The sequence below is a fragment of the Ananas comosus genome, linkage group 4 (assembly GCF_001540865.1).
Source record: "Ananas comosus cultivar F153 linkage group 4, ASM154086v1, whole genome shotgun sequence".
Taxonomy (NCBI): domain Eukaryota; kingdom Viridiplantae; phylum Streptophyta; class Magnoliopsida; order Poales; family Bromeliaceae; genus Ananas; species Ananas comosus.
Genome location: NC_033624.1, coordinates 10,120,992 through 10,176,427, shown reverse-complemented (window position 1 = coordinate 10,176,427; position 55,436 = coordinate 10,120,992). Strand labels below are relative to the sequence as shown.

At 38.8% G+C, this 55,436-nt stretch overlaps 2 protein-coding genes and 1 long non-coding RNA gene across 3 annotated transcripts; 2 read left to right on the top strand and 1 right to left on the bottom strand.

Annotated features, from left to right (window-relative positions):
* LOC109709422 lies at positions 10,086–11,216 on the top strand. Its single transcript, XM_020231665.1, has one exon. The coding sequence runs from the start codon at positions 10,474–10,476 to the stop codon at positions 10,906–10,908; it is 435 nt and encodes a 144-aa protein (XP_020087254.1). The 5' UTR covers positions 10,086–10,473; the 3' UTR covers positions 10,909–11,216.
* Positions 11,657–33,446, top strand: LOC109709421 (cytochrome P450 734A1). Its single transcript, XM_020231664.1, has 4 exons — positions 11,657–12,140; positions 28,503–28,747; positions 31,236–31,593; positions 32,925–33,446. The coding sequence occupies exons 1-4, from the start codon at positions 11,676–11,678 to the stop codon at positions 33,342–33,344; spliced, it is 1,488 nt and encodes a 495-aa protein (XP_020087253.1). The 5' UTR covers positions 11,657–11,675; the 3' UTR covers positions 33,345–33,446.
* On the bottom strand, positions 16,721–18,982 carry LOC109709423. The gene is made up of 3 exons (XR_002216088.1): positions 18,676–18,982; positions 18,515–18,589; positions 16,721–17,003 (listed from the first exon to the last, which is right to left on the bottom strand). It is a non-coding gene; the product is annotated as an uncharacterized LOC109709423 (long non-coding RNA).

Sequence of the window (55,436 nt, the reverse complement as noted above, 5' to 3'; positions counted from 1 at the left end):
ATATATATATATATATATATATATATATATATATATATATATATATATATATTCTTGATGTGTCATATTTTAATTTGTATATTTTGAAATACGATAAAGAGATATCATTATTTTGGATTCAAATTTTCGAGCTTCGAATTTTTGGTCGGATCGAGTTTCGAATATGGATTTTCAGAATCTATCAGGTTCGAATTTGTATGCGAATTTGAGTTCAGTTGTCGAGTTCGGATTCAAATATTTAAAAACTCGTCCCAAATATGATCGATCCGTTGAAATCTCTATTCTTTGTAATACAATATTGTGATAGCAAAGCGGCAAGCATAAAAAGAGGAGGCACGAGTAAGGGCGCTCACGAAGGAAGCAGCTAGCCATGACAAACTGGTTGGAGCTGCGGAGAATGAGATGGCGACGGCTTAGGTTGAACGCAATCAAAGAACGCCACAGAAACCAAGCAAAGGAAGGCTTGAGTGGAAGTACTTAAACCCCCAACATTCCGGATTGGGTGGTCGGAAGTAGCAGACCCGCTCCACTAGCATCTAATTAAGCAACCAGAAGATTAGATTAGATGCCACAAAGCCTAGTCCACGAGACCAAACACTAACCAGATTAAGGCCTACATACCAATTTATTATTACTTTTTACACTTAGTCTACTATGTTCTGCAATTTGCATGTTAGTACATTGCGAAGGAAAATAAAAAAAAAAGCAGGATGTAAATAATGAGTAACGAGGGCATCAATAAAATTAATTAATAATTTTCTTTCTCCTCAATTATCCTTCTTCTTCCTCCTCTCATCTTCTCCAATTTTTTTTCTCTTCTTTTAATCGCTACTCTCCTCTTCCCTTTCTCCCTCTCTCAACATCTCCTTCTTCTATTTCTCAAAAAAAAACATCTCCTTCTTCTCTCCCCAACATACCCCAAATTGTCTCAATTCTCTACAGAACCCCGATCCGAGCAACCCAACACGCTATCCTATCCGCCATCTCTGAGTATTCTCATCATCGACGGATTACGGATCATCCGGAATATATTACAATAAATAAATTATTATATAATTATTTTATAATTAAAAGATGATTGGAAAAAAAAAATGGCCAATTTGTATAAAAAATCTATTAGTTTTAAGTTTTTGTAAAAGTAGGCCGTTTTTTTAAACTTTACAGATTCGGACTAAATTTTTAGAAAGATGACCAAACTATCTCTCTTTCAAAATGCATAAAAATTATATATTTTAAATGTCTAGAAAAATACAACTGCTAAACCATAAAGTGTCAATTTTTTTAGAAATGTCAACTGCTAAGTTATAATTATATGTACCCTTCTCGTGAAACGAAAATTCTCATTCAAGACAAAATAAAAAGAATAAAATTTAATTAATAAGATGAAAGAGTGCAACATCTTTTCAAATAGTGCAACATCTTTTTCCAAATAGTACAATATCTGTATAAGTAGTGCAACATATGCATTGTTAATACACATTTTGTATGATTTTTACACTAAATTACGTATATTATAGTATATTACGCGAAAAGAATATAATATATTAAAATATATTTTAAAAATTATACAATATATGTATAAACGGTGCATATTTTATACTATTTGTACAAATATTTATACCATTTGTATAAATGATGCATTATTATGAGAGAATATTGCATTATTTACATATGTGTTTCACTCTTTCTTTTGAAAATTAAATTTTATTATATATTAAATAAAGTGTCAAATTTTTTGAAAATGACAATTGCTAAGCCATAATTAGATATATCTTTCTCGTAAAACGAGAATCCTAATTCAACACAGAATAAAAAAATAAGGCTAAAATACATAAAACTCTCCTGTCAAAATCCGATTTTTCACTTTTCTCTCCCGTCATCTAAAAACCTATTTTTTTTTTTTTGCCAAAAATACCCTCAGTCTTCTTTCTTGTGAACATGACGAGGGGCAAAATGGTGAGAGGCTAGGCAAAATGGTCATTTTATCATCAAAGTTCACACCGTAACCTCTGTGAACATTTNATATTGAGTACGTCTCCCGTGCTTTTGAAAGTACGGATGCCTCCGTACTTGTAAGTTATTTTCGATGATAGGACATCCAATTCGACAATTGGCTCCGTTAGGCATAATCTACGCTATTGAAACTATCTAGAAACCAAATTTTATAATTTTTCGACATCATTTACCAAGCGATTACAGGGTCTCAAAAATGACTATTTTAACGGCCGATGTGGCGCGTTTTTAAGTTCAACGGTGCAGAAGTATCCAAATTACATGAAACTTTAATAGAAAATTCTATTTAACATCAAGAGCAAGAACAATACTTCCGATTTGAAATTTGAGTCATTTATCATTGTTTTTAATGAGATTTTTATTTTCAGCCGTTCATTTTGAGGCTATTCATTTACTAGGCAAACGAAGTCAAAATATTATAAAATTTGGTTTCTAGATAGTTCTAATAGCATAAATCATGTTTAACGGAACCGATCGCCGAATCGGACGTCCCATCATTGAAAACAACTTACAAGCACGGAGGCCTCCGTACTTTCAAAAGCATAGGAGCCTAACTATATATATATATATATATATATATATATATAGATAGAAGAGAGAAGACAGTGAGAGACGACCAACGTGAGATTGTTTGACCTATGCTCACGGAGAGATGAGTGAGGAGAGATAGTCGACGTCGACGAAGAGCAGGTAGAGCGGGCATCGAATGGTATTATTATTGTGGGGTTGTGTTGTTATTGTTCCATCGGGCGGGAGACGAGGAGAGGAGAGAGGCTTAACTATGCGTACGAGTCATGAGCCTTCCGCTGCTTCCGCTCGTTTTCTATGTTGCGACTTTCGAATCGTATCGATCGGCTCCATTAAACTTTATCTAGATTATGAGTGATACTAGAAATAAATTTTATGATTTTACTGTATATTTGCTAGTGAAGAATGCGGGCTCAATATCATCTATATTATTATATATTTGTATTTCATATTTGGATATTTCGTACACCGTATTAAATTTGCAAATGGCTCAACTATGGCATTAATTGTGTCCATTTGTGTGTGTGCTATTGTGTTACTAGGCAAAATGATTTTTGAGCCCATTCGAAAGTCGCCAACATGCGAAAACGAGTGGAAGCACGGCAGGCTCGTGCTTATTGTGTGTTTCATTGTATATTTATAGCCGTCAACTCTATATTATTAAGGCTATTATGCTATCGGAAGCCGGAAGCTTCAGGTCTTCCAGTCGGTTTTCGATGTTGCGAATTTGATCGATCGATCGGCTCCGTTTAATTGATGTAGAGTATTGGAGTTCTAGAAAATTTAAATTATTATTATTTTTCCATATCATTTGCCTGTAGTCGAATGCCGGCTCAAAATCAGACAAATTATATAGATAGAGTAGGTAATATGCTATCAGAAGCACGTAGCCCGTGTTCCAGCTCGTTTTCGATGTTGCCGACTTCGAATCGTTCGATAGGCTCTTAGACTTGATCTAGAGTATTTGGAGTATTAGAAAATAAATTTTATATTCATATCATTGCCTAGTGATCGAATGGCTCAAATATCAACAATTCATGGCCGTATGTGAAGCCATTTGCAAGTTTAACGGCTTGTTAGAATATTCAAATCAGTAAAAATTTTGATTAGAAACATTTTTTTATACGAATATAAAACATATCATATCATTTGATTTAATTTTAATTGTCCATATTATTATTTTGTAAGATTTTTATTTTACCGTTAATTTGAGGCCCTTTGTCATAGCAAGATATACGTAAGAATCATAAAAATTTATTTTTGAATCTTCAAATCTCTTAGATCAAAATTTAAACTGGAGCGATCGACGAATTCGAAGTCTCAAATCGAAAACGAGCTAAAGCGAGGCTCCGTGCTTCCGATAGCATAGTAGCCTCACTATATATATATATATATATATATATATATATATATATATATATATATATATATATATATATATATTCTTGATGTGTCATATTTTAATTTGTATATTTTGAAATACGATAAAGAGATATCATTATTTTGGATTCAAATTTTCGAGCTTCGAATTGTTGGTCGGATTGAGTTTTGAATATGGATTTTCAGAATCTATCAGGTTCGAATTTGTATGCTGTTGCGTGCCGAACGTCCCGACCCTTGACCCGGTCAATAATTCTCCTCGGGAAGAACGTCGGGGTGCGAGACGGCTGCGGAGTATGACCCTCGAAGTATGCGCCCACAGAGGATCAAGCGATTAGGCCGATGAGGGATCGAATCAGCCGGGTTCAAAAACCTTTGCAGTAGATTCGCTTCGGCAGGATGAGCCGAATGGAGAGGGAAAGCCCGGAACTCGACTAAGAAACGAGCCGAATGGCCAGACAAACTTGTGATCTGATCGGCAGGAAGAGCCGAAGGTGACTTTCTATTGAAATGTGCAGGAAAAAAGTACACAAACAAGGGAGTGATGCCCGTAGAGCAGACAGACTCCGAGTATGGGAACAGGGGAGTGATGCCCGTAGGGCAAACAGACTCCGAGTATGCTAAATTACAAGAACCACTCCTAGAGAAAGCGGTAAATGCGAGAATAGGAAGATGCAGAAAATAAAGGTAGTCTTTTGTGCGCAGGGGCGAAGACCTCTATTGCAGGCTTCAAAATTACTATTTATAGCCCACATTATTAGTTGGTTGAAAGAAGTTGGGGGGAGTGGTTGTAACTATGATCGTGGAAGTTTTACTAACTCCTAATGGAAGTTACACTAACTCCTCATGGAAGTTACGCCCTAATCTTCAACCGTTCCCGCCTTTTTGTCCTTCAGGTGTCTTATTGCCGACTCCTGGTGTACCACGTGTCCTTATTGGCTCATACGTGGTTTAGATCGGCTCAATTTTGGTATCAACATATGCGAATTTGAGTTCAGTTGTCGAGTTCGGATTCAAATATTTAAAAACTCGTCCCAAATATGATCGATCCGTTAAAATCTCTATTCTTTGTAATACAATATTGTGATAGCAAAACGGCAAAGCATAAAAAGAGGAGGTACGAGTAAGGGCGCTCACGAAGGAAGCAGCTAGCCATGACAAACTGGTTGGAGCTGCGGAGAATGAGATGGCGACGGCTTAGGTTGAACACAATCAAAGAACGCCACATAAACCCAGCAAAGAAAGGCTTGAGTGGAAGTATTTAAACCCCCAACATTCCGGATTGGGTGGTCGGAAGTAGCAGACCCGCTCCACTAGCATCAAATTAAGCAACCAGAAGATTAGATTAGATACCTCAAAGCCTAGTCCACGAGACCAAACACTAACCAGATTAAGGCCTACATACCAATTTATTATTACTTTTTACACTTAGTCTACTATGTTCTGCAATTTGCATGTTAGTACATTGCGAATGAAAATAAAAAAAAGCAGGATGTAAATAATGAGTAATGAGGGCATCAATAAAATTAATTACTATTTTCTTTCTCCTCAATTATCCTTCTTCTTCCTCCTCTCAATCTTCTCCAATTTTTTTTCCCTTCTTTTAATCCCTAATCTCCTCTTCCCTATCTCCCTTTCTCAACATCTCCTTCTTCTCTCCCCAACATACCCTAAATTGTCTCAATTCTCTACAGAACCCCAATCCGAGCAACCCAACACGCTGTCCTATCCGCCATCTCTGAGTATTCTCATCGTCGACGGATTACGGATCATCCGGAATATATTACAATAAATAAATTATTATAGAATTATTTTATAATTAAAAGATGATTGGCAAGAAAAAATGGCCAATTTGTATAAAAAATCTATTAGTTTTATGTTTTTGTAAAAGTAGGCCGTTTTTTTAAACTTTACAGATTCGGACTAAATTTTTAGAAAGATGACCAAACTATCTCTCTTTCAAAATGCATAAAAATGATATATTTTAAATGTCTAGAAAAATACAACTGCTAAACCATAAAGTGTCAATTTTTTTAGAAATGTCAACTGCTAAGTTATAATTATATGTACCCTTCTCGTGAAACGAAAATTCTCATTCAAGACAAAATAAAAAAAAATAAAATTTAATTAATAAGATGAAAGAGTGCAACATCTTTTCAAATAGTGCAACATCTTTTTCCAAATAGTACAATATCTGTATAAGTAGTGCAACATATGCATTGTTAATACACATTTTGTATGATTTTTACACTAAATTACCTATATTATAGTATATTACGCGAAAAGAATATAATATATTATAATATACTTTAAAAATTATACAATATATGTATAAACGGTGCATATTTTATGCTATTTGTACAAATATTTATACCATTTGTATAAATGATGCATTATTATGAGAGAATATTGCATTATTTACATATGTGTTTCACTCTTTCTTTTGAAATTAAATTTTATTATATATTAAATAAAGTGTCAAATTTTTTGAAAATGACAATTGCTAAGCCATAATTAGATATATCTTTCTCATGAAACGAGAATCCTAATTCAACACAAAATAAAAAAATAAGGCTAAAATACATAAAACTCTCCTGTCAAAATCCGATTTTTCACTTTTCCCTCCCGTCATCTAAAACCCTATACTTTGCCCCCTTGTAAACTGAAAAATATTCACTTCACCTCATGCTGTTAGTAATCCGTTAGGGTTTTGTTTATAAAATATTATTATATTTTTTTTTTGCCAAAAATACCCTCAGTCTTCTTTCTTGTGAACATGACGAGGGGCAAAATGGTGAGAGGCTAGGCAAAATGGTCATTTTATCATCAAAGTTCACACCGTAACCTCTGTGAACATTTTTTATTTTACAAGGGGGCAAAGTATAGGTTTTTAAATTACAAGGAAAAAAGTGAAAAATTGAATTTTGACAGAAAATTTTTTTACAATTTAGCCAAAAAATAATATATAATTAATAAGACGAAAGAATGCTGTTTTTCTCTCAAATAATGCAACATACTTTTTCAAATAGTACAATATCTGAAAACTTTAATAATGCAATATTCTCTCATAATAGTGCAATATTTATATAAATGGTGTAAATATTTATATAAATAGTGTAAAATATACACCATTTATAATATATTGTATGATTTTATAGTATGGCTGGGGCTACTATACTCTTATGAGTATAGACCCCCTTGTACTCATAAATTTTTAACCGTTGATTGATGAGATGTGTGGTTAAGATGATAGAGGTCGATTTCCACATAGAATGATAGTGGTCCCCTAGGGTTGAGTGGGTAGTTGGTTGAATAGTATGATCCAACGGGTGGAAATGATCAATGAAATAAATCTAAGTGCCGAAAACTTATGAGTATAAGAGAGCCAATACTCATAAAAGTATAGTAGCCGGACTCTTATAGTATATTGTAATATATTGTAGTGTCCCGGGGGTTTTGTATCGGATTGGCTACAGTATTAGCGACTGGTAGACACATCTGGAGAGTGTGGGACTTAATCGGAGTCGTTTTTGCACAAAATGGATGCAGAAACGGATTTGGCGCACTCAAATAAGCAAAACTAGAATTTTGCCAGTTTCGGGCGCCCAGAACATGGTTTAGGTCGCCTAGATTTTCAGTGCTGAACTGAACTAGAACTGGAAGCCAATTTGAATCCTATTTTCGGGCGCCCGGAATTGGGCCCGAATATTTACTTTGTGATTAACATTTGCTTTGACATGTGTAAGGTGGTAGGTGGGGTACATCGGACCATGTTAAGGGCACATCATACCGCGGGCGAAGGAACCAAAGGAGTTTGTATTGCCTGGGAGTTTCGGACGCCCAGTTGTGGGTTTCGGGCGCCCGAAAGTGCAAATTTCTGCAGGGATAGCAGGTTTGTATTTCTTATTCTTAAGGCTTGTTGTACCCTTCCACCTCTCTATGAAAGCATGTGGTCGACCCCCTGAAATGGTTTTTCACCCTCCTTCACAGTGAAGCCCGGATTTTACACAAAAGTCCCTCTAAACTCTCCAAATTACACAATTCCACCTTGAGCACTACAATTTCAGCAGAATTCAAGCAGCGACCTTCGGCATTTTGGCTCGTGTGCGACGTAGGAAGATCCGATTGCTGCGAAACTTGGTTTGGTGGTTAGTAGACTTCTTGGAGATTTCGTGAAGCTAATTTGACAGCAATTGATTGAGGTTAGTTAGGTCAAATTGATGTTTTTTGAGCTACTGGTGTACTTGAGCTGAAATTGGAATTTTATGGTTTTCTTGGATCAAATCTTTGAGGAAGCTGGAATTCAGACTAGAGAATGTTGCTCCAGCATTCTCTACTGGTTTTGGGACTTTTCTTCACCTGAATTGTGGATTGGAAGGTGAGTTTGACATTAAGGTTTTGGAGGAATTAAGCTTAAGTGCTGAATTTGAGTGTATTGATGGAAACCTTGGTGGTTCTTGTGTTTAAATCCTTAAGGAAGGTTGTTGCTGGTTCAAGGTTGATCTTGGCCGAGCTCCTCCCAACGACTTCCTGCATTGTTGGGCTCACGCTAGAGGTGGGTTGAAGTTTACCGAATTCTTCGGATTTCCTCCTAAGCCTAGTTTGTTGTCGGCATATTTTTTCGGCTTTATATATCATGTTTAGTAGCTCGATTCATCGATTTGCATTGTTCTTAAATGAAATCTGAATTGGAGCTTTGAATGCTAGTTTTATCATACATGTTGGACTTGAAATTGACTTAGGAGAAAACTATAGATTTTGTACTGTCATTTTCTGAAAACTACAAGATTTAGCTTTAGAAGCTGTAGTTCATTTGTATCGCCGTAGTTTGTAGGCGGTGGATATTCAGAATAGTGTAGAATAAATTTACACTCGTGCTGGAATGCCGAGTTTATTTTTAAAGTAGTGTTTAGACTGTTCCGGACTGTCAGGTGGGGTCGCGGTTGACGGTGGACCCAGATTCTGTATTTCTCATCAGATTGTGCCGATGGCACTTGAGTTATGATTGTTAGATCTGTTAGACCATTCTGCTTTGACTATAGCCTGTGAGAGCCTGATTGAGCTCGACAGAGATACGTTTGCATACTCGGTTGGGTAGCGCCTACGAGTGCCACTCCGGAGTCGGGTTTAGAACTTTTGCGTTGTTGTCGGTTTGTCCTGGTTGGACTTGCTTTTCACTGACGACCCAGCGTGGTGGTTGTTAGTGTAGTTTTGGCAGGTGGGACAGGCGTGTTCACAGTCCCTAGTGAGATTGGGTCAGAGATTGCATTTTCTACAGATAGTTAGTATTGGATTGTGATAGTATAGTGACATATAGCTGTAAAATCGTTCCAGCTTTCTTTATTATCCTTAAGTATACTTCTGTAGACTTAGTAGGTAAGCCGTTGAGGTCGGTAGCGGTTCCCACTGAGGACTACTTCTTTTTGCAATAGTTTTCACACCCAGTTGTTTACTCTTTTTGCAGAGTCTTCTTCTTCGATTGCTACTGTTGCTGATACGGATGGTGAAAAGGGAGTCGCTAGTTGGATTCCTTCCCATTTTGTCGCTGATCTAGAGGAGTACCAACTGCATGTTGTGTTGGTTTTTTTTTTTTTCTTGTATATACTGATGTTAGATCCTTGCTGGACGAGTAACTTTGTCTCTGGATATTATGTATGTATGTTGAACCGATGTTAATTATATATATTTTTCTGTTTAGCAGCTCTATACTACTGGTTGTAGTATTGTATGTTTACAGGTATAGATACAAATATCGCTTCGTATACAGGAAAAAAATTTTATGTATATGGCGGGTATGTTAGCGTGTCCGGAGAAACAAGTAATCCGCGACGTGGCATATATATTATATTATTTTCGCGTGATATACTATATTATTCGTAATTTAGTATAAAAATTATTAAAAATGTATATTAACAATATATATGTTGTACTATTTATACAGATACTATATAATTTGGAAAAGCGCGTTGCATTACTTGATATAAAATACAAAAAGACGGTATTTCTTTGCAAAAATTCAAAACTAATAAATTTTTTATATAAATTACGAATANTACTCCAATAAAAAAAAAAATAGACGATCCACGTTAGCCTCGAAGCAATCATCAAAATAGCAATGAAGTTTCGTGGAATGAAATCAAAACAGCGCTGGAGACAAGAAGGTGCCCATCCTCGTAACCCCAAGGCCGACATGTACGACGCGGAGCGGGGCCACGATGACCCGTTCAACCGCGTCCACGTGTCCCCATTCCCATCAAGCGGACCGTGCGCCCCGCCGGTCTCCATTTCCCCTCCGCCCCCATAATCGAAGGGTTGGTGGTGGTGGTGGGGAAACGCTTCTCGGTGACTCCACCACCCTCCATCATCATTATATTATAATGGTAGGGCCAGGAAAATAAATAAAAAATCGTTAAAAAAAAGGAAAAAAAAAATAGAACACGGAGGAGCAGCCTCCGAAGGGAGGTTGAAGAAGGAGAAGGGGAATCGGAGAGGAGATAAATTTAATTTTGCCCCTTCTCTCTTCTCGCGGCGATCTACGCGGCGGTGGTTGCCATGGGGACGGAGGTGTTGCGGCCGCAGGATTGCCTGGTGAGGCACTCCCCGGCGTTCCGAAGACCTAACCCTAACCCTAATTGTAGCCCTAGATCGAACCCTAACCCTAGCGCGAGATCGTGGAGGAGGGCGGCGACTTACGGGGCTCGGAGAAGGTGGGAGGGCTCGGCGAAGCGCGGCGGCGCGGGGAGGCCGCAGCAGGTGGTGGCGGCGGGGCGGGTCGGGATCCTGAAGCGCGGGGGGGACGACGCGGCGAAGAAGGCGGAGGAGGGGTGGGAGGCGGCGGTGTTCGTGGCGGNCGACGCGTACGCGGGGTCAGCGTTCGCGGCGTCGCCGTCGCCGAGGGCGCTGCCGCTGCCGCGGTTCCCGCGGCGGAGTGAGGCGGCGGCGGAGGAGGCCACGCGGGCTCTCAGGCGATTGCTACGCCTCGAATGATCGATGTCGGAGACGGTGATGGTGAAGGGGATTAGATCGAACTCTTCTTTTTTCTCTCTCTTCTTCGGATTTGAAGATGGGAGAACGAAGAGAGAGAGAGAGAGAGAGAGAGAGAGAGATTAGAGGTGGAATTATAACGCCATTATGTGAATTTGTTGTAAATTGCACTCAGAATATCAAATTTCCTATTATCTTCTTCTTCTCCCCCATAGAAACCAAGGAAAGCATAGCATCGGTATCTATAAGGCCATGTTTATTTGGTTAATGTAGGAATAGATCGAAAGAAAATCGGAATAATCTTGGTCTTCTAATTTGTCTTTGTTCATACATACAGAATAAAAAAATGGAATCAATCCATCTGTTGCTGATAAAAAATATTTCAATTAAAATTTTTATAATTTAAATTATAAAATTAAATGAAATACTCAGAAATATAAAAATCTAAAGATAGACTTTAAAAATTAGAATTTGAATACATGGTTTGCATTGGAAATTCTTTACACAAATTTCCAGTCGCAATTTGAATACAAATTTTGATTAAAATGTTTGCTAAAATTTGAATTCAAAATGTTAGCAGCAATGCTCCGGCCCAGGCGTATTATTATTATTATTATTATTATTATTATTATTGTCTGATTTTTTTATTATTCAAAGGCAAATATATGTGTTTTCATTATTGGCATTCGTCAACTCATTCCGCCGAAAGTTGTAAACGGTACAGAAACAGCACCCAACAACGACACACTCGCATCCCCCAATCTCCGCCGATGGCTCCTCTGCTTCCCCCCGCCATCCTCGTCGTTCTCCTCCTCCTCCTCTTCTTCCGCGTCGTCCGCGCCGTCATCTGGCTCCCCCGCCGCGCCCGGCTCCGCCTGCTGCGGCAGGGCGTCGGCGGCCCCCCGCGGCGCGGGCTCGTCGACGGCAACGCGGCCGAGGTGCGCGCCCTGATCGCGCGGGCGCAGTCGGCGCCGCTCGCGTCGCTGGGCGACCCGGGCGTGGCCGGCCGCGTCGCCCCCCACTACCGCGAGTGGTCCGCCAGCTTCGGCCGGCCCTTCGTCTTCTGGTTCGGGACTCGGCCGCGGCTGGCGCTCGACGCGCCGGCCTTCCAGAAGGGGGTGCGCAACCCCATGGCCCGGCAGCTCTTCGGCGAGGGCCTCGTCGGCCTCGAAGGCCCCAAGTGGGCCCACCACCGCAGAATCATCGCCCCGGCCTTCAGCATGGAGCGGGTCAAGGTCAGCAACCAACCCGATCCCGATCCCGATCCATGCTTGCTTCTTCTTCTTCTTCTTCTAATTTTATTTTATTTTAAATGAAAATTAGTGACGCTTGATTCGGTAGTGACGAATAAGGCTGATGTTGATGTTTGCAAAGTCTTCCATAATTTTAGTAGGCCCTAGCCCTCTAGTCGTTGAATTTTGCTTCTTCCTGTAGAACAGTAGAAGCTGTTGACAGCTCCGGTCAAACAAGGTTTGAACCAAGTACTCTTTTTCGGTCGTAGAGGTGTGAATCAGGTTGGCTCGGTCGGTTTGAGTCACATCGTCTTGGTTCATTTCGAGTTTCCTGTTGTTTAGGCTCAGCTTGTCTCCGATTTCAGATCTTCCATTTTGGATTAAGCCCAAATGGGTTTTTTTTTTTTTTTTTTTTTTTTTTTTTGAGAGAGAGATAGATAGCATGCTATCCATTTCGTTTTGTTTATTTTATTTAGCATTAAACATAGCTAAAAATATGAATCAATTAGGATTCGAACTTAGGATCTCGGATACCAACAATTAAGCTTTTCGCCAATTGCGCTACGGACGGTCGGTGTTTTAAGAACTTTTTGAGTCCGCTTAGATGAAGCTGGATTGTCCGGATTGGTTTTGACCCACAAGGAGACTGTTACGCCTGCCAAGCACAGTGAGAGGATTAGGAGTAGTATTAGTGATGAGGTCTAGTAGAATAAGTACAAGGGAGTTGGGGCTTAGCTTTTCCTTGCTTCATTCCGTAGGACGAGGAGCTTCAACCTTCTGGAACCATGCTCATGGGGGAGAGGCATCGGANATGCAAAGAGACAAGTTAACCAAGGAGCTGCGGGATCGTCTCCAAGTGGCCCAAAACCGAATGAAGCAGCAGGAGGACAAACATAGGAAGGAAAGAGAGTACACAGTTGGAGATTGGGTATACCTCAAGTTACAGCCCTATAGACAGTCAACGATCGCGATACGGAAAGACATTAAACTCACGGCTCGATACTTTGGTCCCTTTCAGATTTTGGAGCGCATCGGCGCTGTGGCTTACAAATTGCGGTTACCTGAAGGATCTAGAGTCCATCCCGTGTTTCATGTATCACTTCTTAAGAAGAGCCCGCCAAGTTCGGTCACGGCTTCACCTATGATACCCCTAGTGGGAGAGGAAGGGGAAGTGCTAGCTGAGCCCGAACGGATAATCGAGAGGAGGATGGGGCAACGCGGAAACCGAGCGGCAACCGAAGTATTGGTACAGTGGAGTAATTTACCGGTCGAGCGGGCTACCTGGGAGGATTATTGGACGCTTAAGCACCAGTTTCCCAACTTCGATCCTTGAGGACAAGGATCAGCTGAAGGAGGAGGGATTGTTACGCCTGCCAAGCACAGTGAGAGGATTAGGAGTAGTATTAGTGATGAGGTCTAGTAGAATGAGTACAAGGGAGTTGGGGCTTAGCTTTTCCTTGCTTCATTCCGTAGGACGAGGAGCTTCAACCTTCTGGAACCATGCTCATGGGGGAGAGGCATCGGAGCGAGGGAAGCCGAAGTGAGAAGGAGATCCGACAGGATCTAAGGTTGGGGGAAGATGGAAGCTTGCGGGTCGGATGGGCAGTCTTCTGGATCGGAGGCAAAACACGAACCCAAGCCCCGCTCGGTTGCGGATAGTGCTGATTAGGCGGACCCGCGATCCGCTTACCCGCCTATCATGCAGTTTTGGTCCGAACAAGCCCAGCCAAGCCCAGCCGAGGCCCAGGGGAGTAATTCAAATATGTGAAGAGATGGGCTGCGAAGGGAGGATTGAAGCCCACTTAGAGTTAGGGTTTTATTTTAATTTTTATTTCTGTAGCAATAAAAGGCAGCGTGTAACAGAGACTTGGTTGAGCAGATTAATGAAATTTCTTCTTTCTCAATAACTCTTATATCTCTCTTCTTAATCCCATCTTTTCTCATCCTTTCTATTCTCTTCTTCTTATTCTTCCTATTCTCTTCTTCTAACTATTCTCTTCATCTTCTTATCGAATACCTTAATTCTGATCCGATCGATTCGAGGCAAGCTGTTACGCGTATCATCATCCTCGACGCCGTCCTTCATCTCAGCGATATCTCATCCTCGACGGGTTGCGCCGAGTCAGGTACGCAACAGAGACTTTAAAGGACACCACTTAGCTGAACCAATGCCTGATGGTTGGTTTGGGCTCGCTGGGTTGATAAGTTGGGGCCATAGTGGTCTCAGCAGGATTGCAGCACTTAGGCAATTGAGGTTTGTGCCCCCTTGATATAGTTCTCTGAGTAGGGCGTATAAGTGGTTAGATGGGACCCGGGTTCATCGAGCCTTACGGGCTAAACTATTTGGATTAGTCCAAATTGATCAAAATACTTCTACTTATTCAATAATATATTGAACTTTGTACATGGAAGTACCAAGGGCACCGCAATTCCTTTAGTGGCCTTCGAACTCTAAATTGGAATTTGCCATCCAAATGATGGATCACTACTTCACCGGTGAATTGGAATGATGAAACGAGCGATCCCATACTAGCCTCTTTATTCATTATTGACATCATATTGTGCCCATTATATCCGTATGCATAGGTGTGTTTGGTTCGCTCTTTTTTACCTTAGAAGCAGAATGAATGAATCCGGACAATAATATGCAAGATTTTTATTCCGATTCTGATTTTTGAGTGAATGGAGTTCCTCCCAATTAACCCTTTTTCCAATCCATCTTAGGAAGCCGGATTGGAAATTGAATCAGTGCGGAATTGATTTGTTCGGATTAAATTTAATTTTTTAAGCTTATTTTTTTAATTAAAACATAAGTTTAAGTTTAAAAATATTTATAAATTTTAATTTTAATTTGAACTTAAATTAAAAATTAAAATTAAATCAAGCATTTCGAATTTAATTTATAAATTTGAATTTAAATCTAAATTTAATTTAAAATCTAAAGTTTTATTCAAATTTTGTTTAAAATTTAAATTAAAATTATGGATTCAAATTGAAATTTAAATTATAATTTCAAGTTTGAATTTGAATAAATTGAAATTTAATTTTATATTTTGAATTATCCGCTCGATTTCAAATTTTAATTTTTTTTAAAAAATATATTTAAAATTTTGACATCGTTTTAAAATTTTGACGTAAATTTTTAATATTAATTTTTAGTTTGAATTTAAACTAATATATTATAAAGATAAAATTGACATACTTATTTGATTATGTTTCTGATATCTATCTGAACCAAACACCGACAATGTAAATGATTCATTCCGATTTCGATTTAGATGGCGAACCAAACACAATGAAGTAATGAATCATTCCGATTCCCTTTTTTACCTTATTCTCATTCCGATTCCGATATTGATGCGACTTCTATGCTTAAGTATGCTTATGTATGTATACTAGTTAAGGGGTCCAGCGCGTTGCGGCGGAAAGACAATACAATAGTAAATTGTTATAACTATTAATATCATTTTTTTCCTATAGAATATACGTAAAATATATATATTCGATCTTAGTATTTCTCAGGTTTCATGAATCTTTAAGAACACCAAAATCTATGGTAAACCTTTACCCAATCTAGTTTATAATTATACGGAGATCTCAAATACATCAATTGTAAGAATTTAATTCAACTTAAGTATTAAGGTTAAAACACTTGATCCACCATTAGAGAGCTCCAAGCTTCTTCTCCAAGTAAGCATCATCTCCTTCAAACCTCCTCTTTAATGAAGAAATTACTAGAGAGAGAGAAAGAGAGCTAGGGGAGAGGGTTTGAGAGAAAGAGAGTGAAGCTCTTATGTTGTTGGTGTGTGTGGAAGAGAAAGAGAACCCTTCACTCATCTCACCTATTGGGAGAGAACCAGGGAGATAGATAGATTGTGTGGGCTTACATATAGGTTCCCTAACACTATTACAATTTTCAGTTAGTCCAGTTCAAAATCTGATACTTTTTGCCGGAGCCCTTTTGATTGTCCGTTTGCTCTCAAATTTGACAGTTAGGCTCAGTTAAAATCAATCAGAAGAACATGATATTAATTTTTCAGTTTTGAACCATTTTTTGTCACCGAAAGGTTTACCGAGTAAAATCTCTATCAAATTGCTGTTATGCTCCGTTTCCATTTTTCGGGTGTCGGAATGATATGAAATTTTAAATCTAGCCTCAGAAAAATAGTTTCGACATATTCTCAAATTTTTATAATTTTTTGACACTGTGAATCTTCTGCTAAAAAAATAAGTCTCGTTCCTTACAAAAAATTCTAAATCTCCTGTTTTCATTTCAATTTCAGCACAAGTCATTTTCGACTTATATTTTACTTCTTTAAGTTCAATAAAAATAGTATCTCACACTATTTTTATTTACACTTACTTTTATATTATATTAAAAATCTGATACACTACAATATGTATTAGGGGCAAAAAATTGCAAATATTAAAGGCCCCATCAGTTTTTTGTCATGCCCCGACTTCACAACGGAAGTCCACGTGAACGTCAACAGACCCGCCAAACGAACAGAGTTTCCTCTGTCCGAACGAAACGGCAACCCAAAAGAAGAAGGAAAAACAATCAACGAGGTCAAGTGAGGCGCTTCCACAAAACAAGAATCAAGACGAAGTAGTAAATAAACACCAAGAACAACAACATGTATCAAAGCACAATCTCCAAGCTAAACTACCGTACATCATGTACTACATCAAATAAACTCAATTCTCAAAACAAAGTACAAGGAAGAGGCCCTGGCCCTCGCCAGTACAGGTGTGTAGTACAGAGTGGCTCTCTATCGGGTGGTCCTCTAATGTATAGGTGAACTGGTAGAAGATGCTATCTATTGCGCAATATCCCCTCACTTCGATCAGTCGGTAAAAGTATCCCTGAAAAACAAACCACAAGAGGGTGTGAGAACACCTGTGCAGCAGTTCTCAGTGGGTATGGTCTGACGACAACGACCTTCCCACAGGCTAGCAGAATGGGAGAACAGAAAAGTGTGCAGTAAATGAATAACTATATGGAACTGAAAGAACAGTAAATGAATAATTGGCTATACTTTGAACAAGAAAATGTCTCTACTGATCAGTTTACTGTAAAAACTATAAATGAATAAAAAATCTCTGAACATAAACAATACTATGCATGTAGTAAGGATAAATGAATACTATTAATCTCTCTACCTGCTGCATTACCCTGTCCCTGCACATGTAATGAAAATGAAACAAAGAAGCTAATTTGTGCATGCATCAATGCTACTTAGATAAACAATACTGCAAGAGTACCCAATCGCAACGACCGATTCATATGTCCGGTCAAGCTTGTGCCCGCCTAGTACCGAAATCGCACTCCCGCAGGTGCACCGTCGATACCCATGCTCTGCCCCCAGCCTGAACGCCACTCCCACAGGTGGGTCGTCTTCCCAAGGGCACACATATCTCTGCTATAATGGGCCAGCATTCGGAGCGGCACTCAAAGGGGAGCAACCCCTACGGAGTCTAGTAGCACGTCGCACTGTCAAACTCAATGTGGCTCTGCAGGCTATGGTGTATGTCATGGTCAACAATATTACAATGCCCAATCCAATGTCCTCAGAGTAGTCATGGAGTAAACAATAGGTCAAACGTCACAATAGCATAAGCGTAAGCTCTCTCTATGTCCAAATATCTACACACTACCGCCGTGCTATCCACGGCCACTGACACATAATATATGGCATGCACGATACAAGTGAACAATAAATGACGCATCAAGATGACATTTCTTAGCAAATACTATAGGCATGCACTGCACCAATAAGTAATAGATGACTCACTCAGATACATAAAATGTCAAATAGCCTCCCATAATCTACTAGAATTTCTAAATAGTAAATACAAGAGTGCTAACAATCATTATGTCACAACTTTGAGACAATGGATTGGTCAACGAATCACAAGAAACGAGCCGAAGATCTCAACTCACTTATAAGATGTCCAAAGGATCTAGCTACAAATGTCTCACAAATTCTCGGCCTCAAAGAATCCAAATCCTCGACCTCTATCAGGTATCGCATGACATGTACAATGCAACGAGAAGGAAAGACCTCATGTCAATGCATAGAATGTCTAGAGAAGAAGTGTGGCCTCCATAATCTGCTATCTAAGAATAAGTACTCAACTTCATACTAATAACATCCCTATCGACAACTCAAACCATATATAGAAACCTACGTTATGCTTTCAACACAATGCTCAAGTATGACACGTTGTTCACATAAATGCTTATGAGGAAATTACGCTTCTACACAAGTTCATGTTAACATAGCCCTTATCAATCCATGTGATCATATACATATGCCTGTGCATTCAAATAGACATAGAGGGAAATCCATCATTTTCGACGACTTGGAACCCACCTCAACTCGCTACGTTGACTCGGGCAAGAGAAGCGCTACTCCAGCTTTCCCTCTCCTCACGATCGCCCGAAAACTCTAAACATGACAAAACCTTCAGAATTACAATTAAAAAGGCAAAATTTCTAATTGAGCTCAATTCACGCTAGTTGAACGCCAAATACCTTAAATTGCAACTAACCGGATGTGTATAGCACTCTACTTCACGCTCCTGGACACCCTGCAAGCGTCAATTTGAAGTTTAGAGATGCGAATTATGCCAATTGCAATGTCTATTCACTAATTCCATTTCATTCTCTCTTTCTTTTCTCTCCTTCTTCCATCTCTTTTCCTTTCTTTTCTCCTTTCTTGCTTTTCTACTTGTCTTTCTTTTTTTCTCTCTCTTCTTTTCTTTTTTCTTTTTTTTTTAATGCTGGCCTCCCCCCTGCAGCAGGGGTTCCCGCTGCTGCTGCTTGTGCAGTCAGCAGCAGCAGGCCCTGCTAGCAGCAGTAGCAGCTGCCGCAGCAACAGCTGCAGCAGCTTGATGCTGCTGCTGCAGTAACAGCTGCAGCAGCAGCTCAGCAACAGCAGGGAGAGGGGGAGAGGAAGAGAGAGGGAAGGAAAAGGAAAAAGAAGGAAGAAAGAAATTAAATTACCTCTTGTTCTTCTTCTTCTTCACTTCTTCTTCTTCTTCTTCTTCTTCTTCTTCTTTTCTTTTCTTGTCTTTTCTTACCAATAATCTGAGAGAAAGAGAGAGAAGAAAGAGATAAGAACAAAGCTCTCTTAGTGGAATTCCACTAAAGGGCCATTTTGCAAATTAGCCCAAAACTTTTTTTATTTGCGCTTAGGTCCTCTGTAGTAAGAAAGTGACCCAATTCAATTGTTTTCGTGTCAATTTTATGCCAAAACGTTTTCACCTCATTCCAATTTTGCACCCACACATGACTCGGCAACCTACACCGTATCTCAATTACAAAAGAAAAAGTTCGTATTCTATATTTTTTTTTTCGTAGAATATAACAATACTTTTCTCTTATAGTTGTTCTACAAGTTTCCTAGGATCTATATATGAAGGAACCAATCCAAAACCTTCAAACCAAACAAACAAAAACATGAAAAAGCAAAGTATAACCCATCGAGCCATATAATACCCATAGAAACCATGAAAGCACGCAATACCAAATAAAGCTCAAGTTATGAAAACATATAAGACCCCAAAAGACAACTCTTCCACAACAAAACCCATAACAATTTGCAGTACAAAACGTAACACAGATTCAAAAAATTCTCTGAAATAAAATAGGACAAAATGCAAAAAAGTAAAAAAGATTCAGGAAATTATCCGAAATGAAATAGGACAAAAAACAAAAAATTTCTAGCTAGCACTAGCTGTAGGGATTGCCAAAAGTCCAGTCAGCCTACTATAAATCAACCAAAGAACTTTTCAGAAATATTATCAACAAAGTGTAGGTAACAATAGCAATTCCGCAATAACATCACAATCTCATCTCACAAAGTAATACAGATCCGCATGCATCAAGAAAGAGTAAATAGTAAGCACAGGAGTAATCAAACAAATAGACAAAATAACATAGAGCACTTAAGGTTTTGAGGTTTTCTACCAAGCATGTAATAGAACTGAGAGCCAATCGCCAAGCTACAAATACCAGAAAGCAACAAAGTAGAAGGAGGAAAAGCAGAAGGATAGAAGCAACGAAGCAAAAAGGAGAAAAACCCCAAAATAATTGCGATAAATAGCCAACGAAGTAGAAGCACAAAATCAAGGAGAGGAAAGGAAAGTACAAACAGGGGAAAGCTAAGACATCGAACCAATAGTAGAGATCTGGCACCCTTCATTCGTCAGTGCACGCTTGTCACGCCCGGGTACCAGCGGAAGCATATCCGGTACGTGCACAGACCCGCCATACACCTGCAGTATATAAGGCGTCTACGAAGAAAGCAAGTTGATAGGAAGTAAAACAAAGAAAGTCCTATCCTGATATCAGAGCAAAGTACAAGTCGATATACAACGAGTATCAAATCCAAGTCAATATACAAAGAGTATACAATCCAAGATCTCAACAAAAGGAGAAGTAACACCACTATAATCTCAACCCCGAAAGTAAAATATACACCATGGGTATACAAAAAGAATAGGTACAACGGTGGTCTCTCTATACATAGGGACATCACCCTCGGCCGTAGCCGCGAGTAGCAAGTGATCGACTAGCACACTCGCTAGTAGTCACTAGCTAGGCGCGACTCCTTTGCCCCATCCTAGCGTCTCTCTGTAACAGGCTCTGTAAAAACAACCACCCAAAAGGGCGTGAGAAACTATTAACAATAGTTTCAGTGGGTAAGCCGCCGCCTCGGCGAATTACACCAACAGGCTCAAGATGTACTGAATGGAAATAAAAGCAGTAATTTGCCTGATATATTTTCAATGCTAACAATTCATAAGCAAATTCAAATAATGAACATGTAAACAACATGTGATCATAGCATCAACAGTATGAATCAACTGAATAATAAAGTATGGCTATCTAGTATAAAGCATAAACATGGATAATGTGTAAGTAACTACTGTAACACTGTAACCTGGTAATGCATTCATTACTGTCCAATATCCTTTAGCACTTCCTTTCATTCACAGGGATCTACTCAAGGTAGTCCAGCTTGCGCCGCGCCGCTAATGCCCCGTGGTAGTATCACTCCCCACGGCAATCCACTTCGGCACCCAAACCCGCACGCGCGAGCAACTGTCGCGTAGGCCAACTCCGGCGTGCCGCTTGTAGGGAGCTACCCTCACAAGCGTGTGCGAATGAGCGACAATGGCAAACTAAACAAGGTCCACAGTCCAACATGTCTCAATTGTCATGTTTCATTTGGCAATATCTCCAGTCTCGATCTCTCGATCGAATTCAAATAAATATAAACAACAACTAGATCCTACTATTTAGATAGCCGGCCAAGGAGTAATGCTAAAATTTACCAGGTTAAATCTTTCACTTATCAGTGGCACTCCAACATAGTCCTAAAGCATGTCATCGTTGCTCTCTTCTCAAATGCATCATCATTATGTCCATAGTTACACTTAATAAATATAAACCATAACTATAAGCTAAAGACACTTATGCATGATTCTCTCACTTCATAGAGGTTCTTTTCACTTATGCTAAGCTTAATCACAACGTGATGTCCCCAATTCTTTAGCAACCTACATAGTGACAATAACACACAATATATCAATCTCTATTAGTGAAGTCAATAGAACATAGAGGAGCTTCACTTGCTCTGGTTAGGTCCGACCCACCTGTACTATCTCAAGCAGTCCACCAAGCCGTCTCCAAAATTCAGTCTCAACAAAGCCCAAGACTGTTTGAAACAACGGTAACAAAACCGCACGAGCGACCGAGTACTTACAGATTCCATATTTGCAAAATTCCTAATAGATAAACATAGTGGGAAGTTAATTCCATGCTTTGGGCTTAGTTCATTACCCTCACGTTACTATCCGGAAGGCTCCAATGCATAACCGAAGGCGATTCAAGGTCAAATACCTTCTCGCTGCCGAACAATATCAACAACGGCGTCAAAATCATTGACTATTATAAATATAGCCGGAGAACTTGCGATTTCAGTTTTCTAACGAAGTTCTAGCTACCGCTTAGGTTAGTAGCAGCTTTAATCAGTTACTAAGGTAACACAATGTCAGTCTGCACGAAAGCTCGAAACTGCTTTTCGCAAGAAAATCCGCAATTTGCATTCTAAGTTCGCCAAACAATAGCATTTCGTCCAAATAGCTTCATAAATTGGCTGAGAATATCTCCATTAGCTTTCAAAGTAGCTTACCATAGGGTACTAAGAAGGTTCAATTCCAGCTAATTAACTCAATTGATAATAGCTGAATTTCCTCATTTAGAACAGCAAGAGGCAAAAAATCTGAAATCGCGTACTCAAATCGACGAACATAGAAACGTCGAAGTAAGCGAAAATCAAGTCGTTTACTCTCTCAAGCTTGCAACCAGCACTCAACTGGTCCGGCTGCGAATCATCCTCCTAAACGCTCTCTTGCCACTGCCAAAGGCGGTGCGTACGCCCGCAACAGCGTAGAACAGCGCAAGCGACGACGGAACGAGCGAAATCGGTGCGAAGTAAATATCTTTTCCCCCTTTTGTAGAGAGAGACAAAACGCTAGAGATGAGAGAGAGAAAATGTGTGCAAGGTTGACTTTCTCTGGCTCTAATCACATTCCAGGCAAGCTCCAAAGAGTTCGTGCTGGGATCAAATAGGTAGGTGTCCATAAGTGAAATTACGAAAAAGCACCAAGCTGCACTGTTCTGCATTGGTGTACCGTACACCATAATGGTATACCCGTACGCAAGCAGAAAAGGTGAATTCGTCCCATCAATGCACTTCTTAGCTTTTAGAATTCCAATCATCCTCTAACTTAATCCCAAAATTGTTCTAACCTTTTAGAACATGTAGAGTGATCCACACACCATTCCCATAACTCGAACTGCCGCAATTTCTGCGAAAGTCCCAGTGTATTACAACGGCTGGCGATAGAGAATCAGTTCGAAGGACACATGACCTTGCCGGCAGGACGCACATTAATGGCACCCACAACAGAATCCGTATAGCAGCCCATGCCGACCACTGCAGCAAAGGATGGCCCGTCGCTCTCGGACGAGGAGGTGCCCACCGGCGAGGACGCGATAGGAACGTTAACCGCCTTTGCCGCCCGTTACTGGTCATTACTACGCCCGGAGCTCGGATAGGCCATTAATAAAAGCATAGAGGAGAAAGTAGATGGGAATGCGACATGGTAAGGCATTAATCGAGAAAAATGGAGAAAAGAGAAGACACATGTCGCCCGATAAAGGCGCGTCGGCGGCTGGAAGAGAAGGTCAAAGCCACTAGAGGCGATCGGGAAGGAAGAGGAGGCGAATCACACCAAAAGGATAAGACTGCAACACGACAAAACAAAAAGGAAAAATTCTTTTTTCCCTAAACAATACGCGGGCCTCACAATGGGACGCCACATGGGAAAAAAAAAAAGGAAAAACTTTTTTTTTCACAATATTATGGCCCTACATGTACGCCAAATATCGTGGGCCTACAATGTACCCCAAATACCGCCATACGGGAGCGCTCCTTTAGGGTTCGCAATTTATGATTTGTATTGATGTATGCCTACTTTCTGATATTTTTGTTTATTTATTTCTGTTGCGTGTCCCTGTAAAATATCTGCCCCTTCATGCTATCTCCAGGGCAACTAGCATTTTGGAATTTGGCTCCGATTTTACAAAACATATCAATCCAATTATCTAAGTAATCATGGGAAATACTTTAAATATGTTTTTTTTTACAGCTTGTATTTTACAGATTGTGTTGAAAAGAATGAATATACTTTCAACTTTAGTTTGTGACAATTCATTATTTGTAATTAAGGGCCTTTATACTCAGTTATGAATTGTCTGTGCCAATGTATCTTTTATGGCCTCAATTCCTTCAACTTTAAAAAAAGAAAGGAAAAGAAATCTTCTATAGACAAGCTACCTTCACTTTGGGAATTGTGTTGTCACTAAAGCAAGCAAGGTTATATTAGGTGGTCGCAACAGGCTTTTCGTCAAAATAAGTTAAAGTTCCTTATGGAGGACATAAAATCAATAATTAGCCATATGACCACTCACTACTCACATGATGTTTGATAGTCCTAGTAGTCCTAGATTTTAAAGATACGACAAACTTCGACTGACGAAGTAGACCTTAAAAACATAATCTTAGGCCTTGTTTGTATCGTTTCCTTTTTTTCATTTTCTATTAAACAGTAATTTCTATATTATTTGATATATTAGCGAAGGACTTCCTTCGTTATCATTGTTGGTAGCATGCAATGCATCTAGGACTATGATGGATGATAGTTTCTCTTAAAGAAAAACTTTGGAAGCAAACAAAAGTTGCTTCAATTTTTTTTATCCTTTTCTTGATCCAAACAAACACAAGGATTTTAAGTAAGCCACCATCCCTCCTACACAGTTTCATGTGGAATTCTTGTTTGAAAATAAAGAAGCTGTAACAATGGCAAACAAGTGCTGATACCTTGTTCACTATCTTAGTGTTGAAATAGCATATTCAAGGGATGTTGTATGTAAATAGAGACACTTTTTCTTACTTTTGCATCACAAATTGATGAACTACTGAAAGGTTAAGAGTGACTATAGTAGCACTTACTGTAAGGACTTTCTTTTGAGAGAAATTGTGAATTGTGAAAAGAAGAAAAGAAGAGAGAGGAATTGGGAGCATTTCTCTTTGTTAAAAGGAGAAAACATGTTCAAGGCCTAACACAATGCTTTCTTCTTTTTCTTTTTTTTTTTTTGAGAGAGATAGGTAGCATGCTACCGCGCTTCGTTTATTTCTTTTAGAAATTAAACTAGCTAGAAATGTGAATTAACTTGGATCGAACTTGGACTCGGGTACCAACCATCAAGCCTTTGACTTGTCTAGGGCGATCGGTAACACAATGTTTTCTATTAGTTCAATAGGTGTGGTAGACAAGTGGGATATCTAGCTCAGCCCCCTAAGCCTATCTATGCTTTTAATTTTTTATGGGCACTTTACTAAAAGTTGCCTATAAAAAATCTTAACATGCTTGATATTTGGACTAGTTCGACCTAAAATTTGGTTGGATTAGGTTAGTGAGGAGAATGTTTTGGGAAACGAGGTGGAGTTCGCTACTTAGAGGCCTCATGATTTGCCGTTAAATTTGGTGGTAATAATCTTTGCCAAAATGATATTTATCGAGTTCACATGAGAGTGGGATTGAACATGATTGGATTTAGGAAATCCCTTCCTTTCCCACCGCTCCATTCCATTATGATTCCTAACACGTCATAGCTAAACTATCTTTTTCCCTCAATATCACTCTGGTCATCTTATCCTAATTAATTCAATCCTAGGTGCAAACAGGGGCCTTAATGGCTTATTGAAATCATATCAATAGGTCTAAATTTGTTTAGAGCTTGTAAATGAGCGTCATTCCTATTTACTGGCTAAAGAATGTTCATAATATATCCCATTATCTGTTGCAATCTCAAACTCGAGAACATTTCATGACAGACCATTAGTCCATTTGGCATGCCTATCTTTTAAGCTTTAATGAGCTTAAGATCTCAACACTTGGGGAAATTTCGTGACAGACCATCTTCTTGCCTTAATGCACATTTTTCAGCTTAAGGGCTTGTTGGTTAGGCTATTGACATAGTGCTGTTGCAAGAGGTGCGGTGCGAAAGTATTGTTGTGTTGTGAGAAAGGTTGTAGAGAATTTTGACTGATTCTATTATAAAGTGTCATTTTTCGTAGAAAGCTATTCAATTAAATTCTTATTGAAGTGTTGTTAAACTGTTGTAAATTGTATAAAAAATAAATTTGATAGAAACCTAACTTCAAGCTTTAGAATTAAGTGATTGTAGTCAAAGAAAAATGAAAATTTTCTCAGCTAATTGATAATTTTTATAAAATTATTTTCAAGTTATAGAAACAATAATTTTTTTAACATAACTAAGAGGTGTGTTTGTGTTCCTCGTAAAATCACCCTGAAAATTTTTTTCGGTTGAAAAATGGTTTTCAGTATTTGGTGGTCTCGTAAAAATTTTCCCGGAAATTTTTTTTTGCAGATTCTAAGGAAAAGAAAGGTTTTCATTTTCGCTTGATTTGCGGAAAACGAAAACGCCGTGGCGTTGCGCACGCCGCACAAAGGGAAAAATGGGCGCGGTCCACGAGGCCGTCCACCTCGTGACGCCGCGTGAGGAGATCCATGATGGACTCGCTGTGGCGTTGCGCACAGCGCCTCGCGGGAGAAGAAAGGCGCAGTCCACGAGGTCCGCTCTACTCGTGGACCACGTAAGGAGAGGTGTACCTCCTCTCTGCCCCCTCTTATCATATATATATATATATATATATATATATATATATATATATATTATATATATATTATATATATATATTTATTTATAATATTATTTATAAATTTATTTTATAGTATTAATATTATATTATATATATACTATTATATTATATTATTATATTGTATGTAATAATATATTTTAATATATTTATTTACAATATAAATTATAATATTAATATATTGTATATATGATTAATTATTATATATTATATATATAATATATAATTAAAAAATAATATATAATAATTTTTATTTATAACTAATTTTTTCCTCCCTTTCTTTCTTGCCTTTCAACGCAAACAACCGTACGGAAAAGGAATTTTTTTTATAAATAATCCTATCAATTTTTATAATTGTAAAAATAATTTTTTTAAAAAAATAATTATAAAAATAGACCTCTAAATGCGGTGAATGATTCATTGCATTCATAACTCCTCATTAGGAGTAGAAAAAGAATAAAAGCGGTGAACCATTCACCGCTTTTACCATTATAGAAATATAGAAAAAAGTGAGAAAAAGAAAGAAAGCGGTAAATGGTTCACCGCTTTTAAAAGCGGTGAATCATTTACCGCTTTTATAGGACTATATTTATAAATAAAAATTTAACAGGTCTATTTTTAAAATAAAATTTTAGGAGAAGACTCTTGCACTAAAAAACCCATAGCGGAAAACTACTTTTTTTTCCTACAAACCAAACGCTAAGAGCGTAAAATTTATTTTCCTCCGAAAACTTTTTTTCCACCGAAAATTTTTTTTCCGCAATTTTACGAGGAACCAAACAGCCCCTTAAGCATAAAACTTAGATTAAAAAACAAATTAACAGTTGCTGAATCAAAATGAAATAAAATTTGAGGGTCTATTTAAGAATGGCCTATAGTTGTGGGGGTCTCCATACATTTTTACATGAAAAAATAAATTTTATTAAATTCAATAATTTTATTTGTTACTAACATTAGTTGATCTACTTTTATTGACTAGAAAATAAATTCAGTTTTTAAGTTTGATAAGATTATTAATATATTTAATAAAAAAATAAATTTATTTAACTAAAATTATTCAATTTCAAAAAATTAAAGTAGAGAAAGAGAATGGAAAAAAAAAAATTGTAGTTTGGACATAACAGAATATCATAATTTGTGTATGAATAAACTTGTCATTTTAGAAAAATAACTTAAAAGAATAATAGCGTTTTACATTAGGCAATTGCAGGAGCTCCATCTATGAGCTTCCGCGGTGGGGTTGGAAAATGTTGTTAATTGTTGTCTAGAACTATGAAGGAATTTAGGCAGACAATGTTTGGGGGCCAAACACACTATTTGGCACAGCAAAAGCCGGGGCAATCAAGGGCTAAATAAGATTGATTTTCTATTTCTCGCTTGAAATCTTTATTTCTTATGTATATGTCTATTGCTAGACTCAGTTTTCAAGAGTACTTAGTCTCAACAGATCGAAAACATGGTTATTTCATCATTGTCACAACACTAGGGTATGTGTACTAAATTTTTGGTCTCAAAAAGGCCCGCATTTGGGTTGCAACTATATTCGATTTTCATAGAGAACCTACTATATATTATTCATTGTATAGTTTCTTTGTTTTCTAGTGAAAGGTGAAGAACTTACGAGATTGCAAACTAATATAGCTATTCACAAAATCATCTTTAGATTCTGCTACCTAGAATACTCGAAGTAGAACAAAGTCATGGCTAGACTTATGTATATTTCAGTACATGTGGGTTTTACATGTGCTGCATTCCATTTTTGAGAAAGAAGTTTAACATGTCATGCTTGATGTAACAATGTAGTTTCTTTTCGAGAGAAATTTTAGATAGTTGCAGTGTTCTAGTTTGTTTCTCTTTAGATAGTTGCAGTGTTCTAGTTTGTTTCTCTTCTTCTTCCTTTTTTTTGATAATTTTAGCATAGCAATTTGTAACTTTGATAGTACTTGCAATGTAAGTTAATATTTAATTACATTAGATTACCATTTGTCATCCGTATGTTAATGTTGAGGCAAGGAAAATCTTGAAGATTGACTGCTACTTGTAGGGTTGGGTACCTGCAATTGCCAAAAGTACATTAACAATGTTGGAGAGATGGGAAGAGCTGGGCCGGAATAACTCTGAGTTTGAGATAGATGTATTTAAGGAGTTTCAAATCTTCAGTGCAGATGTCATTTCTCGCGTGGCCTTTGGCAGTAGCTTTGAGGAAGGAAAACGTATTTTTCAGTTGCAAGAAGAACAAGCAGTTCTTGTTTCTCTAGCATTTAGAAATGTGTATATTCCAGGGTTCAGGTGAGATTTCATTGTTCGTAGAATACATGCTTATTTTATTTGCCACAAAATATTTGTATCCCTTATATGTGAAAAGATAGATTAAAAGATTTAAGAGAGAGAAGATAGATGGAGAATTAAAAAACCACCTATTTTAAACAAAGAGTGAACGGTCTATTAGTGTCTAAAATAATTTAAAGAACACAGTTAGGAGCTTCGGCAGAAAATTTTCAATGGGAAATTTTGAGTTTTTATATTTTAGCTAATTAACTATGAAACAAGCATGAGTTCTTACTAAAGGGCTGTCACTTCATCCATGACTATTGGTTATAATCAATTGACACCACTGTTATTATAGATGTTTCCAATAGTTAATTAACATGCCGATAGGATAATATAAAACAAACAGTTGACTGATTTATTAACCTTGATTCTGGCTTAAATCCAAGGGTTAATCTTATAGGTAGATCTAAGTAAAAACTTCTGACTTGCAGGCCCCAGAGTTTTCTTAGTTGACTCCAATTAGCCTAATATGGCCAAGTCATTTTAGACCAGGCCTGGGCTTAAAGTAAATATACAAGTATACAGGCTGGTCATTTTTAACCTAGTCTGAAACCTGGCCCACTCAGACTATGCTAAGGTCTATTTTTTTGGTTAATGTATTCTTGACTGTTGCTTCATAGATCATTTAAGTTATTATGGATTTACATTTGAAATCTAGCCTCATTTATGCTGTTTGAGCAGTCACTCTCATCTCTTTCCAACTTCAGTTGCATGTGTAGCTTAGATTCTCACCCTTCAGTTTCCTTCTGGAATAAGTGTGCATGTGTTTGGTGGGGTTGGATGATCATGGATTTTTTCTTTTCTGTTTTCCTGGTTATATAGCTTGGTTCTAGAGATATTTTGTACAACTTTGGCATCCTCAAAAACTTTTGTCCAAATCTCTCCAGCCTTTCTCATAAGGGTAATCATTCTTCTCGGCTTTAAACTCTCTCTTCTTCAATTCTTTAGGATATGCTCCTTGTAGTTCTTTTTGCATTTCAACACTCTTGATTTTCAATTGGCATTTGGAAGGTGGTTTTAACCACACATTAGGGCTTATCTTGGATTTTAGTTGATTAATTTTCAGTTGACACCATATGTCATCTTTGGCACAAGGAAAAAGGATAGGAATCTCGCTTCATGTTCCAGCATAAATTGCCTGTTGGACACCAAAATAAGATCATCATATATTATTGGTCAATATGTGATGGAAAAAGTATGGAAAGTTAGAAACAGTTATCAGTTAATTCTTGGGTGATAACTTTGTTTCCAAATGGTAGAGCAAGTTATAGAGGGATCATGTATGTTGCCTGGGCCTTTTTTTTTGTGATTTTCGCATAAGCCATTATGAGGTCCTAAAGGTACAGAGCCTTTTAGATATCATATCCTTGAACATTATGGTTACTCATTTAAACACTTTTAGACGTTTTCGAACCTCTCAACAACCAGCTAACAAATAGCCCTCGAGTATATGTGAGGTGATATGCCAGAAAATTGTTCTAGCATCCATACAGGCTGTAGTAGTCAGATCCCTAAACTAGAATCTGTAAGCAAGTATGAGTTATTACCGTATATGGTATAACTTGTTATGGCTTACAGAACAGGGATAAGGTTTATTGATTTGTTAGCTTTATGTTCCGTAGAACTTGCAGTTTGGTAATACTTTTATTTGAGCCAAACCCTAGGGAGTCCTTGAAGTTGGAAAGGGGAGATACATAAATAGTGATTTTTTAAATGTAAATGAGAAATATAATTAATATTTTTTAAAAAAAATGATAAACATAATTACAATGTATTGATTATGGCCTGTTTTTAAAATATGTGCAGAAAAGGTATAGCTTAATCATCAATCTTTCATAAGAATTAACACATTCACAGAAGATAAACCTCCTAGGGAGTACCAAATCAATCATCCACATCCTGTTAAATTAATAAACAATTGCATAATAATTTAACTATTTTTAGGTCTTTTGCTGAATTGTGGGCCATTTTATTATGTACTATTGAGAAATCATTAATTTGTTGATCGTTTGAGTACAGGTGCGTATCATCTATTTGGATATCCCATATTGTTATGGGATTTCCTTGTAATGGTATTTCCTTGTAATGCCAACAATGCCTCTACAATATATACCAACTACTTGCATTTGGCGCTTCTAAAAGTTTGGCATGAGGTGTTCTCTGGAAGATTCTTAGTTTGCTGCTTTAGTGATGAAAGCACAATGAAAGAATTTTATCATGTGTGTTATTCCTTTTGAAAACTAATATCACAGAGAGAAGAGGTCAAAATTAAAGTTACATTATTATGAGGTTGCATTACAAAACATAGGAAATTCTTGCAAATTGAAGGGATTATGTGGGCCACCGTGTGAGGGGATCGAAAGTTCAAAAAACGAAGGTCAAAGTACTCTGCCAATCTGATAGCAAAGTTGATGATGATTTTTTTTTTTTTAATCTTTTATCACAGGTTTATACCAACAAAGAACAACCAAAAACGATGGAGACTGAACAGGGAAATTCGGGGCTCGTTACGGAAGTTGATTGAGATCAACGGAGAAGAGTGCGAGAACTCTAAGAATTTGCTTGGTCTAATGATATCAGCAAATAAAGCTGAAGGTGAAGAAAAAATGGGGATTGAGGAAATCATTGATGAGTGCAAAACGTTCTACTTTGCCGGCAAGGAAACAACCGCAAACCTTCTGACATGGTCGGTGCTGCTTCTAGCATTCCATCAAGATTGGCAAAACAAAGCACGTGAGGAAGTCAACCAAGTTTGTTCCGATCGTGAATTCCCTAGTGCGGACGAACTCGGCAATCTCAAAATTGTGAGTTTAATATCTCCCTATTCAATATGAGACTGAATTCTTGGTGTTCAAATATGTTAACTCCTAATGGGTGTTTTTGTGAGCCTATTTCAATCTAGATTTTAGAGCTAATCTACCATTTTGTCCCGATCCAACACATCTTAGTCCTAGAGCATTCTCATCTTACATAACATGAACTCAAGGTAAATTTGTAAAACAATATTCTTCGGGCAATACTGTGTGAGCAATATTTCAAATGGCGTAAGTGTAAATTTTGTAGCGATATGAGAACGTTCCATTTGGAGCAGCATTAGTTGATGGAAATGTAATTTGAGAAATAATTCAATTTCATAACTTAGAAATGCCAATGACTCTAAGTAGGTCGGACACGTCTACATTTAGAAATGGCAGCTATTTTGGCTTTGAGTTGGATTGATTATTGAAAGATATTTCTACCCAATACCAGAATCTTGTGCAATAATGAGGGCAATTTAGATTACCATCCTATCTGTATTTGAAGTTTCTTAACACTCATTTGAAAATTCTGTTACTATGGAAATAATGGTATCAACTGAATCATAAGAATCTTAACCTTGCTATCCTACATGCAGTCAAGTCTATGTTGTCAAAGTACCTTTAACTTCCACTTTGAACTGAGTAGCAATTTAAAAAAATTAATCGAGTTCTCCATGTCTGCCACTGTCTACCCTATATTATCTCCTGCATAATTGACAAACACAATAATGGCCATCTTGCTAACATAAAGGCAAGGTTTTAAGTGCCCGTCGGCACGGGCCGTATCCACCGTGCCGTACCGTGCCAACAAGATACCGGCACGATACAGATCTCGTGCCAATGGCACAACTTGAAACTCTATATTCTTTAAATTAGTAAGTAATTTTCTCAATAAAGTTCAAAAGTTGTGATAAAAAGATATAATAAATAGTTAGAATATTTTGTTGCTAAAGAAAATAAATATTTTATGCTATTATGTGTCGGCACACAAGAATTTTTTTGACCGGCACGCATCGGCACAGCTCGGCACGGATCGTGCGGTACCGTGCTGGCAAGTTTCCGGCACGACCCCGTGCCACGGCACTTAAATCCTTGCATCTAGGTTCCTCTATAAGATTAATGCGACTGCTTATATATCTATTCTAGTGTAGCACGAGTTTTTACAAATTTATCTTTGAGCTTTCAACCATTTGGACATAATGTCAAAGAGTAGAATTTTGTGCCCTAATGCGCCTAAATTTCGACAACGCCCAAGAACATTCTGTGCCTGACTTGGTTATTGTATTCATGTCATTGCTAATTGTTCTGATACAAAAACTTCACTTGCATTGGAAAAGGTAAACATGGTATTGAAGGAAACTCTGAGACTGTATCCCCCAGCTGTAGCGCTCAACAGAGTAGCCACAAGGGATGCCAGAATAGGCACACTCGATATCCCGGCCGGCACGCAGATCTACATGCCTATCATAGCTATTCACCGTGATGTTGAATTGTGGGGCGCCGACGCCAACGAGTTTAATCCATTGCGGTTTGGAGAGGACAAGGGGCATTACAATCTTGGCACGTACTTTCCTTTCGGCATCGGACCCACCATCTGTGTCGGACAAAATCTGGCTCTTGTCGAGGCGAAAGTAGCTCTCGCCATGATTTTGCAACGATATGAGTTCAGGATTTCACCTTCTTATGTTCATGCTCCAATGCTATTCCTGACCCTTCAGCCTCAGTATGGTGCCCAAGTTCTCTTGCACCGGATATGAGCTCATTCCGGTTCTGAGTAGGCATGTAAAACTAAACTGTCTCTGCTACAAAGAACACAAATGATTTGTGCAATTCCAATATGTGATTGTTGTTGTATCTCATGCAATGGACTAAGCGCATGCATTCTCAAAGAAAAAAAATAATGTAGAAGTTGCTTGCTGAATGCCTTCAGAATGAGGACTCTCTGTAACTTTAGATGTCTTCTTTGTGCAGAGTGGAAACCAGTCAAAATATGTATAGACACAATATTTTTGTTGTTTTCTTTGTAAAGCCATTGTGCATTAATGCTTATGTGATCTCCATTGCGCATAAAATATTCTTGTGTTTTTGTTCTTCAGGCTATCTCTGTTTAGATTTATTCTATCAAGGTTGTATTTAGATATCAGAATAAGTTATTCAGTAACATCTTATTTGGCACGATGAATTTGTACTGCGATTAAAAATTACGAGTGTGATCAAATTTGACCCTTAAGTTATTTATATCACTCGTAGATGTAACATATTATTCTGTTAAATCGTAAATGTCAAAGCTTTTTAATAGAGAACAACTCAAAACTCTCTCAAACTCTTACCTTCTAATTGGACACAAAAAATTCGTAATACGGAATGAGTTAGTGACAAATAATTTGTTCTAACATTCAAAAAAGGCCTAGAACTCTACAATTCAGATTTCCTCCAAAACTAAACTCTAATATCCAAATTAATATATAAACTAATAGACTAGTATATGATTAGGCAATCAAATCATTTTTATGTTATCTTAACACTCATTAGGTGATATGAGCCCCAGACCCAGGCTTCTTGGGCATTAGAATAATTAACTTTAAAAATATATATTGTTTAGTTGTACATGATATAATTTTGTTAAATATTTGGTTAGAATATAACCTTGCTACATTTAGTTAAATATAATATAAATTAGTTAAATATTTTAAATAAATAAGATTTTATCAAAAGTTATTTCAAATCCCACTTTTTACCCTTTTTTAAAAAAAAAAAAAAAACTTAGTAACTTCAAATAATTATGAAAAGTGTAAAAATATAATAATAAATATTATATGTTTCAAAAGCCAAGGAAATTATCGGTAAATAATAATTATGCTGAGCGGTGTCGATCCTAAAATAGTTTTCCTAGTCCGAGTGGAATTAGGATAAAATACGGATATATACGTTAGATAATAATAATAAATATCGTGAGTGGTAGGTGGTATCCGTTAGAATAGTTGTCCTAGTTAGAGTCGAATTAGGATAAAATAAATACATATATATATATATATATATACACGTACGTAGAGAGCCCTTGTAATTGCACTCTGATTCGAATTCCACCGTGGAGCGCGACATTAACGACCAGTGGAGCTCGTCGATCTCATAGGTATGTTTTAATTTTATTATACTTTAATTACGTAGTTTCGTAGTTTATGTAAACGTAAATTGTCCTTGTTGTTAATTCTCCCTTACGTAGTTTCTTCTTCTTCATTTGGGTTTCCAAACCTAATTAAACCAGTTGTTGAATTCATCCGGGCTTCAACGACATTCCCCTGCGCGCGCGTAATTGGGCTGAAGGTGAAGGTGATCATCTTCAAGAAGAAGAAGGAGAAGAAGAAGATGATGCCGGCGACGGCGCGTAATTGGGCTGCAGGCGACGTCGTCGAGGCCCGTCGCGACGGCGGCGGCGGCACCAAGAACTGGTCCCCCTGGCAGCTCGCCGCAGTGTGGGGCCCTGCAGCGCGCGGTGGCTACTACTGGCTCCGGTTCTTGGAGTCCTCCGAGGTGGTCTGCGTCCCAGCGTCAAGAATCCGCCTGCCGGAGCTCCACTGCGCGTGCCGGATTCGGGACGTCGAGTTAGAGGCGATCTTAATGCATGTCGGCGGCGAACGCAACGATGCTGCGAGGAGGAGAGAAGAAGACGATGACGACGACGATGATGCTCGGAGCGTCTCGTCGTCCGTGGGAAGCAACGGCGGCTCGTCGTCAGAGCCGGAGAGCGATTGCTCGATATACTCATCTGACGGGAGCAAGCAGCGTGCAGAGACGGCCTACTGTTTGCGGCGGGCGGCGTACATGTCGGGTATGATCAAGATGAGCGGTTGATCGAGCAAGCAACAATGTCGATTCGATCACGGTTTTGTATATGTGTGTTGGGGTTTCTTTCATGTATTTCTTGGTTCTGGACCTCTTTCAGTATGTGGCTGGTTCGAACTTGTTTTGTACGTAGATTAATAAGATGTGTAACAGGTTAGTTAATTTGTTTGATTCTTAATTTGGAAGTAAAATTACACTGGTTTCTTGTGCAATGAAATATTCTTATTTTGCATATTATTTGGTTCCTGTTCTGTATCTCTCTAGTAAACTTCTGTACGGCATGTTAGGTACTCCTTTTTCTGATGCTTCTGGTGTTTCTGAAGAATTGGGCTTCAATAATTAATTTTCACTTGGGTAATTCCTGAGCTATAAACACTGTAACTAGTTCACAGATTTTGAGTTTCTAATTGCAATTTTCACTAATGGAAACAGAATCTTTTTGACTCACTTGTGACTGAAATAGAGTCGATTCCATTCCCAGAGAAAAAGAAAAAAAAAAAGAAAAAAAACTATATTAATTCCGCAACATTTCGTGATAAGGCGATGCGATTTATTTCTACTCTTCAGAAATGATCTCATCATGTTATGTTCCAAAATTTATCGAACATGCACTTTGTTGCGCTATTTGGGTTATCAATGTTAATAGTAGCTCCAATAGCAGCCTTTATATTTAATGTTGTGCAAATTCGAACCGTCAAAATGTAAATGTCCAAACTGCATATGAGTCGATTAAGAATAAGCAACCAAAGTACGCTCAGCACCAGAAATTCTATGAGACTCTTGTTTTAATCAGTATAAATTGCATCAAAACACTCTTCTAAGCCCTCAAATCAACTAAATTAAGAATTATCCAAGTAACTAAAGGCCAATTTTGCACAAGACACTATCAGAAACAGATCGAGGGAACTTTTTGAATTCATGTAAATTAACTAGTACAAAAATCATGAAAATTTTTTTTTTACAGAATCAATCTTGCTTTAATTAGTATAAATTGCATTTATAAGCTATGAGTCTGTGAATAAGTTATAGAGTCACAGCTAATTTTTTTACATTCACCGGTTAGAAAACATTAAAATATTAAATGGGTTAAAAAACTAGTTCACTAAAATTATGTAAATGTGACTCCATGGAGCAAGTAACACACCTGCAAATGTAAGCCAAATAAATTTCGTAGCACAATGAACCAATGTAGTTTTACTGGGAAAGAACTGAACAAGTGATTTACGACACATCTTAATCTGCAAAAGGTTGAAACAGCGAACCAGCGACGCACGGGAGAACCAGTGATCCATGGCATATCTTACGGCAGGCCAGTTCTTCGTAGACAAAGCCGCATTTTGTTTTCGTGTACAATTTTGGTATGCTTGTTAAGTGTTTCGTTGTTCGCTCGATAAATTGCAGATCTGCCGAGCCATGCCATTTTTCGGGAGCACATATCTTTGATCTTTTATGTATCAGCTGGACATGTTCTTAATTCATGCTAAACAAATTGCACTTCTGACCGGAGTCGGCCTAATCCCATAATTTTTTTTTTTTTTTTTTGGGGTCAGGCTCTGTCTTGTGATTATCTAAATTCTGATCTGAAAAGTTGGCAATATGAAACATCTTATTTACATAACTTTTGCATTCTAAGAGGTTGAACTCAATCTGATATAATCTGAAACTTAATTAGGAAGCAGATCTTGATTGTATTGGCTAACAAGAATTACCCAAGCAACTGAAGCCCAATTCTGCAGAAGAAAAAGAATCAGAAACAGCGAATTTGTAAAATCATATGTAAAACTAATAATTACTACGGAAAAAAATAAAATAAAAATTGCAGTATCAGTTATAGCGTCACAGCTGAATCTTTACGTTCATTATACAATGTGCATCCTGTTACATACCTGACTCAACGCAACCCGTTGATGATGATACTTCGCTGAGACGCGGACGGCGTTGGGGATGATGGGTTTCAATTACAACCGCTCACAATAAATCAGGAATGCAACGCAATAATTTAATGTAAAAGAAAAGAGAATAGAGAGGATGAGAGAGATGATAAGAAAGGAAGAAGAAGAAGAGAAAGAGAGAATTAGGGTTGAGAGAGGAGATATGAGATGGAGAAGAAATTATCATAAATTCTCATTACTTGTTTTTTTGGAGTTACAAGCTGCCTTTTATTTTCCTCTAGAAAACAAATATCTAATTCCTAAAAGAGGCTGTGAGTTCAAGCCAATGGGCCTCTATGTCTGCGACAATTGTGGTGCTAATTGGACTCTGATTGGATTCCCGGCCCAAGAATGCATGTTTGGGTAAGTGGTGTCGGATCCACTCTTCTTCGCACTATCCGCAACCCTGCGGGCCCTGGGTTCGCTATTTCACTGCGACCCGAGACTTGGACCATCCGACCCGCCTACAAGCTGTCAAGCTGTCGGATGATCTCAGTCTCCCTGTCGGTACACCCAAGGTCCAGATCTCCATCGCTCCGCCAACCTCCCCCTCTCACGCCTTCTCGCCTGATCTCTGCTCCAGCCGAAGGGCTTTCGGCTCTCGCTTCACCTCCAAGTCCAAGCTGCCAACATTGAAAAGCTAAGACCCTAGCTGATCCTCTTATTTACTCTGTTATGCAATTACTTGACTCCTGCTTCAACTCCTAATCCCTAACTGTACTTGGCAGATGTAACAATCCTCCCCTCTTAAACCGATCCTTGCCCTCAAGGATCAAAAGAAGGAAACTGACTCTTGATAAGCCAATAATCCTCCCAAGTCGCGCGGTCGTCTGGTAGATTTGCCCATTTAACCAACACTTCAGTTGCGGCCCTATTTCTGCGCTTCATCACCCTCCTATCCAAGATTTTCTCTGGCTCGACTAGCAATTCATCGTCTTCTCCTACCGTGGGTGCCGTCGGGGAAGCTGGAACCGAGGTCGGAGGGCTCTTCTTCAAAAGAGACACATGGAACACTGGATGAACTCTTGACCCGTCAGGTAACTGCAACTTATAAGCGACCGGTCCGATTCGCTCCAGAATCTGAAAAGGACCAAAAAATCTCGCGGCCAGCTTAACATGTTTTCTTACTGCCACCGTGGTCTGCCTATAGGGTTGTAATTTTAGATAAACCCAATCCCCTACAGCAAACTCTTTCTCCCTTCGGTGCTTGTCCACTTGTTGTTTCATCCTATTCTGAGCTACCTTAAGTCGATCCCTCAGTTCCCGTGTTAACTGCTCCCTGTCTGCGGCCCACCCTTTAACTTCCTGAGAGGTAACCGTGTCCGCGGGGGCCACCAGGTAATTAGGAGGTGGCTGTCCGTATAATGCTTCGTATGGAGTCATGCCTATAGATGAGTGAAAACTCGTGTTATACCACCATTCTGCCAATGATAGCCAGGAATGCCACTTCTTGGGATGTTGGAAACACATACATCTCAAGTATGTTTCCAAGCATCTGTTAACTCTCTCTGTCTGACCGTCAGATTCTGGATGGTAGGCTGAACTCATGTGCAGCTTTGTTCCCATTGACTGAAAGAGTTCTTTCCAAAACTGGCTTACGAAAATTTTATCTCTATCCGATACTATTCTCCTCGGACATCCATGAAGCTTACATACAGTATCCATAAAAGCCTTAGCCACATCTGAAGCAGAAAAGGGATGTTTCAGCGATATGAAATGCGCATATTTGGTGAGCCGCTCGACCACCACCAATATTGTATCTCTCCCTTCTGACTTGGGTAAAGATTCTATGAAATCCATGCTTACGTCCTCCCAAACCTGGTGTGGGATAGGTAAAGGTTGCAATAAGCCAGAGTAAGGAGTTCCATCCACCTTATTCTGAGCATAGACAGTGCAATTTTTCACCCATTCTTCAATTTCCTTCTTCATTCCAAGCCAAAAGAAATGTTGTTTAACCCTTCGGTGAGTGTTCTGTATACCCGAGTGGCCTCCCAAGGCTGAACTATGCATCTGGTCCAGAATTTTTCTCCTTAATGGGCCGGTCTCTCCAATATATAGCTTACCATTGTAGAGCGTAATAATTCATGGCCATACGTGTAGTGCCCCTGGGTGGTGGGTCGTACAATTAGTTCGCTTATCATCTTCTCGCAGTGTCGATCTCCCTTGTAACTTCCCACCACTTCTTGTACCCAGAATGATACTGCCGCAGATATGGCTAAAGAAAGACCTTCCGATTCTTCTCTTCTAGATAGTGCATCTGCCGCGGCGTTTTCTCTCCCCTTCTTATACAAAATGGTGTAATTCAGCCCCATCATCTTCAACATCCCTTTCTGTTGCATGGGCGTTGATATCTTTTGCTCCAAGAGGTGTTTCAAACTCTCATGATCTGTTTTAATCACAAAGGGATTAGCACTCAAATAGTGCCGCCACTTTTGCACTGCCATAAGTATAGCTAAAAATTCTTTTTCGTACGTTGATAACCCAAGATGCCTTCCGCCGATCGCTTTACTCAAATATGCTATTGGCCTCCCCTCTTGGGACATTACTGCTCCTATCCCGGTGCCGCACGCATCAACCTCTATAGTAAAGGCTTACCGAAATCCGGCATAGATAGTACTGGAGCCTTAGTCTTGGCTCTCTTTAATTCTTCAAATGCTGATTGGGCCTCTCCATTCCAGTGAAAGTGATCTTTCTTCAAAAGCTCGGTTAATGGTTTGCTAATTTTTTCGTATCCGCTGATGAATTTTCTATAATATCCGGTAAGCCCCAGGAACCCACGAAGCTCCTTAACAGATTTGGGTACCGGCCATTGGACCATAGCTTCGATCTTGGAAGGGTCGGTGGCAACTCCTTTGTCAGAAATTATGTGACCCAGGTACTCTACCTGGTTCTGCCCGAAGTAACATTTACTTCTTTTAGCATAGAATCTGTGCCTGCGCAATTCTTCTAGTGTGATGCGCAAATGCGTCACATGCTCCTCCAGACTTTTACTATAGATTAGAATATCATCAAAAAATACCAAAATGAATTTTCGTAAGTAAGGTTCAAACGTACAGTTCATGACGGCTTGGAACGTCGCTGGGGCGTTGGTAAGGCCGAACGGCATGACCCGAAACTCATAATGACCGTGATGAGTTCGGAAGGCTGTTTTCGAGACATCAGAAGGGTCCATTCGTATTTGGTGGTAACCCGATCGCAGATCTATCTTAGAAAAATACCTTGAACCATTCAATTCATCTAGCAGATCATCTAAATTGGTATGGGGAACTTGTCCTTCACAGTGCACTTGTTAAGTTGGCGATAATCAATACACATTCTCCAACTTCCATCTTTTTTCTTAACCAACAAGGCCGGAGAAGCGAATGGACTATTGCTCCGTTGTATTATAGAGTGGGTTAACAATTCTCTAATCTGTTTTTCAATCTCTTCCTTCTGCGCATGCGAGTACCTGTAGGGCCTTATATTCACCGGGGTGGTGTTGGGATGCAAGGGAATTTTATGGTGGTGAACCCGAGGAGGAGGCAACTGTCTTGGCTCCTCGAACACATCCTGAAACTCATCCAGCAATAGTTGTATCCTTGGATGTATAATCACTTCCGAACTTACTTCCTCTGATTCTAACTGGTGACTTAAAAGATAGCATTCCCCGGTCTCGATTTCCTGCCTCCATTGTGCTGCCGATATCATTTTTAATGTGGATCCTTCTTCAATTCCCTTCAACTCTAACTTCTGCCCTTCCTTGATGATGGTGATCGAATTTTGCGAGAAATCGAAGGTTACCTTCCCATAAGATTTAAGCCAGTCAATGCCTAACACAATGCTGACACCTTCAATTCGAATTACCCTTAACTCTGTTACAAACCTCTGCCCTTGCATAGTCCATGAGAATTCAGGACACTTGAGTTTGCTCAACATTTTGTGTCCATCAGCTATAGTTACCACCAGAGGTGAGGCCGCTTCCATCCTCGCTCCAATTTCCTTGGCTACCCGTAGGTCGATGAAACTATGTGTGCTCCCGGTATCGACTAAAAGGGTGAGTGTTTTATTCTTTGCTTCGCCCCGTATCTTAATGGTGTCTTGAGGCTTCTCTCTACTCAGTACGTGGACTGAAACTCCTATTTCCTGTGCTTCCTCACCATCAGGTATACCCCTTGACCCTTGCTCTTCCCCTCCTATAACTCCTTCTTGCCCCGTTTCTTCTTGCAAACAATCTTCATCGTAAACCTCCATTATTTCCTCGGTGGCCTGTAGAGCATGTAATGATTTATTTGCGCATGTATGTCCCGGGTAATACTTTTCTCCGCACTTGAAACACAGTCCTGCTGCCCTTCTTTGTTCCATTAACTGCCTGTTGGCTGTGTATTGATTCACCTGATTCCTTTGTGAGGTTTGGTGCGAAGGTTTTTGATCTTCACTAACCTTATTGATCCCAGTTCCAGTGTTGCCTCGGTATGACGAAGTTGACTGGTACTGACCTCCCGTCCCCCTGGGCAAATATTTGTTTCTTTTGTTAAGTGCGGTTATGGCCTTCTCATGCAACTGTGCTTGTTCATAAGTCTCTTCCTATGTGTTCGGATGCGCAATGTCCAGGAAATGAATCAACTCCTCCTTGAGTCCGTTAATATAGCACGCGATGAAGTATTCTTCAGTTAAATGAGTATTGTAGTATAGCAGTTGATACCTTAACTCCTCAAACCGTTCTTGATATTTCTCACATGTTCCTGTGTGTCTCAAGTTACTAAATTCTCGGATCAGGTATCTCTCCCCTATTTGCGCAAACCTTCGACACACTGCTTCCGTAAATTCGTCCCAAGAAACCATCTGTTTATTGACGAAATAGCCTTGCTTCCATGTCTTCGCCTTACCGATCAAATGCATCGTCGCTACACTCAACCATTGATGTTGAGGTATCTGATACAACTCGAAGTATTGCTCGCAATTTTCGATCCAACTCCTGGGATCTTCTCCATCGAATGACAGAAAATCCAACCGAGGGTATGGTAAGTGTTGGTGATGATTGAAATTTCGATGACCCCACGGCGAAGTATGCTCTTCTTCTGTCTCGGTGGCCTGCTTGGAGTTGGTAAAATTCCTTTACCCTTCCCTTCTCTGATCGCTAGTGGCGTGCTACTACTTCCAGGATTAAATTTGCGATCACTAGAAGGTGCCTCGCCTTGATTCTTGAATGTAGGCGCCTGGGCGGTTATAAGCTTCAGTAGCTCCTCATGTCTCCTATTGGCTTCGGCTTGCAGCAATTCAAACTGTTTCTGTCCGGTTTCCCTCACTTCGGCAATTTGTTGTGTAAGTGTATCAATATTAGCCTGATGATCTGTTCCCAACTGATGGTTCTTCTCTTCTAAGGTATGGATATGATCACTAATATCCCTTAGTCGGATCCCGTCTGCCATGTCTATATCTACCAGATACTCTTTTGGGTTAAACTTAAACTTGTTGCCTCGCCTCCCCCCAATCTTGTCGTGCTGAAAGGAAAAACCTGATTAAGGTGGTTCCCGATTGCGTCGACTGATGCCTTGATTTGCCTCGGATGATCTATTGTGCTCGTGGGTGATATAATCTGAGGAGTGAGGGAGTTTTCCTCAGATCAGATACTCAATCTCAGGATTATTATGTGGTGATTTCTTTTGTCCAACTCTGATCTCGGTTCAGAATCGGCAGCGCAGAAATCCTTTTCGCGATTAAACTCAACAATTCCGGGATTGGAGTTCGGAAGCGATATTACCACACAAAGCCCTGGGATCGAACATCTCTGATACCAATTGTTACATACCTGACTCAACGCAACCCGTTGATGATGATACTTCGCTGAGATGCGGACGGCGTTGGGGATGATGGGTTTCAATTACGACCGCTCACAATAAATCAGGAATGCAACGCAATAATTTAATGTAAAAGAAAAGAGAATAGAGAGGATGAGAGAGATGATAAGAAAGGAAGAAGAAGAAGAGAAAGAGAGAATTAGGGTTGAGAGAGGAGATATGAGATGGAGAAGAAATTATCATAAATTCTCATTACTTGTTTTTTTGGAGTTACAATCTGCCTTTTATTTTCCTCTAGAAAACAAATATCTAATTCCTAAAAGAGGCTGTGAGTTCAAAGCCAATGGGCCTCTATGTCTGCGACAATTGTGGTGCTAATTGGGCTCTGATTGGATTCCCGGCCCAAGAATGCATGTTCGGGTAAGTGGTGTCGGATCCACTCTTCTTCGCACTATTCGCAACCCTGCGGGCCCTGGGTTCGCTATTTCACTCCGACCCGAGACTTGGACCATCCGACCCGCCTACAAGCTGTCAAGCTGTCGGATGATCTCAGTCTCCCTGTCGGTACACCCAAGGTCCAGATCTCCATCGCTCCGCCAACCTCCCCCTCTCACGCCTTCTCGCCTGATCTCCGCTCCAGCCGAAGGGCTTTCGGCTCTCGCTTCGCCTCCAAGTCCAAGCTGCCAACATTGAAAAGCTAAGACCCTACCTGATCCTCTTATTTACTCTGTTATGCAATTACTTGACTCCTGCTTCAACTCCTAATCCCTAACTGTACTTGGCAGATGTAACACATCCTAATTTAGAAGAGAAATAGTGAGCCGGTTTTTGTTACAGAGAAAAAAGAATTAATTGTAACCAATTGAGTAATATATCTCCAAAGAAAAAGCCCATTTAATTCATTGCACAATAAACCAATGTAATATTTACTGAGAAATAATTATACAAGTGACTGTAACACATCCCAATCCACAAAACGTTGAACCAGCCACATATAGAGAATACTGAGAAATACAAAAAAGAAACCCCAACGTGCGTAACTTTATACACACACACACACTAAAGAAGAATACTAAAATTTTTTCTCCTTTTTTTATTTTTTTAATTTTTAATTTTCTTTCTATATTTTTTAAATATACTAACATATATATAAATACATATAAAAAATACTAAAATATGTATTAAAAATAAATGTAGACCCTTCAACTAAACTCTATTTTTAAATAAGTACTCTAAACATTAATTAATTTTATTATCATAAATTATATAAATTATACCATTTTTTAAAATGTCTCAGTCACTTGCGGAAGAGATTTTTATATCTTTTTATGTATAAGAAAAGATATAATTTTAAACTTTCGAGGACGAAATCTTTTAAGAGGGGTAAAATGTAATGACTGGTGCAAATTTTGATTTTATATTAATGTTGGCAAAATATTTATGTGTAAAAGAAATTTTAATAGTAAATTAAAGTTTGATATTGATCACCAGTCCGAGATGGTACAGGTTTTATGATTTAAAATTTAAATTGATATTCTTCAATTTTTAGAAAGAGATGGACTTATATATAATTATACTTTTCCAATCTTGACACTTGGGCTTCTCATGAAAAGCCCATAATGTCACATTCTCATCACATGAGTCAACACGACAATAGATCCGACAATCTCAACTCATACCCGTACCCGCGGGTACTCGTAAATTATCTACAGATTTGTAGGTATGAGCACCATTTCTTTTTAACTCAAAATATCACATAAAAAATGGATAGGTATCCGTTAAACCGTTAAATTATAGACATTTTGGACGACCACAGGTACATATATATATATAGATTGACAAATGTGCGGTTGAGTGATGTGGGCTCCCTAGGGTTGAGTGGTGGTTGGTTGAATAGTATAATCTAATGGGTAAAAATAATCAAACGGTGGAAAACTCAATAGCATCAAATCTTTGGTACTATTGATAGTATCCCAGTCGGACTATATATATATATATATATATATATATATATATATAAATATATAATATATATATATATATATACTAGTTATGAATACGGACAAATGCACGTAACAAATATTTTAATAACTGTAGTGTTCCGGAGGTTTGGATAGGATTGACTATAGTATTAGTGACTGGTCGACACATCTGGAGAGTGTTGGACTGAGTCGGAGTCGTTTCTGCACGAAATGGATGGAGAAACAGACTTGCCGCACTCAAAGGAGCAAAACTGGAGTTTTGTCAGTTTCGGGCGCCTAGAACAAGATTTGGGTCGCCCAGAACTCGAGTGCTGAACTGAGGAGAACTGGAAGCCAATTCAGATCCTGGTTTCGGTCACCCAGAAGTGGGTCCTTTTGGGTCCGAAAGTTCACTTTGTGAATATCGCTGTGCTGACATGTGTATGTGGTAGGTGAGTTCTGCCGGACCAGGATAAGGATGCAACACACTGCGGGCGGAGGAACCGAAGAAGAGTATTTGTATAGCTTGGAGGTTTCGGACGCCCATAACATGGTTTCGGGCGTCCGAAACTGTCCGTTTCTGCAGGGGCAGCAGGTTGGTAATGTTTGTTCTTGGGGCTTATTTATCCTCTCACCTCACTATAAATAGGTGGTGTACGACCCCTGTGAACCCTTTTCACCTCTTCTTCACAGTGAAGCCCTATTTTGCATTCCAACCCCTCCAATTTCCCTATTTGCACACATTCTACCTTGAAGACTGCAGTTTCAACAGAATTAGCAGCGACCTTTGGCGTTTTGGCTCGTGTGCGACGTAGGAAGCTCCGTTTGCCACTTTGGTTTTTGGTTAGAAAACTTCCTGAAGATTTCGTGGAGCCATTTTGACAGCATTTGATTAAGGTCAGCATGGTCAATTTGGCATGTTTACGTGCTGTTGGTGTTTTTGGACTGAATTTGAGAGTTTGTGGGTTTTCTTGATGCAATTTTTGGAGGAAGCTAGATTTCGGACCTGAGGGTGATACTCCATCATAGTACACTGGATTTGGAACATTTTCTCACCAGATTTGAAGATCGGAAGGTGAAGTTGATATTGAGATTAAGGTTAATTTAGCTTAAGTGCTGAATTTTTGGAGTATTGATGAATTTTTGGTGTTTTTGGTGTTTAAATCCTTAGAGAGGCTTGTTGCTTGTTGTGGCTGAGCTTGGCAGGGATTCCGGCGACTCCTCACTACCGTGGATTTAGCGCTAGAGGTGGGCTAATGATGCTTACCGGATTATACGGGTTTCCTCCTAAGCCTAGTCATTGTCGACATGTACTTTGGTTTCGTTTATCCTGTTAATTAGCTCAAATTTATGATTTGTATGCTTATTGAAATTTGAATTGGGAGCTTAAAATGTTAGTTAAATATACATGTTGGACTTGGATTTGACATAGGAGAAAACTAGCGATTCTACACCGTCATATGTTAAAACTACCAGATTTAGCTCTAGGAGTCGTAGTTTGTTTGTATCGCCGCAGTTTGTGGGCGGTGGATACCCAGGACAGTATAGAATGCATTTACGCTCGTGCTGAGATGTCGAGCTTATTTTTACAGCAGTGTTTAGGCTGTTTCGGACTGTCGGGTGCCGTTGAGATTGACGGTGGACCCAGATTGCTGTTTTTGCATCAGATTGTGCCGAGGGCACGTGAGTTTGGTTGTTAGACCTGTTAAACCCTATTTACTTGATTGTAGCATGTTAGAGCCTGATTGAGCTCGACAGAGATACGCTTGCATACTCGGTTGGGTAGCGCCCACGAGTGCCACTCCGGAGTCTGGCTTAGTACTTTTGCGTTGATATCGGTTTGCTCTGTTTGGACTTGCTCTCCACTGACGACCTAGTGTGGTGGCAGTTAGTGTAGCTTCAACAGGCGGGACGGGTGTATTCAGTCCCTAGTAAGATTGGGTCAGAGACTGCATTATTCTACAGATAGTAGCGTTGGATCATGATAGTATAATGGCATATAGCTGTAGATTATTTTCAGTTTCCTTACTATCATTGACCATACTTTCTGTAAACTTAGTGGGTGAGCCGTTGAACTCGGTAGCAGTACCCACTAAGGACTACTTCTTTTTGCAGTAGTTCTCACGCCCAGTTGTGGATCCTTTGTAGAGCCCTCTTCTTCGGCTATTGCTGTTGCGGAGACTGATCGTGGAAACAGAGTCGCGAGTTAGAGCCCTTCCCGTTTTGCTGCTGAGTTAGAGACATACCCGCTACAGATAGTGTTAGCTTTTGGTTTTATACATACTGATGTTGTATCTCGCTGGAGCTAGTGATTTAGTGTACCTGGATACTATTTATGTATAGTGAACCTTTGTTATTATATATGTTTTCTTTTTAGCAGCTCTATACTACTGGTTGTAGTGTGTATGATTTCAAGTACAGGTACAGCTACCGCTTCGTATACAGGAAAAATTCCTATGTATATGACGGGTCTATTAGCGTGCCCGGAGAAACGAGTAATCCGGGGCGTGACAATAACTATCTCAAATTAATATAAATTTATATATCATATTTATTAAAAAATTTACAATATAACATTCAAATTTAAAAAAATAAATTCATTTACTACATACTATTATAGAATAACTGTCATATTCTATCTCAAATTTAAATAGTTATTACCAACAATAATTATATAGTTCTTTTTTTTTATTTTACAAAATTTACATATAGTGTAAATAAAGATATACATTGAATATTTTTCTATATTTTTTAATTTTGATAAATCCAAAACTTAAATATATATTTTAAACTAAAAATTTCAAAATTAAAAAGTTAATATAATAATAAAATATTAGTAGATAGAATAGAGATAATATATAAATATTTATCTTAAAAAGAAAAAATATTGAATGATAAAAATATTTAATAAAAATATAAAATATTAATAGTTTGAGAAAAAATAGGAACTATAACTTTGTTTCGTTAGTTATTTATTTTACGTACAACAAAAAGAAATTTTTTATCGACAAACCGAAATTTAAAATACATGTTTCTATATATAGTATAGACTAGTTGCGTATACGTGCAAATGCATGTAAAAATTATTTTAATAACTATCTCAAATTAATATAAATTTGTACATCAAATTTATTCAAAAGTTTACATAAAAAATTTAAATTTAAAAAAGAAAATTTATTTATTATATACTATTAAAAATATATATGTCATGTTCTAACTCAAATTTAAATAGTTGTTGCCGACAATAATTATATACTTCTATTTTTTATTTTATAAAATTTATATATAGTGTAGATATAAATATAGATTGAATATTTTTCTATATTCTTAAATTATGGCGAATCCAAAAATTTAAATATATGTTTTAAACTAAAAATATTGAAATTTTAATTTAGGTTTTATTCAAAATTTAAAATTTAATTTTGATCCGCATTTGATCAAGTGAATGTTTATTTTATAAATTTTATATCCCGCATGTATTTCAATTCTTATTTAAAAAAGGCCAATTTGCATAAAAAATCCACTAATTTTGGGCTTTTGCAAAAGTGGGCCATCTATTTTGTTTTTTACAGATTCGTTCTGATTTTTCAGAAACTGACCAAAATACCCTTGTACATTTTTCTCTCTCCTCTTTTTTTCTTCTCTCGTTATTTTTTTCTTTCTCTTCCCAGAGAACGGCGGAGGCGAAAACGCCGCCCCCCTGCCCCGATGATGTCGCCCTCGCCCGCTCCGGCGATGTCGCCGGCGACGAGCCGGCCTCCCCCGCCTAGGCCTCTCCCTCGACCCCTCATCCTACAGCGCGTCGCCCAGGCCCTCTGCCGCCCCGGCTAGGCCCGCTCCGTCGCCTCCCTGCTCGACGACAAGTTCTACTGCGGCCTCCTTTTTCCTTCTTCTTCTCCGTTGGTGCGCCAACGCGAGACGACGATGGAGGGATGCGGACTCGGCCCGGAGCCAGTCGGAGTCACGGGAGAGGAGCGCGGAGAGGTGGGCGGCGGCGCTGCTGAGCCACGCGGCGAGCTCACGGTTCTCAACGAGAAGGTGCGCGAGGCAGCTCCAGAGCTCCTCGAGGTAGAAGAAGAAGGAAGGAAAAAAAAAAAAAAGAATAAACCGAGAGGAGGGAGGAAGAAAAAAAAAGAGAATAAACTGACTGAAAGGAGGAAGAAGAAAAGAATAAAAAATAGTGTAAATTTCACCCCAATAGTGCAACATTCACCTAAAAAGTGTAATTTTTGCCATCCAAAATAGTGTAAATTTCGCACAAATAGTGCAACGTTCTCCTAAAGAGTACCTCGTCCCAAAGAGTGTAATCTGTCTCAAATAGTGTAAATTTTATATAAAACAGTGCAATTTTTTTTAAAATTGCACTCTTTGAGACAGAACTGCACTGTTTGGGTGAAATTTACATTATTTCTCTTTTTTTTTTTCTTCCTCCCCCTCCTCCTCCCTCAATGCTCGCCCTGTACAAGAACCCCAACCATGGCTCGTCCCATCCCACCACCCCTGTCGCAGCATCACTCCCCTACCCACTCGGCCTCAAAATCCGTGCTTGCTACAAAGCGGCCATGAGAAGGGGTGGAGGAAAAATGGTGCTCGCCGTGGTGCTCTTCATGTTGGGGAGCGTCGAGGTGAGCGCACGGGCGAGGGCGGCGCCGGAGAAGAAGGAGGGGGCTGGCAGTGGGTTTGGCCATGGCGTACGTGGCGGTATTGGTGGCTGGATTGGGTCGGCGGGGAGGCTGCGGTGGAGCATGTCGTCGAGCAAGGAGGCGGCGGAGCGGGCCTGGCCGCAGCGGCAGAGGGCCTGGGTGATGGCGTGGTAGGAGGAAGGGTCTGGGGAGAGGCCGAGGCAAGGGAGGCGGGCTTGTCGCCGGCGACATTGCCGGAGCTGGCGAGGGCGACGTCGTCGGGGCAGGAGGGGGTGGCGTTTTCGCCTCCACCGCTCTCTAGGAAGAGAAAGAAAAAAGAAACGAGAGAAAAAAAAAAGAGGAGAGAGAAAAATATACAAGGGTATTTTGGTTAGTTTGCTGAAAAATCGGACCGAATCTGCAAAAACGAAAAAGATTGCCAACTTTTGCAAAAGCCTAAAATTAGTGAATTTTTTATGCAAATTGGCCTTTAAAAAAAGATTAAAAAAAATTTAAATATTATTACGTATTCATTCCCAATGATTTCTATTCTTATCCTTATATTTCTATTTAAGCTTATCCATTAGAGAAAAAAGAGAAATTCTTATATTATATTTCTATGTTTAAAATGGGTCTATCTGTCACGCCCCGGATTACACGTTTCTCCGAGCACTCCAACAGATCCACCGTATACATAGAAATTTTTCGTGTATACGAAGCGATAGCTGTACCTGTAATCACAATAAAACTACAACCAGTAGTATAGAGCTGCTAAACAGAAATATATATATATATATATATATATATATATATAAAACACCTCAAGGGGTTTCTGTACATACAAAATGTCCACAACACAACTCGCTCCAGCGAGTACCCCGCATCATATATACAAGAAAGTCCCAAAACTACCTGTGGAAGGTACTCCTCTAGCACGACAATAGGTCTGGTAGGGATCTAGTTCGCGACTCCCTTCCCACGGTCCGAATCAGCGATGGCAACAGCCACGGACGAAGGCTCTACAAAAAGTGGTCAACAACTAGATATGAGAATTACTGTAAAAAAAAGTAGTCCTCAGTGGGTACCGCCACCGAACTCAATGGCTCACCCGCTAAGTCTACAGAAAATATGCACAAGGATAGTAAAGGAAGCTGAAAAAACTCTACAGCTATATACCACTATACTATCGCTAACCCACACAGGCAATCTGTAGATAAATAAAATAAGTATCACTCTGACCCAATCTCACTAGGGCTGCCCAAATGGACCCACCCTGCCTGTAGGCAAGCTACACCGTATACCACCCTCGGAGATGGCCGATCTAAGTAAACGGCCCAAAACAGGACGGCTATGACATCAACGCAATTAAAAGCCTTACTCATGAGCGGCACTCGTGGGCGCGACCCAACCGAGTATGCAAGCATGTCTCTGCGGAGCTTAATCAGGCTCTCATAGGCTGTAATCAATACAAAGAGAGTTTAACTGGTCTAACAACCAAAGCTCATGTGCCCTTGGCACAATCTGATGCAGATACAGAAATCTGGGTCCACCGTCAACCGCGACAGCACCCGACAGTAAGGAACAGTCTACACACTACTGTAAAACAAACTCGATATCCGAGCACGAGCGTAACTTCAACCTATACTAATCTAGGTATCCACCGTATACTAACAACGGTGATACAAAAGAACCACAGCTCTTAAAGCTAAAACTGGTAACTTTTCAGAAAATGACAATTTAGGGTTTAATGGTTTTCTCCTAAGTCAATTTTCAAGTCCAACATATATAATTCCAACTAGAATCACTAAGCTATGCTCCAAATTCAGATTTCATAATAAAACATGCAAATCGATGAATCCGAGCTACTATACATGATACTACTCATAAAACATACATGCTGACAAAAACGCCAACTTAGGAGGAAATCCAACGATTTCGGCAAACATCAACCCACTTAAAAAAGCTCGTCCAACCAGGGCGAGAAGTCGAAAGGAGGGAATCCATGCGTTCTCCCGGCCTCCAACGGCTCAACTACGACGTCCACGCGCTTGAACAGCCCTCCGGAGCAACGTCAAAATTCACCTGAGCTCGAGCCGCGACCTCTACCACGAACTACGTCCAAAACTAGAGAGAGAGAGAGGGAGCAGCAACAAAAACCTCCTCTCTGAGCTCTCTACAAGTATATAAAGGCTGAGGATAACATTGGGGTGAACATCGCTTCAAAAGACCAAACTATCCCTTACCAACTCAAAAATCAAGCTGGGGTACCGGTGCCTAATTCCAATACCGGTACCCGGCCCCTCAACCCGCAGCCTCGCGCACTGGGTATCGGTACTCGTCCGATGCAGTACCGGTACTCGACAAGTAGGTACCAGTACTCAGCATCAAATACGCGCCAACTCGAGAGCCTCTAGCTCTGTAATCCACTGGGGTACCGGTGCCTAATTCCAATACCGGTACCCGACCCCTCAACCCGCAGCCTCGCGCACTGGGTATCGGTACTCGTCCGATGCAGTACCGGTACTCGACAACCAGGTACCAGTACTCAGCATCAAATACGCGCCAACCCGAGAGCCTCTAGCTCTGTAATCCACTGGGGTACCAGTACTCCTCTCGGGTACCGATACTCAACACTGAAATCCTACATTTTACAGATTTCAGTGTCAGAATTCCACTCTCACGTCGCGTTGAGCCCGTTTTGCATCCATTTCATGCCAAAATGACTCTGACTTGTCCCGACACTTTCCCGACGTATCGACAAGGCGCAAGTGCTGAAATTGCACGGACAACCAAACACCAAGGACACTACACTATCAATAGACCAAAATTTGAAATACGTCATTTCCAACGATTTCTGTTCTTATCATTATTTTTCTATCTAAGATTATCCGTTCGAGAAAAAAGAACAGTTCCTATTTTTATCCTTATATTTCTATTTTTAAAATGGTCGATCGACAGAACAAACTTTGAAATACGTGATATATATATCGAGCTAGTCTTATATACTATCTATAGTACAGGGGTTCCGGTACTATAGTCTCGTTTTCGATCTTAGGGTGTTCAAATCAACGATCCACACAGTTAAAACTGATCTAGGGTATTTAAAGTTTTTAGAAATAAAATTTTATATTTTTCGATATAGTTTACTTTATGATCAAACCATTTCAAAATTGTCAATTTTCAATGACTACTATGGCGAGTTTGAAGTTTAACGGTGTAGAAGAATCTAAATTTCTTCAAATTTTGATAGAAAATACTTTAAACTATCTAGATTAAGGTTAACATTCTTGATCTTGAATTTAAAAGTCCCATGCTCAAATTTTAAAGATTATTCAATTTCCACCGTCCATAAAAAACACCACGTCGAAAACAACTTGTGGTACGCAAGGGCCCTATACTCTTATGCTCTTACTCATAAGAGTTATAGTAGCCACTCTAGTATTATATATATATATAATATTATATATATATATCATATATATATATATAATATATATATAATATGGCCATGGGTACTTATACTATTATGAGTATTGGAGCCTCGCTACTATAAGTTGTTTTCGTGATGGAGCGGCAACACGTAAGCTTGTCCGAATCGACGAGTAGTCCTCTCGTTAAATTATGATTCTAGAGCATGTGAAACTTCTAGGCAAAAATAATTTCGTAAATTTTGAAATTCTCATAAAGCGTCATAACGGCATAAATGAGCCACGAGTCAACAGTCGACGAGCGTCAAAAAAGGCCGATGATCGACTCCTCTAATTCAAGTCGGGTTATTGAACTTTATCTATGTAGTGAAATAGCATTTATTTTTCTATCAAAAAGAATGTCAATTAAATTCCGTTTTTAATACACGTTAAACTAGCAAGTATTCCTACCGGGCAGTTAAAAATTCGTCAATTTGTGACCTCTTGCATCATGAGGTAAATGATGTCCGAAAATTATAAATTTGATGTTCTAGAAGTTTTAGAATGCCTGTAACAAAGTTTAACGGTGTGCTCGTATCGTCATTCGGAAGACTTCTATCGTCGAAAACAACTTATGAGTACCTGAGGCTCGGTACTACATCACATAGTGCTCGCATCCAGTAGGCGGACCCGTTATATATACTATAATGTATATAACATATATATGTATAATGTATATATATATATATGATTATATGTATAGTATAAATTTATACATATTATGTATATATAACATTATATACCATACTATATAATATATGATAGTATGTAGATTATAATGTATATGTAGATATACATATGGTATATTACATATATATATATTATATGGGTATGTATATATGTATATCTATTATATATATGTATATATGTATATATATTATTATACTGCTATATATGTATATATATTAATATGCTCATACTATATATGTATATATGTACATTTATATAGTATAGTAGCCATGCATTATATTATATATATACCTATATATATATATAGTATTATATATATAATAGTCGGCCTACTATACTTTATGAGTATTGGCTTCCTTATACTCAATTAAGTTTCGACTCTAGATTTTATGCCAGTTGATCATTTCCCCGCTTAGATACGATAACTATTCACCAACTCGCCCCACTCAACCCTAGAGGTCTTACTATCATTTTAAGTGTGGCACACCACATCCTAACCCACACATTTCATTAAGCAGACGAGTTAAAAATTTATAAGTAAGAGAGGCTATACTCATAAGAGTATAGTAGCCTAACATAATATATATATATAGATATATATATTATTATATACTATATATCATCATATATAGATGGCTACTATATAGCTATATACGGGAGCCCGGTACTATTAGTCTTGTTTTCGATTCTCTAGTGGTAGTTCAATTAACGATCCGCCACCGTTAATATGAATCTAGCGATATCATGAAGTTCTTAGGAATAAAATTTTATGTTTTTTTCGATATTATTTACTTAAGTAAAATAAATTATGTTCAGGTTAAAAATTATCAATTTTGTGAGCTTTTGATCATAAAGTAAATGATTTCGAAAAATTATAAAATTTGAGTTTTAGAAGTTTTAAATGCTTTAGAAAATGTTTAACGGTATGGATCATCGATTCGGAAGCTCTATCATCGAAAACGACTTATGAGTACGACGGCGATCGTACTCATAATAGTATAGTAGCCGGACCCTATATATATATAAATATAGGGTTCGGCTACTATACTCTTATGAGTACGATCGCCCTCGTACTCATAACTCGTTTTCGATGATAGAGCTTCCGAATCGACGATCCATACCGTTAAACATTATCTAGAGCATTTAAAACTTCAAGAAATCAAATTTCATAATTTTTTGACATCATTTACCTTACGATCAAAAGCTCACAAAATTGACAATTTTTAACGGCCAGTGTAGAATACTTGCTAGTTTAACGGTGCAAAAGAATCCGAATAGGTTGAAATTTTGATAGAAAATTCTATTCACTACCTAGATAAAGATCAATAACTCCAATCTTAAATTGAAGGATCCGATCATCCATTTTTAAAACGTCGTTCAATTTTGACCGTTCATTTTATGCCTGCTTGATGGACATTATTATGATTTCGAAAAATTACGAAATTTATTTTTTAGAAGTTTCAAATACTCTAGATCATATTTAACGGAGTGGATCATCGATTCGAAAGCTCCATCATCAAAAACAACATATGAGTACAAAGGGTTCAATACTCATAAA

Bases quoted from the DNA above. Each gene is read 5' to 3' on its own strand.
- LOC109709421 (XM_020231664.1), top strand. From the start codon at position 11,676: ATGGCTCCTCTGCTTCCCCCCGCCATCCTCGTCGTTCTCCTCCTCCTC. The intron at 12,141-28,502 runs GTCAGCAACCAA...TGCTACTTGTAG, and splicing joins TCAGCATGGAGCGGGTCAAG to GGTTGGGTACCTGCAATTGC. The intron at 31,594-32,924 runs GTGAGTTTAATA...GCATTGGAAAAG, and splicing joins AACTCGGCAATCTCAAAATT to GTAAACATGGTATTGAAGGA.